At 34.0% G+C, this 72,089-nt stretch overlaps 4 protein-coding genes and 1 pseudogene across 21 annotated transcripts in view; 3 read left to right on the top strand and 2 right to left on the bottom strand.

Annotated features, from left to right (window-relative positions):
* The window catches only part of LOC112790559 (3-oxoacyl-[acyl-carrier-protein] synthase II, chloroplastic), an 8,309-nt gene extending 863 nt beyond the window's left edge, over positions 1-7,446 (top strand). Inside the window, exons 2-14 of the mRNA XM_025833012.3 lie at positions 1,019-1,227; positions 1,302-1,505; positions 1,737-1,847; positions 1,949-2,044; positions 2,153-2,198; positions 2,282-2,361; positions 2,963-3,031; positions 3,311-3,395; positions 5,459-5,613; positions 5,742-5,822; positions 5,906-5,965; positions 6,095-6,248; positions 6,946-7,446. Of these exons, the coding sequence (XP_025688797.1) occupies positions 1,019-1,227; positions 1,302-1,505; positions 1,737-1,847; positions 1,949-2,044; positions 2,153-2,198; positions 2,282-2,361; positions 2,963-3,031; positions 3,311-3,395; positions 5,459-5,613; positions 5,742-5,822; positions 5,906-5,965; positions 6,095-6,211 (1,313 nt within the window). The 3' untranslated portion in view covers positions 6,212-6,248; positions 6,946-7,446. The remainder of the gene's footprint in view (positions 1-1,018; positions 1,228-1,301; positions 1,506-1,736; positions 1,848-1,948; positions 2,045-2,152; positions 2,199-2,281; positions 2,362-2,962; positions 3,032-3,310; positions 3,396-5,458; positions 5,614-5,741; positions 5,823-5,905; positions 5,966-6,094; positions 6,249-6,945) is intronic.
* Positions 7,447-24,683: 17,237 nt separating this feature from the next.
* LOC112777264 (thioredoxin X, chloroplastic-like) lies at positions 24,684-25,966 on the bottom strand (annotated as a pseudogene).
* Positions 25,967-33,482: 7,516 nt separating this feature from the next.
* On the top strand, positions 33,483-38,642 carry LOC112790558 (C-type lectin receptor-like tyrosine-protein kinase At1g52310). The gene is made up of 5 exons (XM_025833010.3): positions 33,483-35,264; positions 35,346-35,388; positions 35,850-36,269; positions 36,510-37,071; positions 37,840-38,642. Exons 1-5 carry the CDS (start codon positions 35,181-35,183, stop codon positions 38,369-38,371), a joined length of 1,641 nt encoding a protein of 546 aa, XP_025688795.1. The 5' UTR covers positions 33,483-35,180; the 3' UTR covers positions 38,372-38,642.
* Positions 38,643-40,820: 2,178 nt separating this feature from the next.
* LOC112790557 (uncharacterized) lies at positions 40,821-45,187 on the bottom strand. Of its 3 annotated transcripts, XR_011879913.1 has the most exons (8): positions 44,696-45,178; positions 43,376-43,469; positions 43,062-43,180; positions 42,853-42,933; positions 42,277-42,366; positions 41,946-42,036; positions 41,314-41,366; positions 40,821-41,050 (listed from the first exon to the last, which is right to left on the bottom strand). XR_011879913.1 is itself a non-coding variant. In XM_025833008.3 (7 exons), the coding sequence occupies exons 1-6, from the start codon at positions 44,981-44,983 to the stop codon at positions 41,980-41,982; spliced, it is 729 nt and encodes a 242-aa protein (XP_025688793.1). In that variant the 5' UTR covers positions 44,984-45,187; the 3' UTR covers positions 40,821-41,050; positions 41,946-41,979. The 3 variants fall into 3 exon arrangements, 2 of the variants coding, with proteins under 2 accessions (XP_025688793.1, XP_025688794.1); XM_025833008.3 differs by lacking the exon at positions 41,314-41,366 and having other exon boundaries at positions 44,696-45,187; XM_025833009.3 differs by lacking the exon at positions 41,314-41,366 and having other exon boundaries at positions 41,962-42,036; positions 44,696-45,187.
* Positions 45,188-45,315: 128 nt separating this feature from the next.
* Positions 45,316-52,857, top strand: LOC112790555 (DEAD-box ATP-dependent RNA helicase 17). 16 transcript variants are annotated; one of them, XR_003196677.3, is made up of 12 exons: positions 45,322-46,213; positions 47,109-47,304; positions 47,474-47,546; positions 47,654-47,763; positions 48,494-48,637; positions 48,898-49,006; positions 49,142-49,494; positions 49,598-49,671; positions 50,053-50,357; positions 50,940-51,186; positions 51,551-51,717; positions 52,242-52,857. XR_003196677.3 is itself a non-coding variant. In XM_025833005.3 (11 exons), exons 2-11 carry the CDS (start codon positions 47,133-47,135, stop codon positions 52,488-52,490), a joined length of 1,836 nt encoding a protein of 611 aa, XP_025688790.1. In that variant the 5' UTR covers positions 45,316-46,213; positions 47,109-47,132; the 3' UTR covers positions 52,491-52,857. The 16 variants fall into 16 exon arrangements, 7 of the variants coding, with proteins under 7 accessions (XP_025688790.1, XP_072089091.1, XP_072089089.1 ...); XR_003196676.3 differs by having other exon boundaries at positions 51,453-51,717; XR_003196675.3 differs by having other exon boundaries at positions 51,387-51,717.
* The last annotated feature ends 19,232 nt before the right edge of the window (positions 52,858-72,089 follow it).

Genomic DNA, 72,089 nt, shown 5'->3' with positions numbered 1-72,089 from the left:
TTAGATAGAGTAGAGATGAACGAGGTTTGAATTTGTATCGATGTTACCGAGAAACAAGTTTCACTTAGCTAAGCACAATTGGCAGAAAAATTGTGGTTTGTTATTTGTTTATGGAACAGTCAGCTATCAAAAATCATCACGAAGGGGATGAATAAAGACTACGTGATTTATTCTTCTGAAAACTTACCAATTTGACTTTGTAACGGTGGCTTTATTTTCCTCTAGTCTCATGCAAGTTGTTCATTAATATAAAGTATAAACAGAATTGGTATCTGCAATTCTGCATAATATAAAATTTTGTGAGCTTCCTATTTTTCTGAACTTTAAAGCTATTGTGAGTGGAGAAGGCTCTATTGTAAATGGCTGCTGGTTTTGTAATTTTCTCACCTAATTGGAATAAACTTATTTGTTGTTGTGTTGATTGGTTTTTCTCCTACATCTTCAAATTCCATAAAGTATGAACACTTTTGGATATGCTCTTATTTAGACTTTCTGTGTGCATATAGTGGTTGATATAGTTTTGGTTCAGTGGTCCATCATGATTCACATACCATGTGATAAAATTTTGGCAGCGTCATTTGTTGTTGTAGATTTACAACAACCTATTTTACTTAAGGCTAAGGGTATGCATGGTGGTAGGCAAAAATGGGGGTGGAAGTTTTCATTGATGTATTGCATGTATAATTTTACACACCAAACTCATCCATCAAAATTCCACTTCACTTTTACCACATGAACTGAACATACCCTAATCATATCTAGTCTATGTTGTTGGTTACATTCACCGCTCAATATTAATGTGCATCTCTAGGTTGTAGTTCCTTTGCCCTTATAAATATCAATGTCATTTATTGCTTAATTGCTTATAACTGGTAGGTACTCACAAAGCTGTTGGCATTACTTTCTTGAGTGGTAGGATACTAGGGTTAAGTATTCTAGTTTCAAAGACAGTGTTGTGCTGACTGGTCAAATATTCATACAATTGCTGACATTTGCATTGCATTAAAATATTTTCAAGGTAAAATAATGGCCATAGCTTTGCAACCTGCTCAAGAAGCTACTACAGTTTCGAAAAAACCTCCTACGAAGGAAAGGCGAGTAGTTGTGACAGGCATGGGTGTGGTAACGTCACTTGGTCATGATGCAGATGTCTTCTACAAAAATTTACTTGATGGTGTTAGTGGCATAAGCGAGATTAATGCTTTTGATTGTGCAGAATTTCCAACGGTAATTAACATTTCATTCATATTGTACTGAGTTGTTTCCTGCTGTAGCTTTTGTTCTTAGTATGCTGTATGCAGAGGATTGCTGGCGAGATCAAGTCTGTCTCAGCTGACGGTTGGGTAGCGCCAAAGCTCTCAAAGAGATTGGATAAATTTATGTTGTATATGTTAATAGCTGGGAAAAAAGCGTTGGTTGATGGTGGAATCACTGAAGACATAATGAATGAGTTAAATAAACAAAAATGTGGGGTTTTGATTGGCTCAGCAATGGGTGGGATGAAGGTAATCATTCAATCTTTTATATTTTTAGATAAAGCAATTGAGCAAGTAGGGACTTGTGTCAGATTTTGAAGTTCAATATTAAGAAACTTCCTAACATGTGTAGGGAGGTGTAAACTTTGGCGTATTGAAGTTATTATCTAATGCAATCCAATATGGTGCTGGAAGGACTTTTTTGCAATTTGTTTGCTTTGGTTTATTGACTACCTTAACTTTTCTCTGTTTTCTGAACAGGTTTTCAGTGATGCTATTGAAGCTTTACGAATATCATATAAGAAGATGAATCCATTTTGTGTACCATTTGCAACGACAAATATGGGTTCTGCCATTCTTGCTATGGATTTGGTCTGTTTAAATAAAATTGTCCTTATCGTGGATACCATAAATAGGTGTCTTACACGCACACACTTAAGCTTCTAACAAATTAACATTTATGAACATTGTAGGGTTGGATGGGCCCTAATTATTCAATCTCCACAGCTTGTGCTACAAGCAATTTCTGTATACTTAATGCAGCAAACCATATAACTAGAGGTGAAGCTGTAAGTATTTCTGATTTTTATAACATTTTTCTGGAAAAATTGTTGAGAAGAAAGCTGCAACTACGATCATGTTTTGAAAGGCATTAACAGATTTGAGTTTATCTGTAGGACATGATGCTTTGTGGTGGTTCAGATTCTGCTATTATACCAATTGGTATCCTATTTTTTTCCTCACACTTTCCAGCTTATACAAAACACCATCATATCTGATATATAATCTAAAAATGATTTGTATAGGCTTGGGAGGCTTTGTGGCATGCAGGGCACTCTCTCAGAGAAATAGCGATCCTACTAAAGCTTCACGCCCTTGGGATAGTGTAATGCTTTAGGAATCCTACTTGTCCTTTTTTTTTTCCCATTTATATTCTTGAGTTCTCATATTTTTTTTCTTATATCTCTCTCTCACTATCTCTCTATATATGCACACACTTTGTTGGAAGTTGGATTAGTATGTGCTATTTCTTGTCTTTTAAAGAAATCGAGTAACTGAGGAAGCTTACTTTACTCAAAGTAATCAATATGTTTGAAGGATTTGCACATCTATGTTCTACCTTTTACAAAACTTTCTGACTGTCTTATATGTGCAACAGTGTTTAATAAGAAATGACTTTTCATATCATTGTATAGGAATAAAATGGGAAAGACACAGCCTGAAGTTGAAAGAGAAACCATAACAATCAGAAATCAGAATTTCTTGATGTCTAAAAGTAGCCGAAATTGATAATGAGAAATTATGCTCAATTCTTAAAGGGAGTTAATTCATCAGGTTCAACATTCATAAACAACTTTTAACAACATGAATAGTTATTAGACTATTGTAATGCTTGGTGTTCTGTTCATAAACAACATCTACTATCATTGTTACTATTTACCATGCCTTGAATTTCAGATGCTAAGAACTAATTTGTGTTATAACAGAACCGCGATGGATTTGTTATGGGTGAAGGGGCTGGAGTTTTGCTTTTAGAAGAGTTAGAGCATGCTAAGGTACTTCTATTGTAATATACGTATTTGATAGTGGGACCACCTTTGAAAAACTTTGCTATAGATATTACTGCAATACTACTTTATATATTTCTTCTCATCCTTCAGTTTCTTCCAAGAGTAGAAAAACAATGTTGCTCTGACCATTGTCCTATCCCGTGTTGGAATCATGCTCCTAGGCTTCAAACTTCTTGTTTTAGTTAACACTGCTTATATTTCTCGTACCATGTTTCATTTTAACTTTTAAATTCAAAGCCATCTAATTTGTTTTTTTGGATGCAGCAAAGAGGAGCAGAAATATATGCAGAGTTCCGTGGTGGAAGCTTCACTTGTGATGCTTATCATATGACGGAGCCTCACCCTGATGGTAAAATGTTAAATCTTCATTAAGGCCTTCTCAGTTATTCATATAACAATAACAATAGCAACATAACAATAACAATAATAATAACCAAGTGGAAATGAAACTCTTGTTTTATGATAACAATAACAATAACCAAGTGGTAAATGAAACTCTTGTTTTCTCTGGCTTTGCGATCCTGGAACCATGAGATTAAATGAAAATGCTGCTTTGGTGTCATTTTATTTCTCTTGTTCAAGTTCACAAAGACAGTCGTGTAGCAAATATGCGTTTTCCTGATTGTAATTTTAATTTTTTTTATTTTTGGGAGTAAGGAATAAACCCTCTTAAAGTTGGTGTTTTGAAGAAAGAAAAATTATTTGACTTTGAAGAATGGTAGATATGCACTGAATGAATTTCGGTGTGATGGCTCATAGATCCTGATTTATATCAGCCTTTTCATGTATTCTTTATGTGCAAATATAGATTTCACAATGTTTTTCTACTCACTATAACCCTAAATTGAACATTGCATTAGTATTTTTCTTTGTTTAGAGTTGTATATTAGACATGTTTGAATATGAGGACTTCTGTGGATGAATTATATTTTACAAAAAGTGGACTTTAACTTGTTAAAAACTACTGCCGTTTTTGCATTTATTTGGCTGTGGAGAATGCTTGGAAATGTTCTAAAATGATCTCTTTCAAAGTATAAGAAAGAAAATCTGCTATGTTAATGTTAAAAATGTTATTCTGTTTCTTTGAGGCTTTGAATAACTTCTAGATGAAAATGATCTGAAACACACACATCTATGTAGACACAAAGATACACACACATATTATGATCTTACTGCTCACTTCTTAGGGAAAGCTTTAAGGAGGGAACTGATATTGTTATTGCCACTCCCAAAATTGATTTTGCTACTCCTCTCGAATGTGATTTTTTTTCATGGTGACGGGAAAATATTCCATGTAGGGTAATTTGGAAATAACATATAATAGAGTGACATTATCAAATTGGGAGTGACAATATCCACCCGGCCCTAAACTTTATTGTGCAATTATAAGACTTAAGCATTATAGTACTGAACAACGGGCAATAGAAAAAAGCTTACACCAAAATAAGATCAATGTAGTAGATATGTGGATGCCGGTTGGTTGAGTGGATATACCATACAAGATATGTTTTGAAATGAATGTATTAGACAGAAAGCTACTATAGTGCCTATTGTAGAAAAGTTGGTACAGTTTTGCTTTAGGTTATTGGACATACATTGAGAAGGTCTGCTCAGCTTCTCTAAGTAGAGTAGATGTAATGATATCTTGCCATGGAGTTAGAGGAACAGACTATGAACAACTATAGGCAAAACCAGTAAGTTTAATTTTAATTGTTTAATAACAGTAGACATGACTTGTGATAGAATGCTAAAGTGTTATGTAATTAGTGCAATTGATCCCACCTAAGAGGAGTAGAGGACAAGGCTTTGATGATGTTATTTTCATTGTATTGTTCTTACTGTTGTTGTTTGTCTTTCAAGGTCAGGAGAACTATTTCAGCAACAAATTGACAATGGTGCCAAACACAACCTTGGCTTTTGTTCTAAATTTAACAAAATTTCTGGTGGTTTTGGAATAATGTTGTCATGTTGTCTCTTCTTATTGGAGTAATGGTTTTGGAATGACCATCTTGTACAAATTCTGCCAAGGCATGCTTTGGAAGAACCTAGAAAGTTTAATACAAGAGCATTGCGAGATAAGATTTTCTTGAGATAAGATTTGCATAATGCAGGATGCTTGTGCATTGGGCTGTTGTTTATCATGGGAGATCATGCATGGGTTAAGCTTGCATGAAGTTCTTTTTATTCTACCTTAGTAGGTAGACAAGAATGTTTTTTTCTAGTTCTTGGTCAATGGCCAAAAATCCTGAATCTCTATACGAATATTGAGGGATAAGCTAAGAGTTTTCTCATATATCGAAAATCTTTTTCAAGTTCTTAATTATGACTCTCCAGTTCTCCATCTCTTATTCCTATTTATAGCCAGCTATTCCCTGCAATATGCATGTAAACTAATTATCACATTTCAAACAGGGGCTGGTGTGATTCTTTGCATTGAAAAGGCACTAACTCACTCGGGACTATCAAAAGAGGATGTGAACTACATAAATGCACATGCCACGTCTACGCCGGCTGGAGATCTCAAGGAGTACCAGGCTCTGATGCATTGCTTCGGTCGCAATCCTGAGGTAAATTTACCTTGTTACCTATAATATGGATCGTTTTAGGTAATTGTTATCTCTTACCCTTCTGATTGCTTTAGTTTATTCCCCTGATTACCTTATTATTGTGCTTACGGCAGTCTCTTGTTCCACAGCTTAAAGTGAATTCCACTAAATCTATGATTGGCCATCTTCTAGGGGCAGCTGGTGGAGTCGAAGCTGTTGCAACAGTGCAGGTGAAAATACTGAATCTTCTATGAAATATAATTAGCGAAACTTTCACTGAACAGATATTGAGCTTCAGTTTTTCTTTTTGTAGGCAATAAGGACAGGGTGGATTCATCCCAATATCAATCTGGAAAGCCCAGACAAAGGAGTGGTATGATATTTTTGTGCACCAGTCTCTCCCTATTTTTTTGTTTTAAATTTTTCTTTTGAAAGTGTGTTGACTGTTTATGTGGTTAAATTCTCTACTTTTGGTTAACTACATAACTGAACGAAAAACCAGGATGCTAATGTGCTTGTGGGCCCAAAGAAGGAGAGACTGGAAGTCAAGGCAGCACTGTCTAATTCATTCGGTTTTGGTGGCCACAATTCCTCCATCATATTCTCCCCTTTCAAATAAAACATGTTGCAGTCTATGTGCTTCCTTTATTATAAAGGTATGTAGCATGTAGAATAGGACCTATTTGTGATTAGCTACCTAAAAAACTACTTTTAAAATTGTGTTTTAGTTCTTTTTTCTCCCCTTAAAATATTGCAGAACAAGAAAATTACCCCATTTCTGAGAATTAGATATAAAGCTGCTTCTGGGAAAATTAGGAATACTTTCTCCAAATATCTTTGCCTTCGAAAATTCAGGATAGTCTAGTTTCCAAATATATCGAGTTACGAATGTGCCAAATAATGAGGAAGTAGAAGTGTTTGTTTGGTTTTTTCTCCCCCTACTTTTATCTTTAATTTTTTAGAATTTCATGAAGAAAGAAAAAGAATAGTAAACATAATAAAATCTTTTTTTTTTGTTCCCTTCAAAATGGAAATACAAACCAAGCAATCCCTTAAATTCCTGTTTTATCTTTTAAATTTTGAATATAAAAAGGGAAAAGTACTTTTATATTTATTTTATTTAAATACTATAGCAATTTTATAGGCTAAAGAAAAGCTTTTTACAATTATTTTTATTTGTTAACTACATTTTTTATAAAAAAAAAAATTCCGCTTATGGTCCTGTTTTTGTTTCTAATTATGCTTCTACTGCTAATTGCTAAACATGTACTTATAAATTCTTGATCACAGAGACGCTAGATTTCACTCAATTTGCCTCTGATAGGTTTTAAGTCTCATGGTTGTATCTTGCAGTTGTTAACCCGGCAAAGTGTTGCATACTAACACTACTCCCTTGGTTAAGTTAAACATGTATCTGGTGTGGTGATCATCATGTTCAGAAAGATTTATGAGGTGACCCTTCTGAATCAAAGTCTCTGGAGATTGTCCGTTGCTGCCGCCTGCCGGTTAAGTTAGAATTGGGTCTATCAGCGGCCAGAAAGCTCATATTTGACCATGAATGGCTAGAGTAGGAATTTGAATGTAACAGTTGGACAACAAAAAACTTGATGGGGACATGGACATTGTTTTATTCCCATCTATCTACCAGGAGAAGACCATAGATTGGACATAAATCAATTGTAACTGTTTTTCTTAAGCTGGATAAATGTTAGGTTACATTTTCCGCTAAATCAGAGGTTATAAAGTCCTGTCGTGTAATGGGTGGCCAGCTTTGCGCTAGAACCCAGTTTTTTTAAGATCAAAACCAGCATTAGAACCATAAAAAAGTAATTTTAACACTACTGTTTATTACAATTTTCCGCCGACGTGTTTGTTGATTGAAATTTAAAAAAATAAAATACCGAGTTGGAGATGATTATATCATCTTTAGTATATGATTAGTCCACCTGAGAATTTCATGTGCAAATTTCCAAACTCAATTTTTCTATCGTACCCTTGATATTGTATATAAGATTTTTATTAAGATTTATTATTACTCTAGATGAATGAAATATGATATATGATGTTTCTTTATTTGGTATTCAATTATATTTTTTATTAAACCTTAACATTCTAACTTTCTAATATTAAAATTCAGTAAATCGTTAATCGCATGACCCATCCTCATGGTTATCGGATGGCAAAAACATAAAGCGAAAAAGGAAAAGTGTGATAGTTCTTTGCACTAACAAATGATACTATAAAACCACGCCTTGAAGCCTACTTTCTAATTTTAACCATAAACATGTAACGCCTTCTCTGGCATTTCCAAGCACATTAGAGACAGAGGATAAAAGTCATAATGTTTGTCTTTAACTCTATTATAATTTTAGTTCACAGAATTTTAAAAAAGCCAATAATGTTAGATGAATAAATCTTTGTATGATCATTGTATAACCAAGGCAATAATGTAAGAGATAAAATTCAGAAGAAATATATAGGCAATATATTGGTTCGGCCTAAAAGGTCTGTATTTAGTCTTTAAAGCAATTTGAGAATTCTAATAACAGAATGAGTGTACACAGATATTATTTGTAGAGTTTTTGCAGGTTGCAGTTTTGACTTAGATTAAATTGCAACCCAATTTTAAAACTTCTGATATTCTTCGGACAATTTTAGACAAGACTCGATTGGATAACCCACAACTAAGGACTTTAGATATTTTACCAAACTTCTTAGGTAATATTCAGATTGGATACCCCCACCAACCTAAGAGCGCTAGATTTTATATTTTCAGGTCTTTTCAAGACTACGAAGTGACTCAGCTTGACTCTTCGCCAATCTAAGAACGTTAAGATATTTTTACCTCAAACTTTTTTAAGCTAATAAGTAACTCGCTTCGGTACCTTACTAACTAAGTACTTTAGATATTCTCCTAATTTTCACATGGAAGACTCAAAGCAAACCACAACTTAACCTAAGAATTTTAAATATTCTTTGCTTAAACATTTTTAGGACTAAAGATTGTCAGTGGATCAAGTTTTAATAAGAAATTATAGAGTTAAAAAACTCACAGTATGAACCAGTAAGAAAGACGATCTCAACTTCTACAATAGAGTTGACGAATTCTTTTCTAATTCTTTGAGACTTCAAAAAATAATACAAATGACCACATACTAGTCTCGGATTTATAAGAACGTAATCTAGTCTAATATATGGATATGCCTAGATTATATCTTAAAGAAATGAAAATTTTTCTAAGATAGAAGAAAGAAATAAAGAAGGAGTTAGTACTCAAAATCGTCCCTGAAAGATACCCCGATCTCCGTTTTAGTCTCCGAAAGATAAAATTAATCAAATTCGTCCCCGAAAGTTACTCACATTGATCTAGTTGGTCCTTCAGTTGGTGATGTGGCTAACGTTTGCTGAGCTAGAACGTTAAGTGCCATCGTGGTAGACTCCAAAACGACGTATTTTCATTCCTCCACTCCCCAAACAAGGGAACGACGTCGTTTATGGTCCAGAGTGGGATATTCAAACGTTCTTCCCATCTCTCATCTCATAACAACCCTCTTCAACTTTCGCTCCAAAACCCCTCCTCTTCTCTCTACTCTGGTACTCTATCCAAGGATCCTTTGATCAGAACCTTGTAGCGTTATTGACGATTTCTGTGCGTGTCGAGGCTTGTAGACTAGTTGGCTCTACTACGTCGGATAGTTGGAGGAGCTTGCAGAGGAGTTTCGCTGTTGGAGGAAGGCACAGTAACTGCCATAGGGTAAGATTTAATTTTTTTGACAATTTCTATTGATTTTGCAATGTTGGTATGCGTTGGTTTAGGTTGACTTAGTTATAAGAAGCATATAGTAAGACTAGGGTTCGGATTAGGAAGAACATGTTTTGTATGGTTTTACCGTTAGGGGTTTCGTGGTCATAATGCGGTGGGTTTTTCTGGGAAATGGAGGGTTTGCGATGGGTATGGTTATGTTGTTTGCTGTGTGTTTACATGCAATTGTAAGGCTGTAGTTGTTTCAGATTTTGTTATTGACTACATTTATTTATTTATGCACTTGTAGATGGAGGGTCCTTCTATGACATTTGTATTTCACCATGGTGGAAAGTTTAAAAAGGATGAGGGTGAAAATCTGTACTATGAGTCGGATCACACAGAGGCGTTAATGAAAGTTGAAGGTGATACACTGGACGTGTTCTTTGTGAAGGGATACTATGTGGAACTGGGATATGATGAGGCTAGGGAGTATTGGTGGAAATCTCCAGGGGTTCCCCTTGAATATGGGCTGAGGAGGCTGGCCACAGATCATGATTTGATTGCAATGGTGAAAGATTGCAGGAGGAACTTCAACTTGATCAACCTGTATTTCGAGTATGGTGTTTCAGAGCCATGTGTGGTTGATGAGCAGGAAGAAGATGTGCCAAAAATTAAGCAGACCTAAACCAAGAGACATCACTTTTAACCCACCAAGTTACCATCCCACCAAAAACCATGCTCTGAATCCATGAAGGCATCAGCTGAAGGTAGTAGATTATCCTCTCAGCCTTCAAAGTTGCCTTCTCAGTCTACCAAATTTTCTACCCAACCCACAAAGGAACCAAGTCAGCCCACTAAACTGCATACCCAGCCCACTAAGCAACCAATTCAGCCCACTAAGCCCAGTGGACCATCATCTAAGCCCACGGGTCCATCATCTAAGCCCATTAGACCCTCATCTAAGCCCACCAGACATCATCTCAGCCCACCAAAACATCACATCACCCTGTGCAAACTCCATCACATTCCAAAAAATCCTATAGTCAGCCTACCAAACCTACCCCTGCTCCATCTCAGACCAAAGGAAAGACCAAGGTCACTACCACCACAAGAGCTGGAAGGCATGTAAAGACTTTGGAGGTTGAAGAAGACAGTAACTCTTATGACTCCTATGAGAGTGCTGAGGACAGCCTTTACAAAGCTCTAAAGGTACAAGGGGATGATGAATCTAGAAGTGACAGTGATGATGGTGTGAAATCTATTGGTCAGAACAAAAAAAGTGAGGTCAAAGAGAAGCACAAGCCTGCTAAGACCAGATTAGCAGAGAAAGAAATAGAGACTGACGATTCAAGCTATGAAGCTTCTGAGGATGAGGATGACAGTGACTCAGGTATTTGGCTAACTCAATTGGTTTGTAGTTGTTGATTTAATTTTGGTAACATGACTAATTACATTGTGGTTTTGATTTGGCAGACCTAGAAGATAATCCCCTTGATGATGGTGATTCGGATCTCAACTCATGGCACTCGAAGGACTCAGGCCAGGAATTGGAGTCTGATGAGGAATCACCAACCATATATCCTCAGTATAATGACAAGGCAAAGTTCGGGGACCTCAAATTTGAGGTTAGTATGATATTCAAATCAAAGGAACATTTTATGCATGCAACTAGGGACTACACAATCCAGTTAGGTAGAAACATATTGTTTACAAAGAATGACAATATTTGGGTTAGGGCTGTGTGTAAGGCTGAGGGTTGTCCTTAGGTAGTATACTGTGCACGTAGTAAGCAAGACGGGTCATGGCAGATTAAAACCTTAGTTGACAACCATATCTGTCCTAGAAGGCGAAAAAACAGGGCAGCTACCCAACAGTGGACACTAAGCAAACTTGTACCAAAACTTAGAAAGCACCCTACAATGAGACATCGTGAAGTGTATGAGTGGTTTGTGAGGAAGTGTAATGTAAACCTCAACAGCACCTGCATCACTAGAGCATTGAAAGCTGCTAGAAAAGTGGTAGAGGGGGATGAAGTTGCCCAGTATGGGTTAATCTGGGACTATGCTAATGAATTGCTTACAAGTAATCCCGGGTCTACAGTTCAAGTAGGTGTAATCCCGATGCCAGAGGGTCCTCCTCAATTTGAGAGGTTTTATGTGTGTCTTGATGCCTGTAAAAAAGGTTTTAAGGCTGGGTGTAGACCGATGATTGGTTTGGATAGGGCTTTTCTTAAGACCCTGCACGGTGGACAAATATTGACTATGTGTGCTCAGGATGCCAATAATCACATCTTTGTCGTTGCCTATGCAATTGAGGATGTGGAAAATAAAGACAACTAGAAATGGTTTCTAGACCTGTTGCAATCAGACCTTGGCAACTACAATGATAACAAGTTGTACATCATTTCAGACATGCAGAAGATGAGGACACTTTTCATAGTTTTGGGATTTATTTGATTTCATGAGATATACTAGTAGGACTAAATTGATTTAATGATGAACTTTGAGGGATTGATTTGATTAACAATCTTTTCGGGTTTCTCTGTATTTGTCAGGGACTAATCCCAGCAATGAAGGAAGTCATGCCCATGGCCTAGCACAGATTCTGTGTGTGGCATCTGTGGCAGAATTTTTCAAAATAATGGGGTAGCACAGAGTTGAAAGACCTAGTCTGGGAGTGTGCTAGGTCAAGAACACGTAATGAGTTCGAGAGGAACATGAAGAGAGTAAATGTCATCAACGAGCAGGCTTGACAGTATCTTGAAAAGTGACCGAAGGAAGCTTGGAGTAAGGCGTACTTCAGTGAGGATCCCAAGAATGACAACATTTGTAACAATGCTTGCGAATCATTCAATGCTAAAATAAAGTATGAAAGGACCAAGCCGATTTTGACTTTGGCTGAAAAGGTTAGAAGAATAATCATGAAGAGCATAGTCGATAACAAACTGAAGTTGAGCACTTATCAAGGAATTCTACCCCCGGTTCAGCAAAGCAGACTAGAAGCCATGACAAAGTTATCTAGTCGCTGGGCTCCCCAATGGTGCAGAGATGATAAAGAGGAGTTGTTTGAAGTACATGGCTGGCCCATAAACATGGTGGTTGACTTGGAAAAGCACACTTGCACCTGTCGGTTCTGGCAACTCACAGGTAAATCATTCAGACCCTATCACTCCTTCCCTTAGCATGAAGTATTCAGAGTTGTTTTTGATTTTTCATTACATTTGTCTGTATGTACTGGGCACAGAGATGCCATGTATGCATGCAATTTCAGCCATTCAGGACAAAAATGGTAAGAGGACTGAGGAGTATTGCCATGAGTTATTGACAATGGAGGCGTATAAAAGGACATACTGTTTCAATGTTAACCCGGTGAAAGGACAAGATTTGTGGGAGAAAACATCCTCACCTGCCCCTGTTCCACCCCCAATTAAGTCAAAACCTGGCAGGCCTACCAAAAAGATGAGAAAGGACAAGGGAGAGCAGCCAGTTGGGTCAACCACCAAGATGAAGAGGAAGTACAACCCAATTAGGTGCATGTATTGTGGTGAAGTTGGACACAACAAGAGAAGCTGTGCAAAGAAGAAAAAGGATGATGCTAAGGAACAAGTTAGGCAAATGCAACTTCAGCTTGCCCTTGCTAAAGAGCCTACTCCCCCTACAGATGAGCCAAACACCAACAATGAAGTTCAATCACAGTCTCCCCCTCCTCCCCCAGTCCAGCCACAACCGATTGTGGAAGTCAACCAACCAGGAGGAACCCCACCAATGCAAAATACCCAACTGTCTGTTCAAGACATTCAGGTTATTTAATTGTTGCTTTTTCTACTGCCCAATTGCATTTATTTACTTGAAACTAAATGGTTCTGCAACTGGCCTATGCAGGGTGCAAAGAGAGGCAGGCCACCCAAATTACATGTCATCAAAAGCAAGGCCAGATCGAATGCCTCCACCCAGTCACATGTGGCCATATCTGCTGAGACATTAAAAGGAACAACTTCCGCAACTGCAAAGAAGATGCAAACCTTCATGACATTCGTCCCTACTCCAGGCTTCAAGCGTCCAAGAAAGAAAGATTAATGTGTTTAACTAGGAAATATATTTTGTATGTAGTTGTAACTTTGCTTTTTGGAAACATGCCTCTGTAAACTGGTTCTGTGTTCAGGATAATTTAAGTTAGGCCTAGTATATTTTTTTGGTTTAAGTGAACAATGCTGTTTGAACTTATGCTTTGGATTGTTGTTTTAATTTCTGGATCCTTGATCACCCATGTGGTGTGTCTACTAAGACAATATGATATCATTATGATGCTTGTTATGGATTACAATGATTTTGACTATTCTGATGTATACAACTTTTTGGTGAACAGATACTTAGGGTTCAAACATCACCATCATGTATTCTCAGTGTAACCCATCATGCTTAAACAACAACTTTATGTTAAATTAAACACAATTAAACACAGTTAAATCATACTTTCATTCATAAGTAACATCATCATTACATATCAACTAATTCAATTTCAAAGATCTAACAACACCTCTAAAACACAAGAACATAACACTCCATCTGTGGCTTTACTTGGAGATTAACGTAAAAAACATTGATACACAAAATACAGTAGCTACGACCACTGCAACTGACAGGAACATTATTAGCATCTTCATTGCTCTAACCTCACCCTCCAAGCTACCCAATCTCCATGACACATTCAGTCTCCATTCATCATAGTCCCCACCAATCTCTGCATCAGTTTCCGCCCCTGCTACATACCCATCTTCCTCAACCCACCTAAAGAAGTTGCAGTAGCTTCCCTTCTGAATATTTTCAAAAAAAAAAAAAGAAAATCAATTTCAACTACCCAACAGAATAGACATAGGAATATGGAAAACAAACTTAATATATCGTAACCTAACTCACCGGGTATCTCGCACAAGTGTGGAACAACCTGTCCAGATTCTCTCTTGTGTCAGATTTTTTGATTGTCGTCTTCAACCCACAAAAGCAAGTCTGGTCCTTCATCTTCCTCTTCTGTCGCATGGAAGAGTTCGACTCATGGCTACCGATAGACTGCGACGGCAGGTCACCACTGCGGCTTCCACTCATCATAGCAGCGACTCCTCAAACATACATCGTCATCTACTACGAGCATCACGCACATTTATGCTTCAGATTGGGGGTTAGGGTTGTAACATTAGGACTAATTTGACTTAAATAAGCAAACATATCTTATCAGCATTAACGGTTGCCATGATGGAGTCTACCAGGTTGGCACTTAACGTTCTAGCTCAGCAAACGTTAACCACATTACCAACTGAGATAACGGAAGGACCAACTCGATCAACGTAACTTTCGGGGACGAATTTGATTAATTTTATCTTTCGGGAACTAAAATCGAGATCGGAGTATCTTTCAAGGACGATTTTGAGTACTAACTCAATAAAAAAGAGAAAATACAGAACTTTAAAAAAAATTATGAAAATATAGATCTTGATTCATTCCAACAAAAGCTCTCTCTTTCTTCAAAGGTTTGGATCTCATATATATAGGTAGAGAGTATTAAAGATCCATTGAAAATCCCCTCTAGTCTCTATCTCCACATTCCTTAAATAATGTTGTAAGTTAAATTACTTTTAACTTGTGTCAGCATTTTTTACCAAAAAGGAAGCTTCGTATTGTACTTGTTACATATGAAAGAGAAAGTCTTGCAAATAGTTTGGCTTCTTGAGCACATTAGAAACTATGATACTTTTCTGAAGTAATTGATTTTTTTTCCCTGTCACCGTTTTGCAAGTGGAAGTGGGACAATTGAATTTTTGAGGTGTGCAATCTTGGTTTTGAGGTAGTTATATCGTACTCAACTTAGCTTTTGAGGTTATGTGCACTGATATTTTAATTTTCTCAGTTACTTTTATTACTCAAGAAAAAGTTTCTTAATCCATCAACACGCTTGAGTAAACATTAGATGATACACTAATAAAATTATATCATCAAAATATATTCTGAGATGTCGTGGAGCTAATAGAAGATCCAGGACTGCCAGCCTTTTGCTTGTGATCCTTTTCCTCATTAAAGAAATGTCATTTTCTTTGCAAAGTATTTCAAAATCTAAAAATTTACACACTTACCACCATGATCAAATCTTATGGGTTGAGATTGTAAGATTCTTTTCGTTCTAAATTTTCTTAGCAAATTTAGCAAACTTTTCAAATACGTTATCTTTAGAAGCCAAGAAAATAACCCATCTGTATCTTTAGTAATCATCAACAATCACAAAGATATATCTTTTACCACTTAGACTTGCAGTCCTAGCGAAATTAAATTCATCAAGATGTAAAAGCTCAAGAGGCCTTAATAATTTGGACAAACATTTATACTTTTGAAAGATTCTTTAGTCTATTTCCTTTTTTCACAAAACTCATAGGTTGAATTTTTTTCAAAAGAGACATCTAAAAGACCTTTCACAAGTTTTCTTAGATAACTCAGAAATGAGTGTCATGTATGCATGATCAAATTTTTTTATGCCACAACCACTTGTTATCTATTCTCTGAAATGTCAAAATAGAAGAACCAATTGCTTTGGCGATCAACTCACAATAATGAACATCAAATACAACTCAATAACCTTGGTCACATTACTAACTTATCCTTAAAACACTAACAAACATGTCAAGACACCAAGTAGATAATCATGATTTAACTATATTTAAATTATGGGTAAGAAACTATGTAATGTATAACTAATTGCAATTAGAAAAGAAAATCACAAATGTAAGTAATTCAACTAAAAGAGTATAAAGAAATTGAATAGAATCACCTAAAACCTATATATACAATTTAATACACAAAATTAAGTTCTATCAATTACTAATATTAGTGACTTTGCCTTGGGCTCATCAACAAACTTGACTAAGAGCACTTCTAATGGGTGATCCTCAGTCCACTTTTTCCTGACACACAGTGGAATTTATCGTTGGAGAAGGAGAGAGATGAGTTCCCTTACGGAAGCCAAGCCAGAAAAGTCCCTCTGAGCAGGGACTCAAACATAACCAATGGTAACTTGCCATGTGGCAAGTTACCTTTTAAATAAATATATATAAAATTATAATTAAATAAATAATTATATTAAATAATTAAATTATAATAAATAATTATATTAAATAATTAAATAAAATTAAATTTAATAATAATTATAATAGTTAATTAAATTAAATAATTATAATTTTATTTAATTAATAAATTATATTAATAATTATAATAATTAATTAGATTAAATAATTAATTATTTATTTAATTAATAATTTATATTAATTATTTATATAATAATCAATATTAAATATTATTTATATTTATATTATTATATTAAATTAGCCATTGTAAAACTAGCCGTTGTAAAATTAGCTGTTGCAAAACTAGCCGTTATTATGTTACCGTTATTATTAATAAATTAATATTTTGTTACTCTATATATACCACTTAGATACACTTCTATTCTCACACTATCTACTACTCTTCTTTATCTTCTTCCAAGTTTACGAAATCAAAGTTCTGCTACTATTATTTTTTGTTCGAAAAAATGGATCCAAACCAACTCAACTCTTTCTTCAATTACTTACAAAACTTTCCTCAAATTCCAAATACCCAACAATCTCAAACCTCAAACTCTCAAGTTCCAAATCAAAACTTGACACTACCAAATTCATTTCAAAATCCAAATCCACATAATCTTTCTAATTTTAATTTTCAAGCTCCTTATAATAATCAGTTTCCTATATTCCAACCGCAAAATCAAAATTCACAAACACCCCCATTTTCCATTTTCGTCCATATTTAACCCCTCTATCGGAAATGTTACTCCAACTTCCTTGCCGTTTCCAACTCAATTCAGTGCATCAAGACATAACTCATCTGGTGTTGGTGGCTCTTCTAACCCATCCTCTCAGACTTCTATACAATCTAGTCCAAATTCGCAATATTCAGATTTTGCCAACTCTCGTGGATTAGATGCTATCGACCTTAATGATGATGATATTGAAGATCGGAGGCAAGACAGTATTCAACACTGGTATTGGAAAGAGGATGAGATGCTTATTAGTGGATGGTTAAATGTTTCAACTGACCCTGTAGTTGGTACCGATCAAAAGGGGGAAACATTTTGGAGTCGAATTCATAGCTACTGTGTAGAATTTTGCACCGACATGACAAGGGGGATAGTTGCATGTAAGAAACGATGGTATAAGATCAATAAGGCTGTTGCACAATTTGCTGGTTGCTACGATCAAGCTAGTCGAAACATAAGGAGTGGTTCGAACGCTGATGATATAAAGGAGTTGACTTATAAACTTTATTCCACAAATTATGGTCAAAAGTTCACTTTTGAGAGGCATTGGAACATGCTTCGGTTGGAGCAAAAATGGAGAAGCCAACTACCTACACAGAGTGGCGGCTCAAAGAGAACCAAGGTTAGTGCAACTGGAGCATACTCATCCTCATCAAACCTAGAAACACCGTTGCCTGACGAACCTGGTGTGGACTCTTCCGTTCGCCCACAAGGATCAAAGAAGAGCAAGCGAAGAGGTAAGGGAAAAGCACAGATGTCTGAAGATTTTAGCGAAAGAAAATCATCGGTTGTCAAAAAATTATCTATCATGGAAGATATTAAGAATGTTAGAGAAAAGGAACTAATGGAAAGGGAAAAAGAAAGAGAAGAGGAGAAGGAACATAGAGCAAAGATGATGGCAATAAAAGAGAAGGAGTTACAAATTCAAGCGGCAATGAAAAAACAAGAATTACAAACTCAGAGGTATATTAAAGAAATGGAGATAAAAGCAAAAGAAAGGGAAATGGATATGCAAATACTTAATGCTGACACGTCTACAATAAGTGAGAAACGACGAGCTCTTCATGAGATTGCATGTGAGAAAATAATGGCCAAGTGGTTTACTTAATGGTTCCTTGTATTCGTAGAGTTATGTAGTATATTCTTATTTATTTATTGCGTATTACTGGTATGTGATGTAGTTTGTTTTATTTATTATTGATGTAAGTTTTTAAATTAGTCAATATTATTGTGTCGTTATTGTTCATGAAAGTGACCGTTAGAAAACTAGCCGTTAAGTAGCCGTTGCAAAACTAGCCGTTAAGTAGCCGTTAAGGAAAACTAGCCGTTGCAAAACTAGCCGTTGCAAAAGTATCCGTTGCAAAACTAGCCGTTGCAAAACTAGCCATTACAAAACTAGCCGTTAATGTACTTATTGCAGACACACTTATAAATATCAACTATCAATGACTCCACAACTCCACTTCAACTCTTGTTTCTCACCTCGACAGAGAACTAAAAATTACATTTCTCCATATGGCTAGAAATTTTGATGATATGTTCAATGAGGCTTTGTATGGCAAAAGAAGACGACAAGATAACACACTCATAGATAATTGGATCGATGAGTATTTACTCGAAGATTCAGAAGAAGAAGATATCGATAGAAGCCCTATCCCAATTACTCGTAGATGGATCAACAGAGATCGAGAAGCAGGACATGATCACCTTTTCCAAGATTACTTTGCAGATGAACCGGTGTATAATGCTGACATTTTCCGACGGAAATTTCGAATGAGAAGAGATGTGTTCCTTCGGATAGTAGACGCTCTCTCAAACGTCTATCCGTATTTCCAACAGAGGGTTGATGCAACTGGAAGAAGAGGCTTGTCGCCACTTCAGAAATGTACCGCTGCGATACGGATGTTAGCATATGGCGTAGCAGCTGATGCTGTTGATGATTATGTGCGCATAGGCGAGAGCACTACAATTGAATGCTTGGAAAAATTTGTTGAAGGTGTCATTTCCGTGTTCCAGGATGAATACTTGCGAAAACCCAATCCAAATGACGTACAAAGCCTGCTACAAATGGCGGAGGGTCGTGGCTTTCCTGGCATGTTGGGTAGCATTGACTGCATGTATTGGCAATGGAAAAATTGTCCAAAGGCGTGGAAAGGTATGTACATGAGTGGTTATCGTGGGGTTGCAACCATAGTACTTGAGGTTGTAGCATCTTCAGACCTTTGGATATGGCATGCGTTCTTTGGAGTTTCTGGTTCAAATAATGATATCAACGTGTTAGATCGTTCTCCAGTGTTTGATGATATTCTAAATGATCGTGCTCCGGAGGTAAATTATACTATTAATGGTAATAATTATACAATGGGATACTATTTAGCAGATGGCATTTATCCTGAATGGGCCACATTTGTCAAATCAATCTCAAAGCCACAAGGTGAGAAACGCAAGTTATTTGCACAATACCAAGAAGGGTAAAGAAAAGATGTGGAACGAGCATTCGAAGTGTTGCAAGCACGCTTTGCAATTATACGTGGTCCAGCTCGTTTTTGGGAAAAAAAAGCTTGCCAACATAATGAGAGCTTGTATTATATTGCATAATATGATTGTTGAGGATGAAAGAGACAGCTATGCAGGAAATTTTGCTAAAGGCTTAGAGTATGATGATGTTGAAAATGGCTTATCACAACTTTAGTTGGGAGAGGAAGATTTTGCACCATACCATCAATTTCTCTAAAGAAATGCCCAACTTCGAAATAGGCAGCAGCATAGACAATTGAAGGAGGACTTGATTAAACACATATGGCAATTTCACAATGTTTGTCGTCAACTATAGAGTTTAATTATGTTTTTCTTTGTATTAAGTAATTTTACAAATTAGTGTAACCCCGAATTATCTATTGTGTATTATTGTTATATATGAATTTATTTAATATTAATATCTTTTAATAGTGAATTATTTTTAAATTTAAATATTTAAATTACATTATTAAAAAAATTAATTACATTAATTACAAGTATTTTAATTAATTAATTAAGTGGGACCACAACAGGGACTAAAGTTAGTTCCTCCTAATGGAGAAGAGAGAGATGTTTTGAGTTCCTATTTACTGTTTATGACATAAAAGCTGATGTGGAGTTACTTTCTATGACAGGTGGGCCATAAACAGGAATTGGAATGAGTTGTCTACTGAAGATGGTCTAAGCCACTGCTTTTGAGTCTAAGGCTATTAAAGTACTTCTCATTTGTCATGTGTCTTGATGAGCATCATTGTTCATATACCATTTCTACTCTTTTGGTGTTTGCATCTTTAGGCAGATTTACAAATATTTTGTTTAACTTAGATACATACACTTTCTTGGATCCTTTGAAATTAGTGACAAGAATCTTTTGAGGTATCTTAGAATCTTTTTGAAATTCATACATCGTCTTTGCATTCTTCTTTTTAATCCAAAGCAGTACTTGATATCACGTTCTTAATTACAACAACACGATAAAAATGTTTAGTTTTTAGTTTCTTCTCAACTTATGTCTCAATATGTCTAATCCAGTTTTCATAAAATATGATCTTTGACTACCAAATATTATTTTCATATTATTGGAACCATTAACCATCCTTTCTAAGTCAAATTTAAAAGGCTTATTAGTTTTTATAAATTTAAAAATTTTCTTTTCATAAATCAAATTTTCTTTATGAGGATCCTTTCGAGATTCCTCAAACTGAGTATAGAAGGATATGTTTATTTTCTAAAGATTTTGTTCGCATTTCTCATAATCTTTAGTTTTTGACTTCTCATTAACTGCCAACACATTTTTCCTTTTTGAGATTGAAAGGATAAAGACTTAATTGTATTTTTATTATCTCTCCTAGAACTAACTCAAACTAACACTCATGAGTCTTTAATGAACCCAAGTGTTCATCCAAACTAGAGTTTTCAAGTCTTTGCATGCTTTTTGGATATGGTCATAGACAATCATTTTCTTAGATAGGCTACTAAGGATTTTCTAAAACAAATGATCATTTGTAAGGGTGTGTTCTAGATTTTTTAGTGAGCTAACAATGCTCATGAATCTAGTTGACATCTTATCAATGCTTCTGCCTTCCTTTATCTTGAACGATTCATTTTTTTTTTTCACAAAGATGTTAATCTTGGTTGCTCAGTAATTTTATTCATAAGTTTTATCCTATCCCAAATATCTTTAACAATGTACAAAAAAAAAAATTGATTTTTTCATAATCAAATTTGCCAAAAGTATGTATCAAAAGATATTTTGCTTGGAGTTTAATTGGACTTTTTCTTTGGGGTTGTCAGTCCTAAAGTTGTAAAACGTGCATGAGAAAGGGAGTTGAATGGTGTTTGATTTATTTTCAATATGAAAATAAATTTAAAGATCTTCTCAAGTCTTTGACTTTTTTGCAGTGAAAACGTATGTTGTTCAGATTGCAAGTTTATTTTAATTGTTTAAAATAGATTCTGAAATAATAGATTTTAGAAAATTATCTTTTGGGGTCTTTCGTAGACTTCAAATGCCCTTTAGAAACTATTTGAATTATCTAAAGTTATTTAAAGGAAGAATTGTGTATAAACTAAAGATAAATAAATGAACTATGGAGCTTTTTTTCGTGGGGAAAGCTTCTGGTCCTTGATGGACCAAGTAATAAATGAAATTAATAAAAAATATAGGGTTAGTTCACAAATAAACTTTCATCAACATATGTGGCAAATTTAAATGTGAAGTTAAATTGGATTGGGGTAACGGCGAAATCTGGGTTGGACATCTAAGTAGCAGACGGCACTGCACAACAGAGCTGAGGGAGTGGTAGAACGCCGTCGAAGTAGAGGCGTAGATCGGGCCCTGGCCGAGTTCAGGTACACCAGACGGGAGGCAATAGACGAAATGGGGCAACCGTCGACGCAGGCACTGCAGTGGAGAAGTCAGAGGAGCAGCTCCGCAATGAGATCGATGAGCTTCTCCGCCAATAGCGCGAGGTCACTAATTACTCTCTCGCCAATTACCACACCACTCTACTTCCACTCCAATTCATTTATCGATTCTGTTTCTTTTTTGTTCCATTTTCTCAGATTACGGAGCGGCTTCATGATCCTCGAGGCCTTCGAAGGGGTCCCTTCTCAGCTCCTCGCTGACAACCCTTTTCCTCCCCAATGCCAAAACTAATCTGATGGTGGCAAGCTTGACAACAGGGGTCCCTTCTTTGTCAATGGACTTCCTTTTGGAGCCATGGACGCAATAAAAGCTGCATACGGAGCTACTGTACAAATTAAAGATCTTCCAAGGTACAAACTGGTTCTGTATACCCTGCCATCATAAGCTTTCTAACTGCTGTTTTTTTAGCATGGTATTATAGTTATCATGGTTTCAAAATTTCAATATTTTTAATTGACGTGCCCCTTTCCATGAGAAGTTCTTCCTAAATTGTTAGTTGCTGTATTTTCTATGCATTAAAATGGTTGAGATGAATTGCATTTCCATTATTATGGGGAGTTGTTGCCTTTCTATTTTAATTTCAGGAATCAATATCTACATTTGTTATTTATATTAGATATTAGATAGGATTTGTAAAATATCTTATACTAAGTGATATAATAAGAGGCATTCATGTGCGTTCACCTAATAGCTTAAGTTTTTGGGATGGTCACTACATGATATCAAAGCCTTGATTTGTCAGGAAATTAGTTTCTGGCCTGTCAACTCATGTACTGCATGCTTTATTGAATTTCATGTATTTACTTTATTATACTAAATATAAACCCTTTCAAATGTCAATCAAATTACATTTTTAATCATTCTATACTTAGAATCTATTCTGCATTGAATTGCAATTCTTGTGGATGGGGAAAAAGCATTTCTAGATTCAATTATTTGGTTGTTGATGTTGGTCTTTTTAATTGGTGGTGTTTCCGATTATGTGCAGATCAAAGGCAATCCTTTTTGGTGAAAATTGCATCAGTGAGGGAGGTTGTCCTTGGTGCACCATTGAGAGTAATTTTAAAACATCTTGCTTCGAGAACTGTTGCTCCAGACATTGATCCGCTTGTCGCCCTTGTGCATCGGCCAAGGGAGTTATTTTTTCTTGTTCCAAAGGTAACAACGTATTATAAGCATGGTTAACTTCTTTTTTAGCCTAACTGCCTAAGTATTCTACACTATCAATCTTGAAAATTTATCAGTGGTAAATTATCTTCACAAATTCTTGCATTAAAATACTCCCAGGTTCTTCACAATTTATCAGCCATGGTTCTTCACAGTTTATCAGCCATAAGCCTCAAGAATTACCAAAAGAAATTAGAGTGATTTTGGACATAAAAGGTCATCTCTTGAAAGTAAATTATGACCAGCAAAGAAAAAAAATAAGAGGGAACAAAAAGAGCAAAGCTGCTGAAGCAATCAACGCATATTTGTTATATATGAGTCCTTATATATATATGAGTCCTTATATATATTAGTCCAGTAAGCCACCTTGGACAGAAATTTGTTATATTTAGCCTCTTGTTATCAAGTAAGCCACCACTTGTTGATAGGAATAATTATGAGTCCTTATATATATGTGTGTGTGTGTGTGTGTGTGTGTGTGTGTGTGTGTGTGTGTGTGTGTGTGTGTGTGTGTGTGTGTGTGTGTGTGTGTGTGTGTGTGTGTGTGTGTGTGTGTGACTAATAGAAAGTTTTATCTTACTAAAATTGCTATGACTTCTCTCTATTTATTCCGTTAAACATTCTAACTTTTTTGTTAACTGATAACGGTACAATCCTAATTGTAATGTTAACTGCTCAATTTTTTTTGTTTTGTTTTGGGTGAGTTCAGGGGTGTCTGGAGTGAAGGGTCGTTTGGTGAAGATGGAGATCAGGGCATCGACGTGCGTAGAAGAAAAAGCAGAAGAAGTGGGTGCTTGAGAAACCAAACGAGTGGTGGAAGTTGAAAGTCGTAACCTTTTGGAGAATCAGAGATGACAAGGAGCACAGGAATTCGGTTTGAGGATTCACACTGCCATTAGAGAGAGAGAGAGAGAGAGAGAGAGAGAGAGAGAGAGAGAGAGAGAGAGAGAGGTGTTACACCCAAGAAAATGTTTGTAATATTAGTCCAATAGTTTAGAAGTTCCTTTTCCCTATGAATTTGTCTATTTTTAAGCTTCCTTGAGATTAAGATACTATAGCATGGCCTTTGTTCATGTCCTATAAGATCTTTATTCTAAATATTTGGGTTTTTTTCTTTTGGAACAATGATCACTGTAATACTTCAATTACTTTTATGCCATACCATTTTTGCTTTTCAATCTATTACTCTGCTCTATTAACATTGAAGTGAGTTATATATACTTACATTTCCAATATATTGAATTATTTGCTACTTCCACAATTGTCTATAACTTTGTATAAACATCATTTTCATTCATGCAGAGAAGTAGTAGTGCTGGGGATACTGCAAATAGAGTTATGAATCACTCAATTTAAGGATTTCAATTTTGTAGAATAAAATTTTGTAATAACATCAAATTTCACAACCCTAATTACATTAAGCCTCTTGATTGTTTAACAAAATTACCAATTACACTTCTGTCAAAGGAGAAGAAATTTATACACCTGAATCAAACAACAAAGGAAAACCCAAAAAGGGATAGAAAGTCACAAATTTACTTAAACAAAACATCTTGTATTTGTAGCTTATGTTATACAGTTGACTCAAGAATGTAAAAATCTGGCAAACCAAGAGGGAAACAGAATTTCGACTCGTCTCTACGAAACTGAGATTGATTCCAATAAAGCATCCACATAGTCTTTGAGTTTAACTTTGGTGATTGCACCTTCTCTTCTGCTTTCTGGAACTTCCTGTCCATTCTTGAAGTGGATCAATGTTGGTAGCTCATAAACTTTGTACTCTTCGATTAGCCTAGGGTTCTTCGATTAGCCTAGGGTTCGCATCATGATCAACCTTCGCCACTGTTAATCTGTCTTCATATTCCTGCAATTTATGATACAAAACATTTCAGTTTGAGAGAAAATCCTTAAGAACAATCAGCAAGAAGTTCTGTTCATATGACAAGATGTGTTGCATTTCTTAAAATCATGTCCTTACTTTCATGGTTCATCAAGGTTATAAATCATCCCTAGCTTAAGTATGTGTTGCTAGCATGGCAAATATCTCTCTATTAAAAAACTCACACTGGTTTTTTTTATTTTTGTTTCATTCAATGGAGACATGAAATAAGACAACACTCTAACCAACACTCTAAATTTTGTTATCAAAAGAAGAATTATTTATTGTTAATTAACGAATAAATTAATTAATATTATCAGATAGTAGAAAACGGCACGATAAATTCTTCAGGAAAAAGGAATGTGGAGGGCGAGAGAGACCTGAGCTAGGGATTCCATAGTGGGAGAGATCAAACGGCAAGGACCGCACTAGTTAGCGACGAACTCAACGAGAACGGGACGGTTAGCCTTCAAAACAGTGTCGTTAAACTGTGTCTCGTTGATCTCTGTGATGGCGGTGCCGCACGAAACGGTGAATTGACGGAAATAGCGGAGCTTGGGACATGTAGTTCTTCTTTGGGAGGAATAAAAGGAAAGCCTTGTCGGAACGGAGCAGTGAAGCAAAGGAGCAGCAGAGTAAGAGGAGGCGGAGGAGGTAGATGCAAGTGTACGGAGTGGAAGCGTCGAAAGTAATAAACCGGGTCTTAACACTCAAATCGAACCAGACCAGCTGAACCGGTTTGCAATTTTATCAAGTTTTGGGTCAAATACATAATTTTCAATAAATACTGTACGAACGTCATCTTGGCCATTGAAATGGCATCTTTCCATCTGGTCCACCAAGGTCCGGAAAATATTTTTCCCACCAAAGACAGCCATGAACTATAAATTTGAGAGGCAAGAGTTTAGAGAGATACATGCATTATATACTAGTTCAACATTAGATACCTACATTCAGTTCTCAAACAATTTAAGTGTTCTACTAATAAAATGAATATACAAAAGATATTGTACTTTGTCGTAAGTCTTCTTAGGATTACTGCCTTGACTCAGATTGCATTCTAGCATAACTTAAGAACTTCTAATATTTTTACTAATCTTCCTAGGAAGGAAATTCTTTTGAAATAAAATAAAAAATATTAATTCCAAAAACAATTATTTTAAATTTATTTTTAGAGATTTATTTTTTTATTGCAGAAAATTCATCTTACTACTAGGTGAACCTCAACATATTGACTGAATCACAAAAAAACGTGAAGTTCGTAGTACCTCTCGAGGAACTTCAAATGACAATCCTATAGGCATTGGTATTATGTCACTTTGCTTAAACTTCACAGCCACTAGCCACTTCTTTCTTAGTGTTGGAAAGTACCATCTCTACTATAATTTTATTTCATTTTTTTAATAGGTTTTGAGAGTACGTTTTCTTAAAAAATCTAATGTGAAAGTACAAAAATGTAAATACTACTTGTTTTTCTGTACTCATGTGCATTTCTATGTACTCCTCAGACAGAGACGATGATAATGCAGTTGCTGTTGCCCTGACTGTGTTAAAGGGGCGCGGATTTCATGTGCCAAAATTCTTTGGCACACCAGTGCACATAGCACTTATGTTCGGCTAACCGGTGGGCCATTTGATGTTGGCTGTCGGATCTCTCTGTTATTTCAATCTAATGGTAGAGATTACTCTTTCTCTTTCCTCCTTTAATTAGTTAGTGGGCATCATGTGTCAGAGGGGTTAGTTTGCAAAATTTACTTTGTAGCTGGTTATTTTTGTTACATTTGAAAATTATTTGGGTTTATGTAGAATTAGTTTACCATGTTTTAAGAACTAAATTAATGGCAGCTAGTGATTCTGTTTAATGCTAAATCAGAGATGATGGAGGTGGACCGGAAAGGAAGGAAAAGCGCCGTGGACGTCGTTTGACGCATACAAGATAAGCTTCGATGTTTATGTATCCGTCACTAACCGTCAATGAAGTTGCAGGAAGCTTTCTCTCACGGAATCACACTGCAAAGCTGCCTACTCTCCGAAGTGCAGTATCTGTCGTGACTCGTTAGTTCGGAGGATGAAGATCTGCATAGTATCCTTGCCGAAGCTGGATTCAATCACTGTCGGATAACAATGAGTGATGTTTCGGCTAGATGTATGGCTTTGCCGGAGACGATCAACAAGAAATGATCGAAGAGGCGTGGGGATGGTGGGCGAGAGGATGACGAAGGAGAGGCCGATGGTGTTACGGGTCGGGCAGGTTATGTTGGAACACAGTTGGTTGAACTTGGCTCAATCCTAATGGGCCTCTAGAGTATCTTTTTTTTGGAGATGCATATTTTTTCTAAAACCAATGCTGGGCTCAAGTGTTGGGCTATTAAAAATGTTGTTAAAACTAGATAAATGGTTTAGTATGGTCCTTTTTACTGTACGAAAAAAAATCCTCACATGGCTAAACAAGGAAGAGGAACACCAAAACAAAGATTTGTGCTTGACCTCCAAAACATCGACGACCCTGTGTGCTAGGTCACGCCACTTTTTGGGCCGGTTTCCGTATATTTTGGGCCGGAGGCCATGATGTGATATTGTCTTGGGTTGGAGGCTGTTATGTAATTTTGTGTTGGGTCGGAGGCCATGATTTGGTTATGTTATATTGGATAAATCAGCGGTAAGTTTGGTGAAATTGCTTCGTCGATATATGAAATGAAATACTATTATATATTTGTTTTTATTGGGGTCTTTATAAGTTGAAATATAAATATGAATTTTGGGTAATTTACTTTTGACCGGTAAGATTCATAAGACAGGTGATAATCACTACGGTTGAATCCGATCCTCCTTATATATACTCTTGTGACAATTTCTAAAACTCCTCTGGTTAGACCATGTGTTTAGATTCTCATCCCCTTACAGCCCTCTGTTTTTCAAGAAATGGACAAGAGGCCCGTGAAGATGTTTCTGAATGAATATTTCAGTTGCGCTGTATCTGGTTTTAATGCCTTAGTTATTATTTTCCCTTGTTATTATTATTATTATTATTATTATATCTTATAAATAGGGATAAAAGTTGTAATAAAATATGTATGAAGTTCGGCATGTTACTGTATGAAGGTTTCTTTATATATGTGTGTGTGTGATGTTGTATAATGAAAGAAAAGAAAAAATATTTTTGACTTTTCACACAAAGTAAAATGTGGTTTTTAGTTTAAAGGCTCCTACTATGTAAAGATATATTTAAAGTCGTCATAATACTCTTCACTATCAAAGTGGCACAGCCAAAAGCGTGACATTCTGGTAGTAAGGATGTTACAGACTTAGATTGAACTGCAACATAACTTAAGAACTTTTGATATTCTACTGATCTTCTTAGACAAGACACATATTGGATCTTCTCAGTTTCCGCCACTGCATTCGCGCTGGTTGTTGCGCAGCCCAAATCCTTCAATCCTTTTTTGATGATTCCTTTGAAGCTCCACTCCATATCTTTACACCAAATCCAGACCCAAAGCTCTCTTTCTTTACATACAAAATAGGAGTTGTAGATTGAAATTGCAATAACCTGCTGCTTGGATGATTTCCATCGTGACTACTGCACCATTGTATGAGTTTGATGACATTGATGCCCACTTGTAGAACCAAGTATCTATTGTAAGAATCGGAGCTTTCACGAAAAATCGTTTAACTAGAATAAAATAATTTAAATGCCTAAATCAGGTTTCGAAAAGTTAGAATGAGAATTTGGGAATTTAAATATGATTTTTGGACTCAGTAGGTTTTTCTGAGTCAGAAAATGTATTTTCTGTAAAAAACCGTAAAAAACTGCAAACCGACAATTGAACCGGTTGAACCGGTTTAAGTCTACCCGGTGCTGCGCAAGAAAAAGTGAAAACAGTTAAAAACCTTAGAAAAATATTAGAAATGGAAAACCAGGCGTTAATTTTAAAGGTTTGGCCCGAAGTTAGGCCAAACGGACTAAAAATGCTAACGAGTTGGACCGGGTCCAAGTTGGGCCCAAACCCAACATATATATAGGTTCATTAATGAACCCTTTAGCCCTAACATAACACACACACACACCAGAAATTGAGAGGAGAAGGAGAAGAGAGAAGAAGCACTATTCACTTCTCACTTTATTCCGCGATATCTCGAGCTACGGTGCTCTGATTCGCGTGCCGTCAGTGGCTACGCGAAACTCTCACCGAGCCCGTCATTTCTGTCCAAGCTTTGTGGTAAGTTTCTTGGGTTACCCTGCCCAGTTTTCGTACCCTTGTGAAATTTGAGTTTTGGGGTTTGGTTTTGAGTGAAATCTTGTGTTTTGGGTATTTTAGGTACACTCTAGCACTTGATTGTTTGTGGTTTTGGATTTCAAAACTGTTGGACAAGGTAAGAGCTCTTGAAACCCTTGTAAGATTATGTTTATATTGAGCCCTAGGTTGATTTGTGATTATTTATGTATATATAGTTTGATTATGGTGAGTTTGGAGCTTGTTGGTAATTGTTGATGCTTGTTGGAGATTATTGGGAGCTTGCTTATGGTTGGAAGCTTGAGTTGAGCTCACTTTTGGGTTTTTGGCATATTGGGAATCGGCCAAGGTATGGTTTCGATTTTCTCTATGTAGTATATAATATTCATGGACACTTAGGCTAGTGACCCATAGGATAGGTTTGAATTTAATTAGTTGTTGGGTTGTTGAGAGATGATATATGATGATTTGTGATGAATTGATAATTTTTTAGTTTGATTATAATGATTGATAATGATATGATAATGATGAATGGTTGTGTAAAGTTGAGAAGTGGTATGATATATATGATATTGATGTTGATAATATGGTAATATGGTTGGAGAAGTTGAATGTGGATTGATTGTAGAATTACACAATTGGAGTTGATGGGTTAGAATGGTGAATTGTGGTGTAAAGATTGTGTAAATGATGAATTTTGACCCATGAGGGTAGAATGTGTTGTAAATGGGAGTTTGGTATTGTTTTGGTTGGTTGTGGTTTGAGAATTTGGAAAATTTGAGTATTTGTGGCTTTTGGTAAAAGGAAATTTTGGTAAACTTTGTTTGATCATAACTCATGTCTCGGTTTTCAAAATTTGTTGAAATTTGTTTAAAATTAAACTCCATTGAAAACTCTTCAAATCGATATAAAGTTTGTAAAATTTAGATTTTTATAGAGGAAGTTATGATTATTCAAAGATTGGTGTTAAAATCTGAAATTCTGCAAAGTTGCAGAATTTTATGATTTCTAGTATGTGTGCATGCATAGCCTTGTGTGCACACACAATCCTGTGAGAATTTTAACCTGTGTGCACGCACAGACTTGTGCGTACACACATGCAGGGGAAGGATCCCTATTTGCAGCGTTAGCACAGCTTGTGCGTTCACACACCAATAAGGATTTGAACCTGTGCGCATGCATACGTTGGGAAGATCAGTCTGTTGAGGGCACTAGCACAGGTTGTGCGAGCAAACAGACATTGTAAATTTTGACACCTGTGCGTATGCACACCTCTATGCGTACACACACGTTTTGAAACTTCTCTAGGGCGTGCGCGCACACCCCCTATTCTTACGCACACGCCCTGTTCCTAAAATTTAAATTTTGTTTTCAACTATTTCACCTTTCCAACAAGATTGTAAGCTTCTATGACACCATTTTAAGGCTTTTGGGCTTAATTTTGGGTATGAGAACATGGGAAAGAACCTAAGGGATTTACTTAATACTATTATGAAAAATTAGAAAATAAAGGTTTAGGTTTCTAGTGTACTGAGGACGGGTTTGGTGGAGTGAGAAAGAAGAATGGTATATGAATTGAGAAAATGATGAACTAATGAGTTCGAAATGAAAATTATGAATTGACGATGGTTGTGATGAGTTTAGGACACAGAAAGGAATGATGATTTTGATGAATGTTAAGAGTGTGCCAGGCACTATATCCTTGGACTGATAGTGTTTGAAAGAGAGTGTGTCAGGAACTATATCCTTGGAATGTTGAGAATTGACAATTGAAAGTGAGTTGAGATGAGAATGGTGATAACTGGTGATGATTTAAGGTCGATGGACTTGTGGGATGTGGACAGTGTGCCAGACACTATTCTTGGAATGATAGTGTGCCAGGCACTATATCCTTGGAGTGATTTATGATGAAGTATATGTTGTTGTTGTTTTCCTTCTTTGCCGCAAGAGTGTGCCAGACACTATATCCTCGGAATGAGCATGCAAGTGTGACAGGCACTATATCCTCGGAACGATAGTGTGCCATGCACTATATCCTCGGAACAAAAGCGTGCCAGGCACTATATCCTCGGAACAAAAGCGTGCCAGGCACTATATCCTCGGACATGGCAGAAAGGCGACATCCGAAAGGATGTATCGGGTTGGCATTCATAGACTGACAAGTGATATCACGAGCCAATAGGATAGACATTCATCATATGCATCTCTTATGTGCTTGTTTGCTTTGATTACTTAAGTTTGCCTAATTGTATAATATGCCTACTTGCTTCTTGAATTACTTGTTATATATTTGAATATTACATGTGTTTTCCTTACTTGCATTATCTGTGTTTGTCTGGTGCTGAGGAGGCTAGATGGGCGGTGGCGACAAGATCGCACGGAGGGTAGGTTGGCGAAGGCTGTGGGACAGCGGTGACTAGTTTAGTTAGTAATCCCCTAAGTTAGAATACCCTGTTATTATATTATTGTTTTAAGTCATGTTTCAATGTTTTAGTATGCTTTAAGATAAATCCGTGATGGATATGAATTTCTAAAATTACCTTTGGCGTCCCGGGGTCTTATATCCTACATTACTGGGCACTGTTACCATACTGAGAACCTCTGGTTCTCATACCATATTTCTGTTGTGGTTTTCAGGTGCATGTCACAACCCACCTCGGTGAGTTGTTTGGATGGTGACAAAAGCGGAGTATCCTGATACTTTTGGAGTCTTTTTGATTCATTTTGTTTATACATCTCTTACTTTTGTATTTCGTTTTGCCTAGAGGCTTGCATTTGAGAGAGAAAAACTTGTATAAGCTGGTTTTTACTGTCTGGTTCTGTTTTGTCTGTATATATGGCTAGCCGGCTTAAACTCTGTGAGTGTGACTAGATTCTTATGATATTACACTATTATACTACGACATTTTGTTATATTGTATCTGTTTCTTGTGCCTTAAGTTAGTAGCTTCACTAGTACGTTTTGCGCTTTGTAAATCCTGTTTTTGAGCTATATCCTTTATCGGGCTTCTAGATTATATTAATTCTTTCTATATATTATATGTATGAGCTTAGAACTATCGTAATATCTGATTAACCTTTGCTTTACGACGCAAGGTAAAGTTTAGACTAATTAGGGTGTTACATCTATCACCTCCGGTCCTCAATTGGATTGGCTGCTGAGATACCTTGTCCGATGGTCTGCCCGCCGCCGTTTTGATATTCAATTGTGTCTCGCCATTCTGCTCATTTTGGGTTATGTTAAGATAATATAAATTTTTTTGTGGATATCCCATAAACACTTCTATTGTATGAGGCAAATCTTTGAATCCAACATTTTTCATAAAAATTATTGAAAAAAAAAACTAAAATTGGAGCCTTCCAGCCCGCCATTCGGAGGTATGTGGGAGAGGTGTAGAACCGCCACAATAAACAGGGCAAGATGGGATGTGGTGGGCTTCTGGCAAGGCGGTGCGGCTAATCCGCTTGCTACCGTTAACTTTAGATATTCAACTAACTTTTAAAAGAACAATGTTATTGTTCCATATACTAAACGTTTATTGGCACAAAAAATGAGTATTTTATAAGTGTGTCCTTGCAAACCCTTTTTAGAGTAATTTCTCTTTCATTTATTACAATTATAACATGAAGCTACCATAAGTGAAAAAAACACGAATACAAATAAAATACACTTATTCTTTATATATTTTAAGAAATAAAGTAATAATGAAAAGAAATTTTTGTGAATCTTTAGTATTTTTTGGGTAATACTATGATCAAAAGTGAAATTTTGGTCAAGATTGAACATTATTTCTTTTAGTAAAGAAAAAGTCCACTAAAAAATTTAGTAAAATTATTATTTGAGTAAATTCCTAAAGTGGTTTTTTTAAATTCACACCATTCACTAATTTAGTCCTTTATATCTCAATTGCACATAATAGTTCCTGAAATTAAGCTCCGAATACTACAATGATCCCTAACTCTTTCAGGCATTGAGTCAGCGATAATGAACTGGTATTGTCTTGTCATGCTGGACAATAACAAAATTGTTATTTTTACCCAATTTAATATCTTTCTCTTTATAGCCCTAATTTATTTCCATTTGTGACTTCTTCTTCTTCTTTCCATCCTATCTCATCCCACATCCCTTCTCTCTTTCTTTTTTATTGAAAACTATCAGTATCAATATTCTACTGTATCACACACACTTTTTTTTTGTTTTTTCTTGATTCACATACTTAAAAGCGAAAAATCTTAAATGACTATCGTTCTCCATCCACCCTAATTTCCTGTAAGTACTAACCCGATACCTTGATTTCTATCTTTCTTTTTTTTCATCTCAAAATGCACTACTTTACACTACTATTACAACTCTACCCAATCTCATATTTACAACTAAAACACAAATCTAACATGATCATGTATTTTATAGAACCATAGATTAAATCCTAGAATAATCCAAGTTTAATAATAATAATAGTAATAATAATAATAATTTTATAAAAATATAAAGAATTATGATTATTATATACGAAATAGAATTGACTTTCCTTCTCTTTTTTAATATTCCTATTGAAAGCCTTGTTATTTACCCAGAACTAGGGAGTTCTATGGCATAGGAATCCAAAGAGCGTTCATTATCATCATCATTCATTGTGGTGCCAAACATACTTGAACGATCATAAACACTATCATCAACTCATAATGCTTTGATAATGAGATTGTGACATGACTAACATTATCATCATGATTATCATAGTTTTTCCAAACTCAAGTGTTGTCATTTCAGTTATGAGCTTTAAGAGAATGCTTCAATAAAAAATAGAAGAAGGAGATGAAATAGAGTTCACAATAGAAATGAATTAGGTTATAAAGGGGAGAGATCAAATTGGATAAAAATAACAATTTTGTCATGTTAGCAAGCTGTTTTAGCGTTTAGCATGGTAAGGTAGAGCCAGTTTATCATTCTGTTCATTGATTCTAACACTGAAAAGAAATTTAGAAACTAATATTATGTTCGAAAATTAATCTAAAGGATTAATATAGCACAATTGAAATTTAAAAGATTAATTAAATTGGAGAATAGCACGAATTTAAGTGATCACTTAAAAAAATTATTTTTCATTAAATTTTACTATTCGTCAAAGATATTTTTATACTCTTTTGCTATAAATATAAGATCTCAAATACAAAAAAATTAGAAAATTTTATAAAAAAATAAAATAATACAAATACTTTTTTAAAAGTATTAAGAACACTAAAAATTAATTATTAAATTAATTATTATTTATTTATATTAAAATATATATTTAATTTATTTTTAATATATATTTTATACAAATAACTAATTTAGTTAGTAATTTTTAATATACATGTAATGTAGTGATCTAGAATAATTAAGGCTTTCGAAAAATGAGGGCATTAAATTGCACCTGCAAAGTTTGTCTCATCGAACGTAGCGGGCCTTGCTTACTGTGCCAGTAGCAAATGGATCTGAAATGAATTTTCTTGTGAGAGCAATTACACACTGCACCTACCCAACTAACCAACCATAGAAAAGTAATGACGAGCAGAACGCAAAAGAAAAGAAATAGCAAGGAATTGAAAGAAGAGGAGATTTCTCAGTAATAGCACTCACTCAAGTCATACTTGGAAAATGAAGTCTTCAACTTCTCCTGCTCCATCTTCTTCTTCTTCTTCTTCTTCTTCTTCTTCTTCTTCTTCTTCTTCTTATTTGTTTAGGGTGCACCCTTTGCAGATAGTGTAGTTTGTTAATTGAAGATTGCAAAACCCTTTTTTGTGATGGAAGTGAAACCCATAGCTCTGAAATTGCTAGTCCTTACTGTAGCTTTTCTGGCTCTTCTTCTTGGACTTTCCTCTAGTGCAGTGAGTCACTGATTGTTTTTTAATAAATGAATTTGGGGAAAAGCTGAAAGTCTATTTAACAAAGATTTGTTTTGCTTGTAGGCACTTAATGAGACTTGCGGTTCGCTCAATCGAGATACTGAAGGTATGATCACTTTGTTACTTATTGTTACCACTATATGCTTCATAATTTATTTTATTTCAAGGCTCTAGGTCATATTTAAGAAAAATTGTTTCGGAAAAATATCAAGTAATTTACTTGTGTAATGATGTTCTTATATTGCAAGTTTGCAACATGTGAGTGATTTAATTGAATGCGAACTAAAAGAGATTTAAGCATAAATTGGCTAGGGTTAGACATGATTCATGACAGGATGCAATGGAATCTCATTTTTCAAACTTCTTGTGCATTTATCTTATAGCATGTTTTGAAAGGGAAGGGTATACGCAATGCTTCTCAGCTTGTAATTTAATATGTATTGTTTCTAAATTCGAATCCACTTCATCTAATGGTGTTTCAAGTTACATGGTGATTGCAGTTTAACTGTAATTTATCTACTATTCATGCTCTGCCATTCAAATGTTTTGTTTCCTTTTTTTTTTCAGCACCATGCCCAACTGGTTGGGTTATAGATCCTAATAAGACCAAGTGTTTTCTCCATGTTGGGAGGCCTCAATCTTGGAATGATTCAGAGACCTGTTGCAATAAGTATGGTGGCCATTTAGCATCACTGGTATCGGTTCAGGAGCTACAATTTGCTCAGAGTCTATGCGGTGAATTTATAAATAGTTGCTGGATTGGTGGAAGAAATCTCAATTCTACATCTGGTTACCAATGGATGTGGTCTGACAATTCTCAATGGAATCAGTCCCTTTTTCCCTTGACTGATGTTCCAACCAATTGTAAACCATCTTGTCGTGTGAATAGAACTATCGATTTGTGTGCATTAATGACTAACAACTCAAAATCTCTCTTGAGCGAGAGATGCGATAATCCTTATTCTTTTGTATGTGTACTTGATATAGGTATGCTCCTCTTATATGCCTTTCTGGCAATTCTCATCTTACATTCGCTATGTATTTTTTATTATAAATGTTTTTATTCTCTCACACAAATGGTTTTGTCTATCATTCTTTGTTCGTGAGAAATATGTTGCATTGTTGCTTATGCTCCTCTTTCGGTATTTCTACACCATGATGACTTTGCTATGTATTTTTTAATCATGATTGCTTCCTAAAATGTGTACTATTTTTGTCTAATCACAGGTAGGAAATGTAACCATATGCATTGCCACAGGGAATACCTTATCATCCTTTCAGTTGTGAGTGCATTGATACTCTCGATAACATTAGCCGTGGTGGTTTGGCTCCTTGTATATAAACAGGGCAAGAAAAGAAGGCGGTCTAGAAAGCTATCTGACCCAGCAGCTTCTCTTCCATCATGGAAAGTTTTTACCAAAGATGAATTAAGGTCTATTACAAAGAATTTCAGTGAAGGTAACCGTCTTGTTGGGGATGCCAAGACAGGTGGTACATACAGTGGGGTCCTACCAGATGGCTCAAAGGTTGCAGTTAAGAGATTAAAGAGGTCAAGCTTCCAACGTAAAAAGGAATTCTATTCAGAGATTGGCAGAGTTGCAAGGCTCCACCATTCAAATCTAGTAGCTGTGATGGGGTGCTGCTATGATCACGGTGATCGATATATTGTTTATGAGTTTGTAGCAAATGGGCCCTTAGATAAATGGCTACATCACATACCAAGAGGTGGCCGTAGCTTAGACTGGGCTATGAGGATGAAAATTGCCACGACGCTTGCTCAAGGGATTGCGTATGTTCAAAATATACTTTTTCTTTGATAACTTAGTTACTTTTCACATGTTAATCTTGAGCATTCCTTTCTTTACATCTAGATGCATGTTTTCACCTTAATTAATGAAAATCTTCTTGAAGATTGAAGTTTCCCTTTTTCAGTTGCTACTATAGGTCAGTTTCACTTGATTGTTGCACGTATTCTGTATAATCTGTACTCAATTACCACCTTGGGTCATTTGTAAAATTGCAGATTAAATATTGGAACATTTTAGTTTAGTGCAATGGCTTATCATTGTTGAATATTCATTTGCTTTAGTGGAGTTGAGTACAAAACATCATCACTACTGGCCTGGTGAAGAAGAAATAGTTAAGTCCTTCTAATTTTTGATGGGGTTCTAGGTAGCACCAACCTTCAAGGTCTTCTAGAGAAAGTCTAGGTGATCAATAATTTTTTAGCCAACATGTAGCCATTAACCTGATTTTCACTCCATACTTGGTTAGTTGGTTTCTTTGTCTTTTCTTATGCTGGCTACAAAAATATTGGCCATGTAATGTGACTCTTATGGATAATGTGTTCCTATGTTAGCCTAACTTTTCCATGAAGCTGAAAATTTTGACCAGATTGTTTTTAGCATCTATCCATGTTCAGTTTCCTCTTAATGGTTTTTCTAGTTTTAATTCCCTCAAATGATTTCCTTTGATTATTCTGATTTTATTACAGAGTTGGATTACCACTAAATTAAACAAAATTAAGAGGTATCTTTTCTCCTCATCATTTCAACAGGTTTTTGCATGACAAGGTTAAGCCACAAGTTGTGCATCGAGATATACGAGCTAGTAATGTACTGCTAGACGAGGAGTTCGGAGCACACCTAATGGGAGTTGGCCTATCAAAGTTTGTACCATATGAAGCAATGCATGAGCGGGAGCGGACCGTGATGGCAGGGGGAACACACGGATATCTTGCTCCAGAGTTTGTGTATCGAAACGAGCTAACAACAAAGAGTGATGTCTATAGTTTTGGTGTCCTACTACTCGAAATAGTCACTGGGCGCCGACCTGCACAACCAGTTGATTCCATGGGTTGGCAGAGTATATTTGAATGGGCGACGCCCCTCGTGCAAGCAAATCGCTACCCTGAACTCTTGGATCCTCATATATCATCATCATCTTCAAGTATCATTCCAGAGGCTAGCACCATTCAGAAGGTGGTGGACCTTGTCTATTCTTGCACACAGCATGTCCCATCTATGCGCCCGAGAATGTCTCACGTTGTTCTTCAGTTACAACAGTTCTCCCAACCACCTGCAAAGTAAAAAGCTAACCTAGTAATTTTCGAACGCAAACGGAGTATTTACATTTATGTATGTATTTTAAAGCTCCCTAAAGCTGGAATTAGCTTAGCTAAATTATTAACAGGGACCTAATGTCAGATTAGGTGAATTCTTCAGGACCCTGTATATGTACATGTAGTGTAGCTGTGTAGGTGTGTTACTAGCGATGTATTTATGCTACCTTTTTCTCATTCTTATCAAATTACAATCATGGCCCACTAATATGAAACTGGAAAACAATTTTATTTTGTTACATATCTTGTTTACATTAGAAGCAAGAAAGCACCACGTATATATACGCAGATTTTGTTTATTTTGTAACCAATGCATTTTTCTAACTCCAAGATAATTAAATTCTTACTCACAAGATATGATGTTTCCAATATAATTTTGATCGATTTAAAATGTAAAATGAATAAAATTTATTACAATTTAAATTAAATATTTTGATTTGAGTAATTATCCAAATTAGTCTCTAAAGATTTTAAAAATAGACATATTAGTATCTAAAAAAAATCAATACTCCTCCTCCATAATTTTTTTGTATTTTTTAGACAAAAATAATAATAAATTTATTCATTTTATATATATATATATATATATATATATATATAGTCACTCAATAATAATAATAATAATAAAATTATTCTACAAGAAATTCAGGTAAAATTTTTGATATTTTTGTATTTAATACAATCAAAAGATGTCCTATTTTAAAAAACATGTGTATCAAAAAAAGTTTTAATTTAGATTTTAAAGCATCATTATTCACCTTACTTATTTCTAACGAAAAGAGTTTATCAATATCGTATTGTCATCGTTTACATGCACAAAGCTAAGCTAACAATAATAAAGGTTGACATATAATAAAAGTAAAATGGACAAAAATTGTTATATCTAACAGAAAAATATTAGAGATAAATCTGTATAATAATTTTTTAATGACTAAAATATCCAATTTTAAAATTATAGGAGATTGATTTAGGTAATTGTTCTTTTGGTTTTATTTTTCAATCCAATCTAATTCAAGTAGCTTCAAATGATTGTTATTCATCTATGGATTTTGACACCATCAACAAAGAAAGTGATAGAAGCAAAGTAGTAAACTCATAGTTTTTACCTCGACTCGAAAAGTAAGTATAAAATAGTAAGTCGTTGAATCGTAAGACGAAACGTAAACGTGACTCGTAAAATATAAAATTATAAATTATAAAAAATCAGATAACAAATTCACAAGTCACAAAGTTCAATCACAAATTAAAACACAAATTTACAACTCACAAATTTACAACTCAAATTTATATACGACATAAAATAAAGTTAAGTAATAAATAAAGCAACTAAACTACTTCAATGAACAACTAATTACGACATAAAAGATCTGCTACCTTTGCTTGTGCATTACACCATAATATAAAATTTTCAATCGTCCTTCATAGAGTGTATTCGTTCACTTTGTAGCAGAAGTATTTGGTTTTTGAGGAACTATGTCCAATGCCATAATAACAAATTAACAATTCAAGTTTTCGGTTAAACAAAATTCAGCAAAAAAAAAAAAACCTGCAAAGAAGTGAAGAACAGTTTTGTTGTGACTTGTGAACACAAACCACTAAAATGAACAATCACTAAACAGGAGAGGCAAAAAAGATTTAAGGAAAATCACTAAACAAGGAAGGCAAAGAGTGCAGAAAGCAACAACAATCAACCATGAACACCGGCAGCCAAGGATACAGAGCAACAGCAACACTAAGTTAGCAACCTTTCAATGCAGTCAGAGAGAGCCAGAAAGGCAGAGATACACTCACAGATCACGGTAACAACAAGCCTCACGGGTCATGGTAACACAATTTTTCTTCTCCGATTTGGTGATTTCAGAAGGGAGTTCAAAGTTTAGAGGGAGGGAAAGTAATAGATTGAATAAAGTGAAAACTGAAAAGGCAGTTATAAATTGAGGTTAAATTGTTAGGGTAAACGATTCAAAAAGAATTTGCAGGGGCATTTACCTTCACTTCAGATTGGGTTCTAGGGTTTGATTTAGTTGCAATTTGGGCCAAGAAAACCGCTTCTGGAGCTTTCTTGAAACTGGAACACAACCTCGACAAAAACTCGCGATTTCAGTGTTTGAGCGTGTTTCTTCGGCGACTCAGCACGGAGTTGCTTCTTGGAAGACGAGTAGCATAAACGAGACGGGAGGGAGAAGCGAAATCGCAGAATCGTGTGCGATTCTACAAGTAGAGTCGCGATTTTAACTACCTTGGATAGAAGCACTACCATGACTAATTTAAAATCTTTAAAAGACAAATTTAATTAAGAAAACCTTTTGGAGACTAATTTGAAGAACAAGTGATATTTCAGAGACTAATTTGACCATTTACTCTATAAAATAAAATAAAATAAAAATGGAATCATTGATACATCATACACACTAGTATAACAATAAAGGTATTTCTTCTTTTCTTTTAACATTAATACACAGCGCAATTAAGCGCAATTTTACACAAGAAAGTACAAATTTAAACAATGATGACTAGCTATAATGCTTAGCGTGTCATCAATAGTTGCATGGGATGTTATTATGTTAATAACGTAGCAATTAGGCTTGGAACTTGGAAGAGTCAGGAGACTGATTGAGGATTTGAAATTACCCGATTATTCCATTACCTGCATCAGATAATCAAGACCCGATTCACCATCCCTATATCTTCTCTTGCAGCAATTTTCAAAAAGATCTACCAAAATTTTCTAGTGACAGAAAGGAAAACAGGAAAAGAATGTTGGACAAAAAATGGTAAAAGACCTGCCTTATGCTGCCGGTTTAGAAAGAAATGACTGCCTGGTATTGCTTGAAATTTAGAAATCTTAGTGTTCTCTTCACTCTTTAGTATTTTTTTTTTGTACATTAAAGTAAACAATCTTATACTCACATGCAGTGAAGGGAATCATATTCCGAGAAAGACGAAGAACGCCAAGTGGATCCCTATGTTTTACAGTATTAACAAACCATTTTATTTCCCCATAAATGTAAACAATAAAGGTTTCGCTAACAAGTGTTCACTCCTTAAGAATACAAAAGTATAAGAATTTTACTCTTCTTATGGATTTAATTTCATTGAAAACTTAGAACTCTAGCTTTTCAATCCTAAACACGTTTTGCACCCTTAGGTCACTAGTTAGCAAAATCCAAAACATAATAATAGATAAGCTAATGCAAAATTTTATTGGATAGCTCAATAAAATACTAAAGAGAAGTGCAGCAATTCTTTAGAAAGCCACTAACAACACTGCAAAAATTGACATGGGCAAATATTTTTCCTAATATTTGTCTGTTACTATTCTTATCATTTTCTGTAAGCAAATCAATAACAATGTTAGAAATAAAGAAGATATCATATAATCTCTTCAATTTATTGATCTAATAGACAAGAAAATCTTCCCAGTTTAATAAGGAAACGGATTATATGCAATCATCACAGATATGCTTTGATATTCTATGATATATTTAAGATATAATATGATACCTTCTTTAATTATAACACCTAAAAGTGTTTATCATTACCTGGAAAATAGGTTACCTGAACTTTTCACAAACTTCAATCTGTAGATTCAGCTGTATGAGATTGTTGCTCCTCAAATAAACACTGAATTTTCTGCAGTGACCATAAATCACCAGTGCTTAGCCAAAAGAATATAAACAAAACATACAACTAAATATCTTTTCTTCTTTCTTTCTTCTTGTTTTTCCCCGTCTTTTATTCCCTATTTTCTTTTTAAGTTTTTTATTTCATTTTCTGTCTCAATCCATACTTAACCTTCGTGTTTCTCCTCACCCTGAAGTTCAAGCAATTGACTACTGCACATATAATAATATATTGTCTTTACTTTTCTACCTTGACAGAGTTTCCAACTTCCTCTAGTTTCTGCAACAGCAGCAGCTCTCCAGAAGTGGAATCTTGTCTCAATGACTTTGAAGGAGACATCTACAGATGAAAGAAACGAATGACAGAGTGAAGGAAAAAAAGAGGATGGATATAATAAGCAAACAACAAGAACAATGGGAGCTATAATCAACACCCTTTAGCAGGTGTGGTTTGTGGAATGTTTTCACATTCCTGGAAATCTTACCTAAAAAATCTTCCCAAGAAAATGAAAACATTCTGCGAACCACACCCTTTAGTTTTATTGGGTTAAACTTTATCAATGGTTACCGACAAGAAAAAAAGGACCAAAAATTGTGGGGAATTCAAGTTATTTATTACCACAAGCCAGCACACAGTATGGAACAATTGCATGCGTTGAAAAAAAAAGAAACCTTTCTTCAACATAGCTATCACCATACATTGAGCTGACATACACCCATGGATCAATGGAGTCCACACCTCATCCACGTTGGATGGATGGTAATGTCAGCATAGAATACGATAATGACTATGTTCAATAATGTTACTCTAGAATAAATAACCTACCATCATATGTGGAACATCTAATGTAGAAACCTGTGTAGAGAACATCTCATTTCTCATGTTTGATAGGCGCATCATTATGGCCTGTAAAGAAATCAAAGGATGCAAAAAGCATTTTCACTTAACCCATGTTATCAACTTATAGTGACACAAAAAACAAGCAAAAGAAAAATTATTTTATCACCGGTGCATGGTTGGGCACTACCAAATACCTTCCTGAAAGCATGTGGATTTGCAACACCCTGGATTTTAACATCATCACTAGGTGGTCTTCGTACACCAATATTTTCAATTCTAAGAGAATAAACACCAAAATGTGACTGCAAATATCCTGCGAATAGATGAAATCAGGCAATAGAAATAACAGAAACAAAAACCATATCACCCCCCGAAAACGATTGCTGAAGGTCAGAAGGCCTAAAACAAGAAACAGGGCCTACCAAAATAGACAGTTTGAAGCTAGAACCACAAATAATGTGGTCAAAAGCTTGGTTGAACACAGAAGAGAACTCCAAATTCTACACACCTTGTTCAACGACAACATCAGCTACATTCTGCAATAAAACATGCTTCTCTTTCTGCAGGACCCCAAAACATGGAAATGGTACTGGCCTCGTAACCTGGACTAAACAAACAAATATATGTATAAAACACATCAAGGGATCAATAAATGCAAACGTAATAAATTGACATGTGATCAAAATCAAGTTTATTCTTTTTTCAGCCTTCCACCATACCTCAAGGTCACGGATTCAAGCTGTGGAAACAGCCACTGATGTAATTATTAGGTTAGGTTGTACACATTACACCCTTTGGGTGCTGCCCTTCCACAAACCCTGCATTAATGCGGGATGCTTGCACTGGGTTTCCCTTTTTTTATTGATGAGTCCAAAAAGACAAACTGCTTGTTTGATTCATGTAATTGATCTCATCTAATATGAAATTACGAGGTTGTTTCGTTACCAGTGAGACTAATTATACTGCCAAAATCCCAACTATTTACTACGTACTAACCACTACTAACTAGTAGACCACCACTCAGAAAGTACCTACTCCATGCAGAAAGCAAAACCCTTTTCCCTTACCAAAATCTGTGGAGAGTAAAAAGGTGATTATAATTATAACTAAATCTGTCAATTCTGTTGAGACAGTCAAATCTGTTAGTCACAGGCTTTTCAATTCTGTTACTTATATTCTGTTATCTGTAATAGATGTGTAACTATCAGCTCCAATACAAGGATATTTGTCCTATGTACTTTCCAACTCAATCAAGATAACAGTATTCAGATTATTCTTCATCAATTCTTCACCTCTCTGTTATCTCTGTTATGAAATCCTTCCTTTCAGCTTTTAAAAACTAATAATAATGAAAAGAGAACAAGTAATTTACACTCACTTCCCTTGAAAATTGAGATTAGGAATAATGCACCCCATCATTTGTAGAAATATACATTGTCCTCCTTTTATAAGAAGTGACACTGGTCTTCCCTATAAACACTCCAAATTTTAACTTTTAAATCCCTAACAACCTAATTCGCCTCATGAGAATACGATATATAATGCACTCCGAATTAAATTTCCTAAAGATAAAGACTACATTATTACCAAAAATAAATAAATAAAATGAAAATTTGAACTAAAAGTTTTAGAAAGATGTAATTGTAAACTAACTCAATATTCGTCAAAGACAAGATTAGTTGAACAAAACAATCCGATGGATAATTCATTGGATAGTTTTGTCGAATATTTTGGATAATTTTGTGAACTAATCTAGGTATAAAATTAGTTGATTCAAAGTGCAGAAAAATTGGAAGAAAGAAGAAGAAGAAAAGGATTTGAATTAGACCTTGTAAACAATGGAATTAGGAGTGAGGTAGAGCCTTCTGGAGCGTATGTCGGTTCTGAGCACAAACCTCCTAACAGGAAGATAGAGCAACATGAGGAAGCCAATTCCCCATGCCAATATGAGAAGAAGCGAGTAAAGCACCCATTGCACTGTGTTGTATTTCACAAACCTCTCTTCGCTTTCTACAAACGACGCCGCATACAGCACCGCTTCACTCTCACCGCCCTCCAAGTCCAATAACCTCGCCTCTAACCCATCCACTTCGATTACTTCGTTTATCGTCCTCATCTCAACAAAAACGATTCTTGATTACCAAGGAGTGAAGGAACAAAGAAGTGTGAGCTCAAAATTTTAATTGTTTCACAGCTACCCGTCTGCCCCTAGCATTGTACATCAACTAACAAAAAAATTTTAAAAAAATGTATTCTTTAATCGAGTTTTTTTTTTTTTATTTCGCAACCAAAGAAAATACAATTTATATTTTAGGATCCCGCTAAGAAATAATATATATATATATATATATATATATAATGTCTACAATAGACTTTTTATTAAGTCCATTTAAAATTAAAGTAAAAAATTAATTTTAATTTTATTATAGCTATTTATTTTAACACATCACCATATTTTTGTTATTTCTACTTTTTTTTCCAAATCTCCAATCCTTTTTGTTTCTTCCCCTCCCCCCATCCACTCAAACCCTCCCAATTCGTTGCAGAGACCCATGACGGCGCTAGAACCCTGAGCCCCGAGAGAGCACAGTACGCAGGAAGTACCTATTCACTGCATGCGCGACACGCGTTGCTGCCGTGCAGACACGTGACTCGTTGCGACTCCCCCCTCTTTCTCCAAATAGGTCGCGCGCTCTCACTCTCAGCATTTCATTCACTTTCGTCACTCTCGCTCTCACTTCCCTCTCACTCATTCACTCTCAAACTTTCCCTTTCCCTTTCGAAAACAATCACCAGCCACACTTTTTCACCTCCAAGACCCACCAAGCAGCAGCAGCGGGCAATAATCAACTGCGATGCCAAAATTTAAAAAATTAAACAAGTAAGTTATTTAGATAATGTTAGTAATAATTAATTATTATATATTTATTTTAATATTTTTAATCTGAACTAAAAAGAACATATTTGTGATTTCCGTATAGTAATATTGTTATTCTAATTGTTATTCTAATAAAAGTAACCGGAACATGTGAAAATTTCTCTACCCTTTTGTGTTTAGAATTTTGCTTTTATGTTCTGAAATGTCAAAAACATCACTGTCTAGACTATAATATTCCAAAGTTGCCCTTTTCTTTATATAACCCTATTTCTTTATCGTGCCTTTCCCCTAACGTGAACTGCAACTGAGGAGAGAGACCAACTGAGGTGTTTCGAGCTGTGAAGCAGTGAAGCCAACCAAACTGTCGCCGCGTCAGTGCTCCCTCCCCGCCGTCGCCGCCGCTAGTGAATGCACCACTGCTTCGGTGCATCAACCGCCCCTTTTTTCGTGCGTGACTTCTCCCAAGAGGCAAGTTTTGTGATCTTTTATATTTGTGCTCTTTATGGTGCTATTTGCGTGTGATTTCTGATTTCATGGTTCTCTTGAATTGGCTATTACATTACATTCTTACTTATGGTACCATATCAGTTAATGTTATTAGCTTATTCTTCTTGAATCAATATCTACAATAGTAATTGATCTTTGTGTTGAATTCTCTTTCGCCAATATGTTTCATGCAGCACCTTTTGTGACTGAGCATCGAAGTCCTTTTCATGTTTGTTTTTCAACCCAAAAAAAAAAAAAAATAGAAAACCAGAGAGTTTGTTATTGATATTTGTATGGCTGATATACATAGCATATTTTTATTAAAATGAAAGCTTTTTTTTTAACAATTAAAAAAATGGAACTATCAATATGATAATCAATGAGGCATAATCAGAAAATTATACTAATACTTGTGTTTGTTGCAGCTTCGATTGTAAACTATAATTGAGAATAAATTCACGAGTTGTATTAGGTCTCGACCAAGCTTTATGCTGTTTTGTCATCTGAGTTGGTATGGCATTGGATAAGGGTTTAGGGTTTTAGAGTTTGTAGAATTGCTTATTGAGTTATTCTAGTTTTGATGATGGTGTGACTCTTGAATCAAATATTGTTTGTTCTTTTACTATTCTCTAGTCAATAATGCACAACTCCTGCAGCACAATTAAAGAATCTAAGAGGGGAGTGTATTACTCTGGCACAATGTTCATTAGCTGTAACTGTAGGAATCCTGATTATTATTATTATTATTATTATTATTATTATTATTATTATTATTATTATTATTATTATTATTACTACTACTACTACTACTACTACTACTATTGCAATATCTTCCATCTCTAATTTTAGTTAAACCCTTGGTGTAATGGTGCTATAGAGTTGAGAATTTGAAAGAAAAAAAATGGGGATGAAGAAGAGCGAAAAAGGCAGCAAGAAAGTGATGGAAAATAAGAATGAGAAGAAAGATGTTGGCAGTGCTGCCAGCAATGCAACCATAGGAAATGACAGCGTTTTTGCTTCTTGCTCCTTCTCTAGCCTTGGCCTTTACCCTTCCTTATGCGATGAACTGCGTGGTATTTCCTCTCTTGCTCTCCTGCTTTCTCTGATTTTTATTTCTTTCATAAATTTTCATTCCTAGTGTCACAGAAGCATGCCTGGTTAGATTGAGCTTAAGAGTAACCTACAATTTCCCCATTTTTTTGTTCCAAATGGGAAAAGAGTTTATATGTTTTTTGTTGTTAGAAAAATTAGGATTCGAGGTTCCAACTCTGGTGCAAGCTCAAGCCATTCCTGTTATTCTCGCTGGCCGTCATGCGTATCCTTTTTTCCTTCTCTCTGGATTTAGAAATCTTCCTTCATCTTCTTTGCTTTAGCACATGCTATATCTTCTTATTTCTGGGTTCCTTAATGATAAAATTTTAGACTTATTAATGCTGCCACAGGCACAGGGAAGACAGTTGCCTACTTAGCTCCACTTATTCATCACTTGCAGAATTATGATACTCGCATACAACGCTCTGATGGAACATTTGGTAAGTCTTTTTTTTTATACCTATTTGTTCAATTTCTCTCCATTTATTTGTCACAGACAGATAACAATTATGCATGCTTGTTACTGTGTATCATGTCACATTGCCCTGGATTTGAGTATACTGCTATAGCTTGAAAGTTGAAATAATGCTTTCAAATGGGAAAAGGTGAACATAGAAAGTTTCTCTTTTGGTTGGAGCACTATTGTCGCACCTTAAATTCAGACAAGCAAGTTTTATGGGATAAGATTAGACCTTCTAGCATCTATTTTGTATAAAGCTCATAATATAAGTCTTTCCCTCCCAGACATGTTGAGAGATTTTAAAGCTACACTACATCGATAGCTCTCCTTTGGATTGTTTTTGCTCTTATATGGAGGATCTCTTACCCTCCATCTTGTAAATATTCTTCTCTCTGTCTCAATGATATTCTTCGTGATATATATCTTGCTCGTAAGTTTTTGATACTTCACTGAATATAGAGTTTTTGGCCCCCCCCCCCCCCTCTTTCCTCCCCAATAATATGTTGTTTGTTACTTCTATTGAGGAGCACATATGTGAACTTTAATGATAATGCATCATCTGAAAGATTTGTGTTAATTTTTTTTATGGGAATGTTGTACACTTGTACTGACTGTTTGTTTTCCCCTTTTTGTAACACAAAATAGTATTGCATTTCTTTCTTTAATTTAGTCTGAATCAGTTACAGATTTAATTGATTTGTTGGAAATAGCGTTGGTTCTTGTACCGACGCGTGAGCTATGTCTGCAGGTTTATGAAATTCTTCAAAAGCTATTGCATCGATTCCATTGGATTGTTCCTGGGTATGTTATGGGTGGTGAAAATAGATCAAAGGAGAAAGCTAGGCTACGCAAAGGTAGAAATCAAGTATATTTATCAATAACATTTTTAATAGGGAAAAAAAGAACAGCATTCCTATTATCTTTTCATATTTAAGGTTTTGTCCCTTTTTAATCTTTTTCTTTTGTTCATGCGATGGAATAATCAAACTGATAGCAACAACATAATGAAATAAAGCTGTTTCATGATAACATTATTTAAAATATGCTTTAGCTTGTCAGAGGAACAAGGTTGGACATTCACTGTACTTGGTCAAATCTGTGGTTATTATTTTAGGCATATCAATTCTTATAGCAACACCTGGGCGCCTTTTAGATCATTTGAAGAATACATCATCATTCTTGTACACAAAATTGCGCTGGATAATTTTTGATGAAGCTGATAGGTATGGCTTGCATCTATTGATGCTATAGAAATTATCATGTGTTGGCATAGTAAATGTGATAATGATTCTGCATATAGTTTTTTTTTGCCAAGTATTTTTTTTAAAAGGGTTAGCTGGATGTATGGTTTTCTACAGGATTTTGGAATTAGGATTTGGACAAGATATACAGGAAATACTAGATCTTTTGGGTTCAAGGAAAGCAGCAAATGATTACAAGGAGAGTACAGTTCCAAGAAACTCTGAATTTCAAAGGCAGAATTTGCTTTTTTCTGCCACCTTAAATGAGAAAGTGAACCATCTTGCTAAAATAAGTTTACACAATCCAGTGATGATTGGTCTTGAGGGTAAAACAAGAAAACCAGTATCAACAATTGAAAGCATTGATTCTTCAGAGTCTGATGAAGATGATGAAGTCAAGTATTCCAGTAAAATGCCAACAGCTGTAGATTATAAAATCCCCAGACAGTTAATTCAGAGATATGTGAAAGGTATGTGATAATTAGTTTCTTTTTTATCTTTCCTTCACTGCATTTCGCGGTTAATATTCTTAAGATGCTGAGTACCTAATTGGAATACAATTTTGCTAAGCAGTGCCTTGTGGTTCTCGGCTTGCTGTTCTTCTTTCAATTCTAAAGCATCTTTTTGAAAGAGACACTTCACAAAAGGTTAGGCGTCACTTGCTCTAAAGATACTTTCCTTATCTATATTATATGTAGGTTGTTGGAGTTAGAAGATTTTTAACTCTCCGCATTCTCTCTTGCTTTTAGTAGCTGTATTTCTTATCATTGGCAAATATTGACATGACCGTGAACAATTTAATATTTCTGGTGTACTTATGAAGAATTATATGGATGGGGACAACAAAAGCTTGTCGATATCCCTTGAAAACAGTTGACAAATGGAAGGCATTATTTTTTATTTATGTGACTGGAACTTATATTTGGCATGCATCGATCCTTAACTTTATTTTCCCCTTTTCAATTGAACATGCTGTTATTCAAATATTATGCTTTAAGATTCACATAATTGACCTAGTGATTTTACAGGTTGTGGTATTCTTTTCGACATGTGATGCGGTAGACTTTCACCATTCGCTACTAAGTGAGTTCCACTTCTCGACTGATCCTCAAACAAAAGAAAGGGTCATACAGATGTTTCTTGGATGCCAAACTTTTCGATTGCATGGTAATATGGAACATGAAGACCGGAGATCTACTTTTCAGGCTTTTAAAACTGAGAAATCTGCTTTGCTTTTGTCCACTGATGTTTCTGCTAGAGGCCTGGATTTTCCAAAGGTTCGATGCATCATACAGTATGATTCTCCTGGGGAAGCTACTGAATATGTACACAGGTATGTATACCTATTTTTTGTTTTGGCTTCTTTTCCCATGTTTTTAGGGGTGGTTATGTGGAAGGCATTTTTTTTTCTGATTTTAATTCTAGTTTTTTATGCTAATTGCAGTCCAAACAAACCTCCCCGGACCATTTTATATCGATTGTATAACTTTATTTTATTTGATCTTTTATTTAAAAAACAAGTGATCTCCGAGCTTCAATTAGTTAGATCAATGCTGTTAATGGAGAACTTTGTCACTCGTAAATATTCAGGGGCTAACAGCTATGCCACTTTAGCATCTTAAGAATGTCTTATCCATTCCATGAGGGATTTTAAAATCAATTAATATTATGAATAACTAAATGATTGTCATATCATTGTATCCAAATTTGCTGCAATAAATAGCCTAGAAGGACCCACTTTGAAAATGAAAAACATACATGATGTAATATCTATCAGGAAGTGGAATTTGTTTCATGGATATCTCTTCTTCTAGATACAAAAGGATCCTCCCATGCTGTCTTTTATGTAATGTTAAAGTCTTAAAGCGTGATGTTAAGACTATGATTTCTGATCCTTGATGAATTCATGATGCAGAGTTGGTAGAACTGCTCGTCTGGGTGAAAGGGGAGAGTCCTTATTATTTCTGCAACCAGTTGAAATAGATTATTTACAGGACTTGGAGAAACATGGTGTTTCACTAGCAGAGTATCCTCTTCTCAAAGTGTTGGATAATTTTACATTACACGGACAGAACAAACACGTAAAGAAGTCTGTTTTCATCGACTTGCATCCTTGGGTCCTTTGTCTCCAGAAGGCACTTGAATCATTCATCATTTCCAAGGTGATACACTGCTGATCTTTCTGAATTCTGGTTTAATATAGATACTCCATTTCCATCTAACTAAATGATACATGAGAAACCTGTATTTTAACATGTTAATCCTATTTTGATTTGGAAAAATGTGCCCAAATTTAACTCTAGAGCCATTATCGTTGTTTGGCTTAGAGCTTTTACAACAATGAAACATTTGGAGTTGCCAGGGTTGGTTTTATGCATATGCTAAGCAAGAGGACTTATGAACCGCTGACAATCTAAATTAATGCCAGATAAGTTTGAGTGAAAGGAAATGGAGGGTCTGACAGGGAAATGGATCATGGTTGTCAAAATCACATGTCAACTCATAATGTTCTATGATTTCTGCTAGGCTCTTCAATCCTAATCACAGCCACCAATTTGGTTTGGTGGAATTGATAAGGGAACTTTTTGAAGTGGTGGGATTGGATGATCCCTGCTGCTGTTGAGTCATTGTTTATGGTGGCAGATTATGGAGAAAGATCCAACCTACTCCAAAGCGATTAGACTTAGATAATGGTAACTATAAACCACTCTTCATCTATTTCCCCATATTTATGTCTCCTCCCAAATCTCTGCAATGGCCTTGTTTCCCTTTGATCATCATTTGTGCTGAATCCCACCAAAAAGGGCCTTTGTGCTGCATCTTAGTTGTTCATGTGAGTTGAGCTGCTCTAGGTAGGATGTTTGATCATTCACTATGCCTAGTTTACCTGGGTGGTTAACATCTAATGTATTAACAGAGGTTAAATTAGACTTGCAGGTTGATCTTATGACTTGTAACAGTAAACATCAATAGAGAAGTTGTACTCTTGATATGTCAACTTGTCAAGTATACAAATACTATTTCTCTCGAAATTGAGCCATTACATTAGTTTGAAATCATGTTACATCTAATAACGAAGAGGGATGATGATTTCCGAAGCGCAATCATCCTTATTCCTCATGATTTCACTGATAATTTTTGTCTACAAATACGATTCTATATAGGGATCTTAGTTTCTGTGTATCATAAGCTAACTGTTGCGTTGTCATTTTTTCAGCCCAAGATGGATGAACTTGCTAGGAAGGGATTTTGCTCTTGGGTCCGTGCTTACACAGCACATCGTGGTGAGCTGAAAAGAATATTTATGATCAAGAAACTTCACTTGGGGCATGTGGCCAAAAGCTTTGCGTTGAAACAACAACCGTCCTTAGTTGGACAATCCTTCCAAAAGCAAAATAAGAAGAGAAAGAGATTTGAGAAGAAAATTGGGCTATCGAAAAAGAGAAAAGTTGCTAGAGTGACTTAATGCAAACCATGACAATGGCTGATGATGCAGTTTTGATGAAGCAAATGATAATGAAAATGACAACTATGGATGGATACCGACATACTGTGTCACGCGAATCTGGATCATTATCCCCTAAAGCCATAGGATTCGATACAAAGCTGACACCAAGTGATCCGAGATAAAGTATCGTAAGGAGTCCTTCCTCCATTGGGGCACTGTTCTGTTGTCGACATGAGCTGAACAAAGCTTTATATGCTTGATGTTTGGTACTTCCGTTGTGTATCATTTAACTTGTACTATATAATATACGGTAATTATGTAATTCAACTCATAGTATTGCAGGAAAGTTTGAAAGGTGATGAAATGTTTTCTTTTATTGGATCAATTTGGGATAAATTCCAAGAACTCAACAAGAATGAGATTGATCATGGGACTACAAACTGCTTTCTGGAAATGTAAGCTATATAGGATTAAGTATTATTTTGGCCTCTAATAAAGGTTGAAATCTAATGTTTCAAACGTTCTATTTCAATTTCAAAATGTTTCAAACGGATTTATTGTTATCTTACCGTTAAATTTGATTCGAATAATTAACAAAAAAGTTTATATTAGTAATTATTGGTGGGTTAATTTTACTTCTTTACTAAAATCAAACATTAAATGTTAATTTTTATGTTAAATTTAACTGTAAAAAATATTGAATTTATTTAAAAAAATTTTGAATTAAAATAAAATTTAAAATATTGTGGATCAAATAAAAATCTGGCTCAAATATTAGAAACTAAAATAATACTTTATTTATATATATATTTTCTCATACTAATACCTTGTGTCAGATTATTTGGGATTTGGACATTTGTCATTTGGTGTAATTTTTTGGCCAAAAAATTCTGATATGAAAATACTTTTGGAGTTATGCCCGAGATAGGACCGAAGGGTGTTATGTCTGGGTGTGGTGGTCTTGGTCTTCTCATTCATCGCCAAAAGATTTAATATAAATTTTTGTTTGAATTCAACTTATCTTGCATAGAATGAGTTTTTTTAAATTGTAAAATCTTTTTTTTTTGCTAATAACAAGATGATTTTTAGGTGTTTTTTTAATTGTAAATATTTTTTTTGCTAATAGCAAGATGCTTTTTAGGTGTTTTTTTAATTAAAAACGCAACGTTTTAGTTGCAAAAAGTTAGAAGAAAGTATTTTTTTGCAAAAGAGATTATGGACAATGTTAGAAGCAGTTGATATGATGCCAATGATTCGCAAAGAGAGAGAAGCACTCTTTATAGATAAATTTAACAATTTTAGTGTCTAGTTGTATGTGAAATAGTAATAATATAATATTGGAAACATTTTAAGTGTACCGAGGAGAACCGATGCACCAATTGTTTTAATTGTTGATTTTAATTAATATATATTATATATATTTTTTATAATTCAGATTAACGGTTAAAATAACTGGTGCACCGATACTCCCGATGCACTTGAAATATTTTTTATAATATTATTTGTAACTAAAGTTGACAATTTTATAGTGAAGAATAAATAAAAACATTTTTTTTCTTTCTATATAAAATAGATAACCCAACAGATGAGAGACATTCATACTTTCTTTTTTCTCATCATTGTGTTTTTTACTAATTCTTTCTTTTAACTTCAATGTCTCGGATTTTTAGTTTTGATAGGTGTAAAAATTCTCGTCGGAGTAATAGAAGGCAATGTGAGTTTATTATTAGTATATTTTGATGGTGACGTTATATTATATATAGCTGAAGGTGTAAAATTTATTTGTAGAAATATGATAAATCTATATTATATGATATTTTTAATTAAAAAGAGTAGAATTTATTAACTTGCACATATTCCTTGTGAATTTATGTTTTTGTGAATTTTCTTCTAGTTATGCTTAATTAATTGAAACATGATTTTTAGGCCTTTAGAATCATCAAATAAATTCTACTTTTATTCTATTCGATTTCTTGATATGTTTGTTTACGTTGTGTGAAGTTTAGGAGACAAAAACTTGAAAAGATGGAAGAAAAGCATATAAAAATAAAGATTTCATAAAAAAATAAAACATAGGCAAAGCTGTTGAGATGCGTACGCATGAGGTGCGTATGCACCATATTTAGCGCGTGCCTAGTTTAAAAGGGTACGTGACTCGCAATTTAGGACCATTTGGCCCATTTCAAACCACTTTAAAACCATATTTGAAATAAGTCTTGAGGGGGACACACAACACACTCATTTTTTCTTTTTCTTTCTTTTTTAGGGTTTAGGACCTTGAATTCTAGACAGAGAAGTTCTAACTTTTTTCTAGAATTCAAGGGTTTCTTGTGAATTTATCTCTTGTTTTTAGGTTTTAGTTTGTTTAATTGTAGTTCTTAGTTTATAATATCTCATTTTGTTATTGTAGTTTCTTAGAATTTCTTGTTACTTTCTCTAGTTTGCTATTTTAGTTTATGAACTCTAGTTGAATTTTTAATTCTCTTTAATGAATTTTATGTTTTATGCTTTATTCTTGCTTACTTAAGATGTTATTGTTGCTTTTTTGAATTTGATAGTTGTAGATTTTATAAATTCTTATAATTTATAAAGTTTTATGTTTATGCACTCTAGGTGTGTTTCATAAAATACTTAAACTAGTGATAGAGTAGATTTTGTATTCTTGACTTGGGTTAAAAATTTGGGTGAGCTTGAGTCATTAATGTCCAAATTGATTGATAATGCAGATATATTAAATAATCTTATTTTCACTAATGCTAATCTTTTACTAATTCAAGCCTTAGGCATTTTTCTCCTCTTTTCTCAATCATATATTGTCTTAATTGCTTGAGGATAAGCAATAATTCAAGTTTGATATTGTGATGCATGAGCATCTTGTATCTATTTTTTCCTTGTTTTCTAGTCATTTTTCAGTTAGAATTTATTAAATTTTATTTTATTTTAGTACAAAAATCCTCTTTGGATGCTACTTTGATTGTTTTCAGTGTTTTTATTTCAGGTAAAATTCGAAAAAATTTGGCAAAGTTTTGTGTAAAAAAAAAGAAGATTGGAAGCTGCCTCTCTGGGCGCTAGCACCAGTAAGCTTCACAAACCAGAAACGTTGCTGCCTCTTTGGGCGCTAAACGTCCAACCAGCGTTTAGCACTAGGCGTCTGGATCGCACTTGCACTCTTGGAGCATCTCTAGTTGGATTTATCTTTTATTAGTTATCTTATCTGTTATTTTTATAATTTTTATTTACAAACAATATCTTTTAGTTTTAGGATTTAATATTGTACTTTAGTTTCAAATCAAACTAGGTTAGATATAAAAGGGAAAAGATTCACCCTTCAGGGGGATCTTCGCACTTCCGCACGTAACACTTTTCAAAACCTTGTTTTCTCTATAAGTCATGAGCCACCAAACCTCATTGGTTAAGTTTAGGGGCTCTGTTTATTTTTATGGATTAAGACTATTGTTTTTCTATTTTAATTAATGTATTCATTCAGTTTTAAGGATTACTTTCGTTCTTCATTTTATGAATCTGGGTGGAACGAAAGTATGATCCTTAATTTAGATGCGTTCTTGTGACCTTTGGAAGAGGTCTCTCACCTGGACACAGCTTGAAAGTAAACTCCTCCTAAATTGCTAATTACTTGGACTAATCTAGATACGTGACATATAATTCGTTTACCTTTGGGTAATTAGGGTTTTTGTGGCCATAAATTAGATTTGAACTTAACCATCTAATCGGAATCAAGTGACCAAGACATTGGCGGTTGATGAAGGTTAGAGAAGACTAAATTACTAAGACATTAGAGTTTAGTCAACTACAGTTTGCCATGAAATAAATCTTGCATGATTAAAAATAATTGGTAAGAAAACTTAATTCAGAAAAGTAAACATCTCTGATACTTTAACTGTTTCTCTTATTGATTTCTCACCAATTCTCTTATTTGCTTTCTTTATTCTCTGATTCACCGTTTAATGCTTTTGAAAATCACGAAACCAACTTTTCTGTTTGCCTAAATAAACCAATCATTTGACTATTGTTGCTCAATCCATCAGTTCTCGTGAGATCGATCCTCACTTACCTGAGGTATTATTTGGACGACCAGGTGTACTTGCCAATTCAGTTGTGGACATTCTCAAATTTCGCACCAACAACACAGTATGAAAAGTAAACAACAGCGACAGTGAAGAATAGTTCTTAGCCAACAATGATATGCTGGGAGAAAATGACAATGGAAACGAGATCACAAACTCAAAAGATCATGCTCCAATAAACACGGTAGCAAGCTAACATTCCTTTGATGTGCCATCTTTCATGTGTTCTTTGAACCTCGAAGCTATACACGCACTAAAATTTCTTGAGTTTGCAAACCTATGTATGTGTCTATTTTTTTTGTTACGACAATTTTACTCTCAAACTTTCAATTTCACTTATACATTTTAATTTTCAATGTTGAATTAAGAATCCAGTTAAAGTGTGTTTTTTAAAAATCTTAGTTATTTCAATACAATAAGTTTCACATGTTTTTCCAGCCGTTGTTAATAAGATTTTTTTACACCAAAAATTAAAAAAGAAGTAACTTACGTTATTTTGATTGATATTGTAAGTGCTTGAATCAAAACATCTACAAATCAGTGATATTTTAATTCTGAATTAGATTAGATTTGATATAGTTTCGTTTTGAATGAGTTTAAATTCTGAATTAGTTTTTTTTAGGGTTAGTATAAAAAAGAAAAGAAACACATGCTTTTCTTGCTTCAGCCATTTTCAATTCATTGTTGGGATTTTTCTTTGGCACCATGAGCTACTAATATCCTTGTTAAAGTTAGGAGCTCTGTTCATCTTTTTATGGATTATTAATCTAAGTGTTTTACTTTATTTGAGGTTTATGATTTATTCATGATTGAGTTTTTGTTCTTCATCCCTAAAGATTTAGAATTGTTAGAAAATATTCTAACTCCGTTTTGGATTCTAAATATTATTTTGGAAAAAATAATATTAAAATTTGTAAAATCCAACAAAATAATAAATAATTAATTAACAACTAATAAATAAATTAAATGAGAGCAAAATAAAATTAGAAATTTAAATTTTATAATTTGGAGAAGTAAAAATTTTTAGGATGCGAATTAAAACGCTTATCTTAAAAGTTTTGGCACAAAATTGGGTCAACAGGCTAAAACAAGCGAACCAGACCCAAGTGGGCCCAAGCCCCCATATATACCCCCATATTTAATGAGTTTTCAGCGATCATTTTCCCCATTTGATGAGAGAGGGCTGAAATTCAGAGAAGGGAGAAGAGAGGAGAAAATCTAATCCTAGCTCTACCTTCAAACCTCCATAACTTTTGCTACGAAGCTCCGATTGATGAGCCATTTGTGGCTACACGAAACTTGTCTCCTCTTCTTTAATTCTATTTTGATAGTTTGGTAAGTAACTCGAAATGTTAGGCCCAGTTTCTCATTTAAAACTGAAATCGCATTTTTGGTTTGGGTGTTGAGGATTTTTGGTGATTTTGATGTTATAGGGATTCTCTAGCTTATGTTCTTAGTGGTATCTATCACTAATTTTAGTGGCTAAAAATAAGAAAACCTTTTCCCTCTTAGTTTATGATGAGTGAATATTTTGTACCCTTTTTAGTACCATTTCCTTAGTGTTTTTGAGCATATTTTATCAAGTTTTATTATGTTTTAGTATGTATTAGTGCAAAAATCATAATTTGGATGCTACTTTAAATTTTTATATTTTTCGTATGATTTTAGGTGATTTTTGGGTGAAATTGGCAAGTTTTGGCAAAGTCTGATTCAGAGGCAAAGAAATGATAGCAGATGTTGTCAAATCCTGACCTCTTGCATTCCAACGAGCATATTTTGAGCTATAGAGGCTCAATTGATGCGTTCTCAATGGCGTTGGAAAGCTAAATTTTGGGGCTTTCTAAAAATATATAATAGTTTATACTTTTTTTTTGGAATCACTACCCAAAATGGGCGTTGAACGCCCACCTTTGGTGTTCAACGCCCAAGAAGGACCAGCCTCCAAGTTGAACGCCCAAGACTGGAGTTCAACGCCCAAAGAGGAGCAAGTGTAGCGTTGAATGTCCAAGACTAGAGTTCAATGCCACCCAAGGAGCAAGAAAATAGCACGCTCACCCCCCTAATGGGCGTTCAACGCCCAAAAGCCCAAGTTGAATGCCAGGCATGCAAAGCACATGACCAAAGTGGGCCCAAAGTGGATTTTAGCACTTCTTAACTTATTTTATTTTCTTTTTGTAATTTTAATTAAGAACAATATCTTTTAGGTTTAGTCTTATACTCTTATAGTTTTTATTATAAATAAGAGACTTCTTTCCTCCTGAGGATCATGCCTCCCAGGAGGGAAGAAGCATAGACACATTACATTACACCTTCTTATCTGTTTTCTTTGTAAAGCATGAGCAACTAAACCTCCTAAGTTAAGGATAGGAGCTCTGTTCATCCCCATGGATTAATATTATTATTTTTCTACTCTAATATATGTTTTGATTCCATTCTATAATGTATTATCGTTCTTCATCTTTATAAATCTGGGGTGGAACGAGAATATGACCCCTTATTCTACATGAGCTCTTGCGAAGCCTTAGCCGGATAGTATTGAGCTACAACTTGAGAATACATCACAGATTCCAACAAGTTATCTGGGCTAATTGGGATACGTGACATGAAATCTCATTAGTCATGGGTAATAGAGGTCTCTGTAGCATTAAGACTAAAATAATGAGCATCATTCTTCGATCCAGAAGATCTGACCTTGTCTATGGCATTTTGAGTAGGATCACTAGAGATTGAATTGCGTGACCTTCACCCTCGTTCATATTGCATGACCATTAGCATAAGCGTTTGATGTGGATTAGAGGAGATTAATGACTACTAGCCCCGGCTTTAATCACTTACAGCCTTGCCATTAAATGAATCACTTTTTGTTAAAGTAGTCAGTAACAAGTATTAATCCGGAAGAACAAGCATCTGCAAGGCCTTAACTGATTTTCCATCATTGTTTCTACACCAGTTTGGTATTACTTTCTGCATTATTCTATTTTATGCGCCTAAAACAACCACTACCTATTCTATTCGCCTGACTAAGTCCAGCAAGATAACTATTGCTTGCTCAACCCAACAATCCTCGTGGGATCGATCCTCACTCACCTAAGGTATTACTTGGACGACCCAGTGCACTTCCCGATTCAGTTGTGTGAGTTCAAATTTCATGCACCAAGTTTTTGGCACCGTTGCCAAGGATTATTCGAGATTGACAAACTACCGGTTATCTTACTACTTAGATCAGATATTTTTATTTGTTTTTGTTTAATTATCTTTCTCTTGATTTTCGAACATTGTTCTTGTTTTCTTTCTCCTTGTTCAAATTTTTTAGGTGTTTTGTATTGTTTGATTTCAAAATTTTAAGTTTGGTGTATTGTAGTGTTTTTCTCTCTCCACTTTTTCAAAATTAGTGCTGGTTTAATTTCAAAATTTTTAAGTTTGGTGTCTTTTGGTGTTTTTCTTTTAAAATTTAATTTTATTTATCTTTCTCTTTTTCATATTTAAATTTTCTCGTTATCTTATTTTGATTTAATTTTAAATTTAAAGTTTGATGCTTTTTTTTCTTTTTCTTTTTGAATTCAAAAGTTTTTAAAACCTTTTCTTTTTAAAAATTTGAAATTTTAGAGTAATTTTTGCATCATTATCTTATTTTGATTTAATTTTAAATTTTAGAAGTTTGATGTTCTCTTTTTTTCTTTCTTTTTGAATTTAAAAAATTTTTAAAATCCTTTCCTTTGAATTTTTGAAATTTCTTAATTTTTATCTTATCTTGATTCAAAATTTTAAGTTTGGTGTGTTCTATTAGTGATCTTTTGTTTAATTTAATTTTCTTTAATCATATCTTGCTTAACTTTCTTGATCTTTAATCTTTATCTTATCTTGAGTAATTGGAAGCTTGGCTTGGTGGAACCTTGAAAAAGGAAAGCTTGGAAGTTTAGAATTGCAACATTAAGGTACGGGTGGTAGGTTTGAGTAGGCATTATGTAAGGGTATGTGAAAACCTAGGTTACTTGCCTCTAGGATAAGTTGAATGGTTTGATTGTTAATATGCTTGAATAATAATTAATATGTGTATTGAGTTGGTTGATGTGTTTTGGGATGAAATTGAAAATAAAAATAATGAGTTTTTGATGAATTGAGATGTGCCATATGATATTGTTGTAATTGAATATTATGATGTATGTTGGTGTTATGTTGCATGAAAATGAGTATGTATATTGAGTTTCATTTGAGAGTCGAATGTATGAATATTGTAATTTGTCAAATTGGGTCGGAGGCCGTGATAGGGTGAGAAAATTTCCTATGCGGTAAGTTGAGGTAAGTAGTGTGGATTGTTGTATGAGATTGTGATGATTAATTATTGGTTGATTGAAAAATTAGATGTATGAATATTATATGTTGTTGATGGAATGAGTTAAATAAATAGGAAGTGGGTTGGTTTGGGCTTGAGAGAATTGAGGATTTATGAATGAGTATTTGGGATGTGTATGAGTGGTTTTGGAATGGTCCATAATTGAATTGAATTGAGAAATTCATAAATTTGAGAGTTTATGAGAATTTGGTAAAAACAGATTTTTAACCAATTTCGATGGGTCATAACTTGGAGCTTGGAGTTTGAAATTGAGAGGAAGTTGTTTTAAATTAAATCTTGTTAAAAGACCTTTAAAACCATATAGAGATGAGGAAAAACAGAATTTTGTAGAGGAGGTTATGAAAGTTTGAAAATGGGTGTGAAAAATTGAATTTTCTGCAACATATCAGCTTTTTTGAAAAACTGCGTTCATGCGTACACGGGGATGTCACGCAACGCAAGGTTACTGGCTCTGCCCAGCACATCTCACGTATGCGGCACTGGCTCACATACGTGACTTTGTCATTTTTGATGCTAATGCGTATGCGACTTTTGAAAAATTTACATTCATGCGTACGCATAGCACCCTGTTTTGCTGAAAATATTTATTTTACCTATTTTAACCATTTCACTTGGATGTTTTACTTCCGTGACCCTATTTAAGATTCAATAACTATTTTTCATGATTGGAAATGAATCTTATGCCTCTAAACTATTTTCATAACGTTTTAAACTTCTGTAAATTAAAAAACGAGTATAGAGGATAATGAGAATGAGATCATACGATTGAATGATGAGATTGAGTTGATTCGAGAGGATAATAAGAATGGGTTTGATTGATATTTGAGCTTCTGAGATAGACGCAAGGATTGTAATTTCGTCTCGCTTGCTCCTAGGCAGTATTTGAGCCTCCGTGGTGGACGCAAGGATTGTGGTTTTGTCCCACTTGTTCCCGGTTGATTATTGAGTTTCTTGGTTGAAGTTGAGGATGGTGATTTCATCCCACTCTCGGAAAGGCAAGTTGAGGATGAAGGATTCCCTCTTTTGTGTTTTATGGGATGTGGGAAAGTGGTAGGGCACTAATTCCTCGATGTTTTTTCCTACATTCTTTCTCTGTCTGTAAGGTAGTAGGACACTAATCCCCCGATCTGTATGGCACGGCCTCACCAGGGGAAGGTCGTAGGACACTAATTCCCCAATAAGATTCCCCTGGTGTTTGTCTCTAGGAGAAGGTGGTACGGCACACTTCCCCAATTATATGACTTCTGGAGATGCGCAGCAGAGAGACAATGATCGAGTTAGCTACCGGATGTGTCAAGTTTAGCTGTATAACTGATAGATGAGCTCATTGGCCATAGGACAGGCATGCATCATTTGCATTTGTGTGTATTTGTTTGGGTGTACATCTTGTATTTGGTTTGCCTATCTGAATAACTGTATCTATTTGCTATTTGATCTGATTGCTCTATCTATACTCTCTATTTGTGTATTCTTTGTATAGTCTTGTATGTGTTTGCACAATTGAGAGATCTCTTATACTGACAGTGGTGACGTTGAGGGTTGTTCTTGATAAGAGGTGATGATTTGAGAATTGTAGAAAGGACTGAGAATTAACTAATAGTCTTGTATGTGTTTGCACAATTGAGAGATCCCTTATGTCGACGCACTTATGTTTATTATCGAGTGTGAACGATTGGCAAATTGTCTTTCATTTGAATTTGAAATCTTTCCACAAGCTTCTAGTATAATATTCTTTCTTTTATATATATATATATATATATATATATATATATATATATATATAATCCAGCTTGAGTCGTAGCACCAAACCATAATTGAATAATGACCTAAGCATAAGGCAATGAATGATACGATGTTACGGAATTAGCTTGAAAACTCTTTCTCACTATGTTTTTATTTAACTAGAAATAGTGTTTCAAAGAGTGTACGACACATTGATTTTCAATTGCTCTAATTTAAATAAGTGACATAAAATTCGGATTAGAAAACTCTTGGAAATCATTCTTTCTTTTATGTTTCAATTATTTAGGAATAATCTTGAATCATATTTGAAATTGAATCAGAATTCTGCTTCACCTCTTTTCTTAAGTAATTGACTAAGGAATTTGTAATTAATTAGGTTAAAAAGAAATTGAATTACCAAGGAATTGGTATTTAACTATTTGTGATTTGTTGTGATTAATCTTTCATACCTCAAATAAATAAACACAAAGATTATTTTTCTATAGAGTGAATATCTCTAAAACCTTAACATTCTTACCATTATTGTTTATACTCACTATTTTGCTATTTGTCTTGCCCTTGTTCACATTTAATTTCCTAATCTCTCCATTTTTTATTTGTCTAATTAGAATAATCAATTAATCATTATTGCTTAGTCTTTTAATCCTCATGAAAATGATAACTCATTCACCATGATATTACTTAATACGATTCGGTATACTTGCCGAGTTGTAGTTTTGCAAACTTTCGCATCAGGAATGTTGTTAGGAGGGATAATATCGATATTTTTCTTATTGGTACAACTCCATTAGTGTAGCAGTGGCTATAAATAATGGTGCATGGAGGCCTCCTAAGACATTTCATCTTTTCTGTATCAAATATATTACATTGAACTTCTTACAAAGATTCAAGACACTATATTTGCAAAAACTCATCATAAATTTGGGTAAACATATTTTTCAGATGTACACTGCCAGAAAGAAGGTGGGATCTATGCTTTGCGAGAAGGAAGAATGTAGGATTTATACAAGGTTTAGGGGATAGGAGACAGCTACACGTAGCATGCATGATGCACGCATGTCACCCTCCCACGCTTCTCGCAGGTAACAAGAAGCCCTTTGCAAGGAAAGCAAAGCTCCTAGCTAGCCCCAAGACGTGTGTCTGCTCCCCATCTTCTTGTCCTCAGCGTGTTGATAGTGTCGAATCCTCGTCCACTGCGAGAAATTTTAGGGTACCAAACATATGTTTAACCCCTGTGCAGCCCACTCACCTGTACATCACCGAAACTAAACCAATATAAAAAATAATTTTTAGAGTCTTTTCCTTGGATCATATTTTCTCTATATATTAAATCATTCGTAATTTTAAAAATTTGCAAGACAATCAAGAGCTTAAGTACATTTAATTGCATATTCTTTGATTTTGTTTCGACTCTGTTTTCTTTTTTTTTTTTTTGACAGTGGTTTTATTTTGATGTTCATTGTTCATGTCTTTTTGGCTGCATTTGATTTTGAAAATAGAACAAAATAAGATAAGACACTGAAAATAGGATACAAAAATATAGATATGAAAATTAATATTTTAAAATTTTATTTAGTAGTGAACTGAATATAAGATAGAACAAATAATAAAAAGTTTAATTGATCTTTATTTTTTTTCATACAAAATTTAGAATAAAAAATAAAATAATAAAAAATATAACTAAAAAAATTTAATAGTAATAATAAAATAAAAAAAATAAATTGTATCTTTATTTAATATTTCTATATTTTTTATTAAAAAATATAAAATATACTAATTTAATATTTTAAAATATAATATTTTTATTTATATTTCACTTGTTAAATATAATTTTATATTTTTGTATTCATATTTTAAAATCCTGTTTTTATAAATAAGTGCAATCATTGAGTATAAAAGTGGACAATTTTTTGTGACTCAGCCAATTTGTACTAGCATTTCACTTGCACCTATCACACTAACAAGTAATAACTGATGGGTAGAAAACTTCTTATCATAAGCAAGCTAAAGAGCTTGTATTTTCATTTTGTATATTTATCTTTATTTTTCTGTGACAAGATTTTGTAAAAACAAATAATAAAATTCTACAATCTTAGAAATACTGAAATAGAACAAACTAAAACCAAACTAGTTTGAAATGTGTATAACTATGGGCTAATGTTAAAAATAAATCTATTCTGTTTTATGCATGTCAATAGCTATCAAAATCTCCCAATTGTCAGCATTATTACATTATATTGACATTGATATAATGAAAAATAGCTAACGGTGGTATAAAATAATTATTATTGTGGATATTATAACATAAAACATTATATAATTAGTGGGATATGAATTTTTATAATCTATTTTTACTAATTAGTAAAGGAATAAGATAAATAATATTTTATTATTATTTAATTTAAAATTTTTATTTATAAATAAATTCTAAAAAAAGATTCTAACACACTAAGAATATCACATAATAGAGAATACAACACATAATTATTTATCTAAAATAGTCATTTAACTCTTTTAAAAAAAATATTATGTATACAATATTAGTACGAATGTATTATATTATATTGAGTGATATATATTGAGAATTAATAACAAAATTTTTTACTCTCTCTTATAATTTATTAGTTCTATTTCTATTTATCTATCTTAATTTCATAACAAATGAGATGTACACTACATGGTCTTAGGCTTTGTGGTGGTGAGGGTCACAGCCGAAGTCGATGCCCGCACTGTGGGAGAGCTAGTGCTAGTAGCTCAGCTCTGAATGAGTAGTTCTCAACTCGGCTCGTGTTGGAGTTTCGTGACATCCAATCTCCCTATGGACACTCCTACCAAAATCAACAGAGGTTCTCGGCATAGAGTTCTCAGAATAAGACTGCGGTAGACACTTCGTATCCAATGATAATCGACCAGAAACAACTTGAGGCACCGGCGCCTGTATAGGATTCTGGGTAGAGAATAAATTACTCACTCACTGAGATGACTCAGGACCTTGAACCTAATCAATAATTTGCCTATATATTGTTCCTCATCCTGTGCCGATATTCCTAGTAATTATGACAATGAATAATGCAGTGTCTGTGTCGATATGTATTCCTCATGCATGGTAGAAGGCTGACTGTATGGCTGTATGATAGGCTGGCTCGAAGGTTGTGCATATTCATGAGTATGGTGGGTATGGTGGGTATGAATATGATTGTAGATATGGTAGATATGGATACGGTGGGTATACATGTGGTTGTGGTTGTGGTGGTTATTCTTGTTAAGATGGTTGTTCTTGCTGAGGTAGGTGTTGTTGCTGAGGTAGTTGTTCTTGTTGATGTGGTTGTTCTTGTTGTGGTTGTTGCTCTTGATTAGCATGTTCAGAAAGTCACAGGTGACCACTGAATTTACCAATATACCAGTCCATGTATTGGCCAGATGGTTAATAGTGATCGACTTGTATACCAGTCAATATGCATGCAGGACTGTTTAACCATTAAGAGATCCACTTTTCGTTCTCTACGCCCCAATTCTTATTTTTTGGACCCGTCAGGACTATGTTATGGGACGCTTCGAGATTCATAGGCACGACAGGAGGGTCTTGATGAAAGCTAAACTGTCTTCTGCCCCTATCAGTCAGATCCACTCGACAGTCTTTAAGCATATTAAAGGCACAGTTACACTCCAGAAATCTGCACCACCGTTGATGTTATATGGAATAAGGTGTGGCACAATCCGGTTGTGACTATGTGAGTCCCACACAAACTGTAAAAACATATCAAATCTGAAAGGTATAAATGCGTAATTTTTTAATTTAATTTAATATAAGAAAAAGTTTAAATGACAAAACACGTACCCTATCCAGAGAAAGATTGTCCAACCCGTATTTTTATATTCCTCGATATTAAGTTGATAATCATTCCACCTGACATATTGTAACAACCCGTATTTTTATAAAAATTTGGATATAACCTCCCCTAAAAGTGGACTTAACCATCCTTAAAGGTTCTTTAATTCATAACTCATTTAAACCATCAACCACAATATCATCAAATTAAATCATAATTTATTGGTAATATCAGTTACTACATCAAAAATCCCTAAATCCACATCTTAGCTAAATTTTACCTGCGAGCGAGTGGAAAGATAGTATCTATCGGCAGCAGTCCTATTGACGGCATCCGTATCCAGGCCTACACAAGGAGCAACGCCAAAGGACCATCCATATCTTTATAATCATACCTTGATACCCGACATAAGGATTGATACATGTGTGTAAGGCAAGTTGAACCCCAACTAAACTTCTGAATCTGAGAAAAATCACGCAACAATGGCAAATACTTCCAGTACATAGTGAATCCAGACTTATCACTAAATAACGTCGTTCCAAATAGACACATTATGTGAAATTTCACATAAATTTTCCTACTTACTCGGTCAGTCAAATGTTAGGGCCACTTTAGGGTGCGAAACCATGCCAGCTTGATTTCTCTTCCTCTATGATCATTCGGGCTAGGAGCACTACCAATTTGGGTCATGCACTTGTTCTCCAATCCACTTGTGCTATGGTCAATTGATCCAGTCACTGGCAAGCCATGAGTTCGGTGACCGAAAATCATGGCGACATCCTCCAAGATAGTCGTGCACTTGCCATGTGGAAGATGAAACGTGTGCGTCTTAGGATGCCACCTTTCAACCAGTGCGTCTATAATATAATTGTGAGACAAGATCCTCCCAATCTGAGATATATGATAGAACCTGCTCTCTCTTAGTTGTTCCTCCACCCGAACATCATATGTGTCTACTTGGTATAAGTGTCTTATATGCAAATTTCTTGAACTCTGAAAACAAAAGTAATAACTAGCCATTAATAACCAAACTAGTCAATAGTTACTATTGCTAAATTAATACTCGATTTAGTAACAAATATAGTTAATAATTACTAATTTACTAAAAATTCAAATAATTTATAATTATTAACTGAATTACTAATTATTAAGCACAACAGTAAACACAAAAGTTACTTACATATATAGAATGTTAAAGATATTTTGACATATGTTCGTCAGCACGTGTGTTGTCACGCTTTTCTATCTTTATCTTTAATTCTACAATTAAAAAAAATACAAACCGTTACTTATATTTTTTTTGTTTTTTACTAAAAACATTAATAATAATAACTCTGAATCTATTTATTAAAAACATATCCTAACTCCTAAGTATTGATAATTATCCAATTTAAATTTGTTTTCTTATTTCCAATAAATATTGCAAAGAGCCTAAAATTAGTAAACATAGTTAAAATTTAATAACAATAATTCTATTTTTCAATAAATAATTAAAATAAGAAAACCTAACAGCATATATTAATAATTAAAAATAATTTAATTTTATTATTAAAAACTAAATTCACTACCATATAAATTAACTAGAAATATAAACTAATTAAAACCGAAACATCTAAAATTCTTATAAAAAATTCTAAAAATAATCTATAGTCATTAAATAATAATCAAAGCTAATATATTTTAGTCAAATTTTAATCCAAAAACCTAAATTACTAAAAAATGATACACTAACAAGTATTAAATAAATAATTTTTTTAAAATCAATTATTTAAAATAAAATAAAATTACTAAATAATTATGTTTTTTAAAAAATTATTTAAAATATAGCTAAAATTACTAAAAAGGTCTGTTTTTTAAAAAAATTAAAACAAAACTAAAATTACTAAAACGGACTGTTTTTCAAAAGTAAAATTATATAAAATGAAACTAAGATTAAAGAAATTTCAGTTTTTTAAAAAAATTAATTAATCTAAAACTAAAATTAAAAAAATATACTAACATCCAATTAATATTATACACTAACAACAATTTACTAACACTAACAACTAATACTACTATTATAACTATAACAAAGAAAATATATTCTCTAACTACTCCTAATCAACTAACAAGTAATTTATTTATCTACTAAACAAAAGATAATTTAAAAAAACTATATACTTTTAGTTTTTAGAACTTTTAGTTCAAAAAATTAGGATTAGTCCTAACTAACTACTAATAAAACATATAAAATATGTTATTTTTTCTACATGTGAGGCTGCTATTTTTTTTATTGCTAAAGGAGAAAAAAAATCAACTTTCAACTTTTAAATTTATTTTTCAAAATGAATGGGACAATAGAGATGGGAACAGAGACCGGAGAAAAAAGAATGAACAAGGAAGAGGAAGGTTGGCTTTAAGGTTAACGTGTGGAAAGAAAGAGGGAGTTGCCATATGTCGATCATATAGGACAAAACACTGGTAACGTTTTGAACAAACGTCAACACCATTTTCTACTTAACGGCGTCGACGTTTTTGTCGCTAATATTGATGACTTCATAGCGTCATTAATCTTACTTGCTGGCCCATTTTGGTGGCTAACACTATTTTTAGCCCAATATTAAAAAAAATTCCCAAAAGAAAAACCGAATCTTTGTGTTTTTTCACACACACACATATATATATATATATATATATATATATATATTGTTACCCTTGAGCAATGCTTTTGGCCTGTGTTATTACTTATTACCCGTGAGCATTTTGTATAACATTAAACCAAATCACATATTTGTATCATATCAGATTTTGATGAAGTTCATTCAAACACAATATACTGTAATATAATACTAGTGATTAGAAAGAAATAGCATGGAATGAGGAAGAAAAGGAGGAGACAATAGAGAAATAACAGTAAATTAAGATTGTGAATAAGAATAGGAATAAGGGTAAAATTGAAAAAAAAATTGATTAATCGTTGACGGTTAAAAAATTAACAGATAAAATTAAAATTTATTTAAATATTAGGAATAAAATTGAATCAAATTAAATATTAAGAATAATTTTAAAAAATTTTAAAAATATTAGAAAAAAATATAATTTATCCTTAATTTTTTTTACCAAAAAACAAAATTTAATCTACTTTGAAATTAAGCAACGAAATTTTAAATAGAATTCACACATAATTTTGTTATATTATAGTATATATCAACAAAAAGCTCACATAATTTTAATGGGAAAAAAAAGTAGAAAAGAAAAACAAAACTTAAAAGGTAGTTTGCTTTGTTCAAATATAGAAAAATTAAATGTATGACTTGTCCAAGATCTATTTTAGGGGGAGAGGGGTGACTTGGTGCTACTTTTACAATAATTTAATTTTGGCGCATATAAATTATTTTATATAATTATTTAATTATATCTATTTTTTTTAGATAATTATATAATTAATATAAAAAATAATTATTTTTTGTGATGTATTATTATATAATTGAATACATATATTAAATTATTTTACATTTATAATGTATTAAAATTGAATATACCGCGTATAATATTTCTTAAATTTTAATATGGTCAATGTATACTTTTAGAAATAAAGAGAAGCCGAGTTGAATTATGGTAAATTTCAAGGGAGAAAATATAAGTTGCCTGTGTTTTTTCGTTTTTGGACAAGCTTTCTTGTTTTTGGTCTGGGGACAAGCTTGTATTTCAAGATTTGGAGTTGTACACTTTATTTTTTGCCAGAACTTGTAGATTTTTAGTTTTGGACAGAGCACTGAGAGCAGTTATTAACTTATTATTCCCTTTTTTGGGCTGAAGGTTATTATGACTTTTTTTTATGGAGGGGATACCCTTTTATTTCTCTCCTTTGGACAATATGTTGGGCTCAACGTAACAGAAGCACTACAAGAAAATGTTACATCAAGGTTCAAGACCGAAAAACATGAATTGTGTAACAATCAACAAAACATGAATTGTATCTTGTTCAAAAAACAAAATGAATTGTGTGTACAGCGTCAACAAAAGAAAAAACAGAATTGTTATCTTAGGTTTGGTTTGGTCATGATAACAAAAAATGAGTTGGTTAATAAAATTTTTTGAAGAGGTATTTATATTTTTAAAATGTATAAGTTATTCATTTTGTTTTTAGTAAATAAAAAAGACCGTAGACTTGTGTTTGTAGCTTTTTTAAGAGATAAGTATGCTTTTAAGTTTTAAGAGATAAATTTAATTTTTATATTAATATTTATTATACTATTTTTAAATTTTAAATATTATTTTACTAAATACATTTGTTGTTGTTTATACTTATTGAAATCATATTTAATTTAATTTACCAAATATAAATACTGTAACTTTAAAAATATTTTTTTTATAAGTGAACTAGTAAACTAACCACTAAATCAATCAAATTTAATTTTTTATAACCTGTTTTAAAGAAAAAAGGTAAAATTTTTACCAAACCGAAGCCTAATATACTACACCCATATTCGAAACTTCGCGAATGCCCAAATAGTTCGTTATAAGTTATAACCAAAAATCCCTCTTTATAAGACATGTCAATTAGGTTCATTATACATTTCATGAAATATTTACATATAATTTATCCACGTAAAATCTAACAATCGAACCTAGCTTAAAAAAAAAAAATAATAATAACTGAAGCTTTATAGACATCTTTCTCAACTAAAAAAAAAAATAAAGGGTATAAGTTTTACTAATCATATAAACTTTTTTATTTTTGGTCCTTTCAAATTTTATTTTCTAGAACCCAAATCAGGAAAGAAGATTTACAGGAACAAAAAAAGCTCTCCTATTTTTTGATGATTGAACATTTATTAATGTACAAAAAAATTAAATGTCTCCTCCCTGCCATTGCCCTGTTGGTTGTTTTCTTGGACAACCGTGCAAGTAACCTAAACTGATGCAGTCCTTCAACTCTGCGAAAGAAAGGACCAAGCTAGAAGCATCAATTTGTAAATCTAAGCAACCCTATTATTGAAGTTGTGGTTCAAGGGATTTTAATCCATATAAGATCCCTTTCCAGTTCTAGATTTCTGACATTGTAGTTAAATCATTAGATCCACCTAATTAATTGTTTGTCCATATAGCACATGGTTCTGTGGTGTTTTGTTGGGGACAATAATTGAACATGTTCATGTGACCAAATCATACATGCAACGTATGTGTTCTTGTTATTGATACCCAATGTCTTTTCTAGCTTCGAAACAAAATTCAAGTTGGCCTCCAATTTCAACTTTATCAATATGCCAGGCAAATTCAGTGTAAAAATTAAATACTATTGTGTGTATTTGGATTAGTATTTGCAAATGAATATTAGTATTAATGTGCTTTTTTGAAAAATTAATTTTGATCGAAATTGGATTGATGTTCAAAGAAGTTAATTCTGGATTTACACAATGAAATGACAAACCAACCAAACACAAACATTGTCACTCTCAAAGTGATTTTTGTTTTTTTCTTTTCAAATCACTTACCATCCTTATTCTAGAATATTGTAAAGATAATTTGAAATACAAATAACATATAATAAATAAGTGATATATCACTTAAGAAAGGATAATATCCATTTTTTAATCTTAAATCGTGAAATATAGATGAACTA

The sequence above is a fragment of the Arachis hypogaea genome, chromosome 3 (genome assembly GCF_003086295.3).
Source record: "Arachis hypogaea cultivar Tifrunner chromosome 3, arahy.Tifrunner.gnm2.J5K5, whole genome shotgun sequence".
NCBI lineage: Eukaryota > Viridiplantae > Streptophyta > Magnoliopsida > Fabales > Fabaceae > Arachis > Arachis hypogaea.
Note: the sequence above shows the minus strand (reverse complement) of the source record. Positions and strands in the feature narration are given on the sequence as shown.

Coding starts and splice junctions, on each gene's coding strand:
- LOC112790558 (XM_025833010.3), top strand. CDS start 35,181: ATGGAAGTGAAACCCATAGCTCTGAAATTGCTAGTCCTTACTGTAGCT. Junction 35,265..35,345: donor TTGGACTTTCCTCTAGTGCA/GTGAGTCACTGA, acceptor TTTTGCTTGTAG/GCACTTAATGAGACTTGCGG. Junction 36,270..36,509: donor TGTATGTGTACTTGATATAG/GTATGCTCCTCT, acceptor GTCTAATCACAG/GTAGGAAATGTAACCATATG.
- LOC112790555 (XM_072232986.1), top strand. CDS start 47,133: ATGGGGATGAAGAAGAGCGAAAAAGGCAGCAAGAAAGTGATGGAAAAT. Junction 47,547..47,653: donor ATTCTCGCTGGCCGTCATGC/GTATCCTTTTTT, acceptor ATAAAATTTTAG/ACTTATTAATGCTGCCACAG. Junction 49,672..50,052: donor AAAGAGACACTTCACAAAAG/GTTAGGCGTCAC, acceptor GTGATTTTACAG/GTTGTGGTATTCTTTTCGAC.
- LOC112790557 (XM_025833008.3), bottom strand. CDS start 44,983: ATGAGGACGATAAACGAAGTAATCGAAGTGGATGGGTTAGAGGCGAGG. Junction 43,470..44,695: donor CTAATTCCATTGTTTACAAG/GTCTAATTCAAA, acceptor TGTTTAGTCCAG/GTTACGAGGCCAGTACCATT. Junction 43,181..43,375: donor TGATGTTGTCGTTGAACAAG/GTGTGTAGAATT, acceptor ATCTATTCGCAG/GATATTTGCAGTCACATTTT.